The following is a 69,890-nucleotide window of genomic DNA, read 5'->3' as shown; positions in this document are numbered from 1 at the left end:
AGCGATGGATGATGTTGGTGAAAAACACCACCGCCTGCTCGGACCTGATGCTGTTCAGGGGTCGGACCTCGATCCACTTGGAGAATTTGTCGATGGCGACCAGCAGGTGCGTGTAGCCCCCGGGCGCCTTCTGCAAGGGACCGACGAGGTCCAGACCCCATACAGCAAAGGGCCAGGTGATGGGTATCGTCTGCAGAGCCTGAGCGGGCAGGTGGGTCTGCTTCGCATAGAATTGGCACCCTTCGCAGGTGCGGACAATTCTAGTGGCGTCAGCCACCGCCGTTGGCCAGTAGAAGCCTTGCCGGAAAGCATTCCCGACAAGAGCTCGGGGTGCTGCATGATGGCCGCAAGCCCCCGAGTGTATTTCTTGCAGGAGTTCCTGACCTTCGGCGATGGAGATGCATCGCTGGAGGACGCCTGAGGGGCTGCGGCGGTATAGCTCCTCCTCATCGCCCAGTAAGACGAACGACTTGGCGCGTCGCGCTATCCGCCGAGCCTCGGCTTGGTCGAGGGGTAGCTCTCCTCGGCGGAGATATTGCAGGTACGGGGCCTGCCAATCTTGATCAGGCGTGGCCCCGCTCTGCCCTTCCTCGACGTTCAGTGCCTCGCCCTCGAGGGCCGAGGGTGCCTCGGGCTCGGGAGCGTCGTCGATCTTGACAAAGGGTTGATGCAGATCCCGGGAGAAGACGTCTAGGGGACCGTCGTTCGCCCCGAGGCTATTTTAGCCAGCTCGTCTGCAGTCTCGTTGTAGCGACGAGCGATGTGGTTGAGCTCGAGCCCGAAGAACTTGTCTTCCAGGCGCCGAACCTCATCGCAGTAGGCCTCCATTTTCGGGTCGAGGCAGTGGGAGTTCTTCATGACTTGGTCGATGACGAGCTGCGAGTCACCGCGGGCGTCGAGGCGTCTGACCCCTAGCTCGATGGCGATCCGCAACCCGTTGACCAGAGCTTCGTACTCGGCCACATTGTTGGATGCCGGGAAATGGAGGTGTAGCACGTAGCGTAGGTGCTTTCCGAGGGGCGAGATGAAGAGCAGACCCGCGCCGGCTCCCGTCTTCATCAGCGACCCGTCGAAAAACATGGTCCAGAGCTCCGGTTGGATCGGAGCTGTTGGCAGCTGGGTGTCGACCCATTCGGCCACGAAGTCTGCCAACACCTGGGACTTGATGGCCTTCCGAGGGGCGAACGAGATCGTTTCGCCCATGATTTCCACCGCCCACTTTGCGATCCTGCCCGAGGCCTCTCGGCACTGGATGATCTCCCCCAGGGGGAAGGATGACACCACAGTTACCGGATGAGACTCGAAGTAGTGTCGTAACTTCCGTCTTGTTAGGATCACAGCATACAGCAGCTTCTGAACTTGTGGGTAGCGGATCTTGGTCTCGGACAGTACTTCGCTGACGAAGTAAACTGGCCTCTGAACGGGCAATGCATGCCCTTCCTCTTGCCTCTCGACCACAATCGCGGCGCTAACCACTTGAGTGGTTGCGGCGACGTAGACCAAGAGGGCTTCTCCATCAGCTGGGGGCACCAAGACAGGCGCCTTCGTAAGGAGCGCCTTCAGGTTCCCGAAGGCTTCCTCGGCCTCAGGGGTCCAAGCGAAACACTCGGCCTTCCTTAAGAGGCGGTACAGAGGCAGACCTCTTTCGCCGAGGCGTGAGATGAAGCGGCTCAGGGCCGCAAGACATCCCATGACTCTTTGTACGCCTTTTAAGTCCTTGATGGGTCCCATGCTGGTGATGGCTGCGATCTTCTCCGGGTTGGCTTCGATGCCACGCTCGGAGACGATGAACCCCAGGAGCATGCCTCGGGGCACCCTGAAGACACACTTCTCAGGATTAAGCTTGACTCCTTTCGCCATGAGACATCGGAATGTCACTTCAAGGTCGGAGAGGAGGTCGGAAGCCTTCCTTGTCTTGACTACGATGTCATCGACGTAGGCCTCGACTGTGCGACCGATGTGTTCGCCGAACACATGGTTCATGCACCGCTGGTACGTCGCGCCCGCATTCCTCAAACCGAACGGCATGGTGACATAGCAGTACATGTCGAACGGCGTGATGAAAGAAGTCGCGAGCTGGTCGGACTCTTTCATCCGGATTTGGTGATACCCTGAGTAGGCATCGAGGAAGGACAGGGTTTCGCACCCAGCAGTGGAATCCACGATTTGATCGATGCGAGGCAGAGGGTAGGGAACCTTCGGACATGCTTTGTTGAGACCAGTGTAGTCTACACACATCCGCCATTTCCCCCCTTTCTTCCTCACAAGCACAGGGTTGGCAAGCCATTCGGGATGGAATACCTCTTTGATGAACCCCGCTGCCATCAGCTTGTGGATCTCTTCGCCAATCACTCTGCGCTTCTCCTCGTCGAATCGGCGCAGAGGCTGCCTGACGGGTCGGGCTCCGGCCCGAATATCCAGCGAGTGCTCGACGACATCCCTCGGTATGCCGGGCATGTCCGAGGGACTCCACGCAAAGACGTCGGCGTTTGCGCGGAGAAAGTCGACGAGCACTGCTTCCTATTTGGGGTCGAGCCCGGAACCGATCCGGATCTGCTTGGAGGCGTCGCCACTGGGGTCGAGTGGGACAGCCTTAACCGTCTCCGCTGGCTCGAAGTTGCCGGCATGGCGCTTCACATCTGGCACCTCTTTGGAGAGGTTCTCCAGGTCGGCGATGAGGGCCTCGGACTCGGCGAGGGCCTCGGCGTACTCCACGCACTCCACGTCGCATTCGAATGCGTGTTTGTACGTGGGGCCGATGGTGATGACCCCGTTGGGGCCCGGCATCTTCAGCTTCAGGTAGGTGTAGTTGGGGACGGCCATGAACTTCGCGTAGCATGGCCTTCCCAGTACCGCGTGGTAGGTTCCTCGGAACCCGACCACCTCGAACGTCAAAGTCTCCCTTCGGAAGTTGGAGGGTGTTCCGAAGCAGACGGGGAGGTCGAGTTGTCCGAGGGGCTGGACGCGCTTCCCAGGGATGATCCCGTGGAAGGGCGCAGCGCCTGCTCGGACGGAGGACAGATCGATGCGCAGGAGCTTGAGGGTTTCGGCGTAGATGATGTTGAGGCAGCTGCCCCCATCCATCAGGACCTTGGTGAGCCTGACGTTGCCGATGACGGGGTCGACGACGAGCGGGTATTTCCCCGGGCTCGGCACGTGGTCGGGGTGGTCAGCCTGGTCGAAGGTGATGGGCTTGTCGGACCAGTCTAGGTAGACTGGCGCCGCCACCTTCACCGAGCAGACCTCCCGGCGCTCTTGCTTGCGATGCCGAGCCGAGGCATTCGCCGCATGCCCACCGTAGATCATGAAGCAGTCGCGGACCTCGGGGTATTCTCCTGCTTGGTGATCTTCCTTCTTGTCGTCTTCGTGGGCCCTACCACCCTCCGCGGGTGGCCCGGCCCTGTGGAAGTGGCGCCGAAGCGTGACGCACTCCTCGAGAGTGTGCTTGACGGGCCCCTGATGATAGGGGCACGGCTCCTTGAGCATCTTGTCGAAGAGGTTTGCACCTCCGGGGAGCTTCCGAGGGTTCTTGTACTCGGCGGCGGCGACAAGGTCCGCGTCGGCGGCGTCGCGTTTCGATTGCGACTTCTTCTTGCCCTTCTTCTTGGCGCCGCGCGGAGTAGACGCCTCGGGAGCCTCTTCCGATGGGCGGCCCTGGGGCTGCTTGTCCTTTCGGAAGATAGCCTCGACCGCCTCCTGGCCAGAGGCGAACTTGGTGGCGATGTCCATCAGCTCGCTCGCCCTGGTGGGGGTCTTGCGACCCAACTTACTCACCAGGTCGCGGCAGGTGGTGCCGGCGAGGAACGCGCCGATGACATCCGAGTCGGTGATGTTGGGCAGCTCGGTGCGCTGCTTCGAGAATCGCCGGATGTAGTCCCGGAGCGACTCTCCCGGCTGCTGCCGGCAGCTTCGAAGGTCCCAGGAATTCCCAGGGCGCACGTATGTGCCCTGGAAATTGTCGGCGAAGGCTTGGACCAAGTCGTCCCAGCTGGAGATCTGCCCCGGAGGCAGGTGCTCCAACCAGGCGCGAGCAGTGTCGGAGAGGAACAGGGGGAGGTTTCGGATGATGAGGTTGTCGTCGTCCGTTCCACCCAGTTGGCAGGCCAGGCGGTAGTCCGCAAGCCACAGTTCCGGTCTCGTTTCCCCCGAGTACTTCGTGATAGTAGTCGGGGGTCGGAACCGGGTCGGGAACGGCGCCCGCCGGATGGCCCGACTGAAGGCCTGCGGACCGGGTGGTTCGGGCGAGGGACTCCGATCCTCCCCGCTGTCGTAGCGCCCCCCACGTCTGGGGTGGTAGCCTCGGCGCACCCTTTCGTCGAGGTGGGACTGACGGTCGCGTCGATGGTGCTCGTTGCCGAGGTGGCCCGGGGCAGCAGGCGCGGTGTTACGCGTGCGCCCGGTGTAGACCGAGGCTTCCCGCATGAATCGGGAAGTCGCGGCATGAGGTTCCGAGGGGTATCCCTGCCTTCGGGAGGCAGTGCTCTCGGCCCGTCGGGCCGCAGCGCCTTCCAGGAGACTCTTGAGCTCTCCCTGGATTCGCCGACCCTCGGTAGTTGATGGCTCCGGCATCGCGCGGAGGAGCATTGCTGCGGCTGCCAGGTTCTGGCCGACCCCGCTGGATGCGGGTGGCGGCCTGACCCTGACATCGTTGGCGACGCGGTGCTGGAGACCTTGGGGCAGGTGACGTATTTCTCCGGCCGGGGGTTGGCCCGCCCATACCTGTCCGACGTCCCGACGGATCGGCTCAAGCACTCCTGTTCCCTCGTCGAGCCTGGCCTGCGCCCCGCGGACTTGCTCGAGTTGTGGGTCGTAACCCCCCGCCGGAACGGGGACCACAGCTAGCTCCCGCGGGATGTCGGCGCGAGGCGCCGGCCTAGGAAGATCACCGTCCTCCGGCATGCCGAGATGGTTGCCTTCGGAGGGATCCCCTAGCTCGATGTGGAAACATTCGCGGCTTGGGCCGCAGCCCTCGTTGTCAAGGCTGCGGCTTCCGTCGGAACAGTCGGAGAGGCAGTAGTCACATGCGGTCATGAAGTCCCGCATGGCACTGGGGTTGCCAAGTCCAGAGAAATCCCAACAGATGCTGGGATCGTCATCTTCCTCGGACCCAGAGGGCCCGTAGGTTGAGACGTCCGTTAACCGGTCCCAAGGCGACCGCATACGAAACCCCAGTGGGGTTGCACTCGCCTCAATGAGAGCGCCCGCCAAAGCAAGGTTGCTTGGCGGGTTGAGGCCGAGTCGAAATGACGTAAGATGGGGATTAGTCAGTACCTTTTGGTCGACGCGGAGCGACGTAGTCACATCGGTGACTGGTTGCGCCGTCATCTCAGGTACAAGGGCGACGTCCTGCAAGCTCTCCGCGAGCGCGCTAGCGTCGTCTTCTTGCTCGGGATCAGCGTGTCGCGGGGGGACGGCGCTTGCCTTCGTCTCGAACGCGAGGTCGACGCCCGGCGTGCCTTCCGTCGGGGCGTCGGGGGCGTCGATTCGCTCGACGACCGACGAAGCGCGGCCTCCCGCTTGGCCTTGGTTGCCCCGCCTCCTCCTCCGTTGGCGGGGGAGAGGACGGAGCGAGCTCGAATGTTGTTCTTCCACCACGCGGGGAAGATGTCGTCGATTCCGCCGCCAGTGGGCGGGTTGTCGGCCGCCATTGTCGTTGTCGCACGGCGGTGGAAGGAGTATCATGTCGTAGCTGCCGTCGAAGGACATGAACTCAAGACTCCCGAAACGGAGCACCGTCCCGGGCCGGAGAGGTTGCTGGAGGCTGCCCATCTGGAGCTTGACGGGAAGTTGTTCGTCAACACGCAGCAGGCCCCTACCTGGCGCGCCAACTGTCGGCGTTTCGAGACCGGGGGGTCCCTAAGCCGACGAGTGAGTGTGCTGCGTGCCCCAGCCCAGATGGGTCGAGCGCGTGGGCGAGCGCGAAGGGGGGAGAGGCGAGGTGGCCGGAGACGAGCGTGAGAGAGGTGGAAGTCCCGCGGCCTTCGTGTTCGTCCCGCGCCCAGGTCGGGTGCGCTTGCAGTAGGGGGGTTACAAGCGTCCACGCAGGTGAGGGAAGCGAGCGGCCCCAAGAGAGCGCCTGTCCCGTCCTCGGTCCCGCGCGGCCAACCTTCTCTGAGAAGGCCCTGGTCCTTCCTTTTATAGTCGTAAGGAGAGGATCCAGGTGTACAATGAGGGGTGTAGCAGAGTGCTACGTGTCTAGCGGAGGGAGAGCTAGCGCCCTAAGTACATGCCAATGTGGCAGCCGGAGAGATCTTGGCACCCTGCTGGCGTGATGTCGTGGCTGTCGGAGGAGCAACGGAGCTTGGCGGAAGGACAGCTGTCGGAGCGGTCGAGTCCTTGCTGACGTCCACCTGCTTCCGTAAGAGAGCTGAGGGCCGCCGCCGTCATGGAGCTTGGGAGGCGCCATCATTGCCTATCTGGCGGAGCTGGTCAGATGGGACACCGGTCTTGTTCTCTGTGGCCCGAGTCGGTTCGGGGTGGAGTGGTGATGGCGCTCCCTGTTGACGTGGCGGGCCCGCGCCCAAGGCCGGGCGACGTCGATCTTGACAAAGGGTTGATGCAGATCCCGGGAGAAGACGTCTGGGGGACCGTCGTTCGCCCCGAGGCTATTTTAGCCAGCTCGTCTGCAGTCTCGTTGTAGCGACGAGCGATGTGGTTGAGCTCGAGCCCGAAGAACTTGTCTTCCAGGCGCCGAACCTCATCGCAGTAGGCCTCCATTTTCGGGTCGAGGCAGTGGGAGTTCTTCATGACTTGGTCGATGACGAGCTGCGAGTCACCGCGGGCGTCGAGGCGTCTGACCCCTAGCTCGATGGCGATCCGCAACCCGTTGACCAGAGCTTCGTACTCGGCCACATTGTTGGATGCCGGGAAATGGAGGTGTAGCACGTAGCGTAGGTGCTTTCCGAGGGGCGAGATGAAGAGCAGACCCGCGCCGGCTCCCGTCTTCATCAGCGACCCGTCGAAAAACATGGTCCAGAGCTCCGGTTGGATCGGAGCTGTTGGCAGCTGGGTGTCGACCCATTCGGCCACGAAGTCTGCCAACACCTGGGACTTGATGGCCTTCCGAGGGGCGAACGAGATCGTTTCGCCCATGATTTCCACCGCCCACTTTGCGATCCTGCCCGAGGCCTCTCGGCACTGGATGATCTCCCCCAGGGGGAAGGATGACACCACAGTTACCGGATGAGACTCGAAGTAGTGTCGTAACTTCCGTCTTGTTAGGATCACAGCATACAGCAGCTTCTGAACTTGTGGGTAGCGGATCTTGGTCTCGGACAGTACTTCGCTGACGAAGTAAACTGGCCTCTGAACGGGCAATGCATGCCCTTCCTCTTGCCTCTCGACCACAATCGCGGCGCTAACCACTTGAGTGGTTGCGGCGACGTAGACCAAGAGGGCTTCTCCATCAGCTGGGGGCACCAAGACAGGCGCCTTCGTAAGGAGCGCCTTCAGGTTCCCGAAGGCTTCCTCGGCCTCAGGGGTCCAAGCGAAACACTCGGCCTTCCTTAAGAGGCGGTACAGAGGCAGACCTCTTTCGCCGAGGCGTGAGATGAAGCGGCTCAGGGCCGCAAGACATCCCATGACTCTCTGTACGCCTTTTAAGTCCTTGATGGGTCCCATGCTGGTGATGGCTGCGATCTTCTCCGGGTTGGCTTCGATGCCACGCTCGGAGACGATGAACCCCAGGAGCATGCCTCGGGGCACCCTGAAGACACACTTCTCAGGATTAAGCTTGACTCCTTTCGCCTTGAGACATCGGAATGTCACTTCAAGGTCGGAGAGGAGGTCGGAAGCCTTCCTTGTCTTGACTACGATGTCATCGACGTAGGCCTCGACTGTGCGACCGATGTGTTAGCCGAACACATGGTTCATGCACCGCTGGTACGTCGCGCCCGCATTCCTCAAACCGAACGGCATGGTGACATAGCAGTACATGTCGAACGGCGTGATGAAAGAAGTCGCGAGCTGGTCGGACTCTTTCATCCGGATTTGGTGATACCCTGAGTAGGCATCGAGGAAGGACAGGGTTTCGCACCCAGCAGTGGAATCCACGATTTGATCGATGCGAGGCAGAGGGTAGGGAACCTTCGGACATGCTTTGTTGAGACCAGTGTAGTCTACACACATCCGTCATTTCCCCCCTTTCTTCCTCACAAGCACAGGGTTAGCAAGCCATTCGGGATGGAATACCTCTTTGATGAACCCCGCTGCCATCAGCTTGTGGATCTCTTCGCCAATCACTCTGCGCTTCTCCTCGTCGAATCGGCGCAGAGGCTGCCTGACGGGTCGGGCTCCGGCCCGAATATCCAGCGAGTGCTCGGCGACATCCCTCGGTATGCCGGGCATGTCCGAGGGACTCCACGCAAAGACGTCGGCGTTTGCGCGGAGAAAGTCGACGAGCACTGCTTCCTATTTGGGGTCGAGCCCGGAACCGATCCGGATCTGCTTGGAGGCGTCGCCACTGGGGTCGAGTGGGACAGCCTTAACCGTCTCCGCTGGCTCGAAGTTGCCGGCATGGCGCTTCACATCTGGCACCTCTTTGGAGAGGTTCTCCAGGTCGGCGATGAGGGCCTCGGACTCGGCGAGGGCCTCGGCGTACTCCACGCACTCCACGTCGCATTCGAATGCGTGTTTGTACGTGGGGCCGATGGTGATGACCCCGTTGGGGCCCGGCATCTTCAGCTTCAGGTAGGTGTAGTTGGGGACGACCATGAACTTCGCGTAGCATGGCCTTCCCAGTACCGCGTGGTAGGTTCCTCGGAACCCGACCACCTCGAACGTCAAAGTCTCCCTTCGGAAGTTGGAGGGTGTTCCGAAGCAGACGGGGAGGTCGAGTTGTCCGAGGGGCTGGACGCGCTTCCCAGGGATGATCCCGTGGAAGGGCGCAGCGCCTGCTCGGACGGAGGACAGATCGATGCGCAGGAGCTTGAGGGTTTCGGCGTAGATGATGTTGAGGCAGCTGCCCCCATCCATCAGGACCTTGGTGAGCCTGACGTTGCCGATGACGGGGTCGACGACGAGCGGGTATTTCCCCGGGCTCGGCACGTGGTCGGGGTGGTCAGCCTGGTCGAAGGTGATGGGCTTGTCGGACCAGTCTAGGTAGACTGGCGCCGCCACCTTCACCGAGCAGACCTCCCGGCGCTCTTGCTTGCGATGCCGAGCCGAGGCATTCGCCGTATGCCCACCGTAGATCATGAAGCAGTCGCGGACCTCGGGGTATTCTCCTGCTTGGTGATCTTCCTTCTTGTCGTCTTCGTGGGCCCTACCACCCTCCGCGGGTGGCCCGGCCCTGTGGAAGTGGCGCCGAAGCGTGACGCACTCCTCGAGAGTGTGCTTGACGGGCCCCTGATGATAGGGGCACGGCTCCTTGAGCATCTTGTCGAAGAGGTTTGCACCTCCGGGGAGCTTCCGAGGGTTCTTGTACTCGGCGGCGGCGACAAGGTCCGCGTCGGCGGCGTCGCGTTTCGATTGCGACTTCTTCTTGCCCTTCTTCTTGGCGCCGCGCGGAGTAGACGCCTCGGGAGCCTCTTCCGATGGGCGGCCCTGGGGCTGCTTGTCCTTTCGGAAGATAGCCTCGACCGCCTCCTGGCCAGAGGCGAACTTGGTGGCGATGTCCATCAGCTCGCTCGCCCTGGTGGGGGTCTTGCGACCCAACTTACTCACCAGGTCGCGGCAGGTGGTGCCGGCGAGGAACGCGCCGATGACATCCGAGTCGGTGATGTTGGGCAGCTCGGTGCGCTGCTTCGAGAATCGCCGGATGTAGTCCCGGAGCGACTCTCCCGGCTGCTGCCGGCAGCTTCGAAGGTCCCAGGAATTCCCAGGGCGCACGTATGTGCCCTGGAAATTGTCGGCGAAGGCTTGGACCAAGTCGTCCCAGCTGGAGATCTGCCCCGGAGGCAGGTGCTCCAACCAGGCGCGAGCAGTGTCGGAGAGGAACAGGGGGAGGTTTCGGATGATGAGGTTGTCGTCGTCCGTTCCACCCAGTTGGCAGGCCAGGCGGTAGTCCGCAAGCCACAGTTCCGGTCTCGTTTCCCCCGAGTACTTCGTGATAGTAGTCGGGGGTCGGAACCGGGTCGGGAACGGCGCCCGCCGGATGGCCCGACTGAAGGCCTGCGGACCGGGTGGTTCGGGCGAGGGACTCCGATCCTCCCCGCTGTCGTAGCGCCCCCCACGTCTGGGGTGGTAGCCTCGGCGCACCCTTTCGTCGAGGTGGGACTGACGGTCGCGTCGATGGTGCTCGTTGCCGAGGTGGCCCGGGGCAGCAGGCGCGGTGTTACGCGTGCGCCCGGTGTAGACCGAGGCTTCCCGCATGAATCGGGAAGTCGCGGCATGAGGTTCCGAGGGGTATCCCTGCCTTCGGGAGGCAGTGCTCTCGGCCCGTCGGGCCGCAGCGCCTTCCAGGAGACTCTTGAGCTCTCCCTGGATTCGCCGACCCTCGGTAGTTGATGGCTCCGGCATCGCGCGGAGGAGCATTGCTGCGGCTGCCAGGTTCTGGCCGACCCCGCTGGATGCGGGTGGCGGCCTGACCCTGACATCGTTGGCGACGCGGTGCTGGAGACCTTGGGGCAGGTGACGTATTTCTCCGGCCGGGGGTTGGCCCGCCCATACCTGTCCGACGTCCCGACGGATCGGCTCAAGCACTCCTGTTCCCTCGTCGAGCCTGGCCTGCGCCCCGCGGACTTGCTCGAGTTGTGGGTCGTAACCCCCCGCCGGAACGGGGACCACAGCTAGCTCCCGCGGGATGTCGGCGCGAGGCGCCGGCCTAGGAAGATCACCGTCCTCCGGCATGCCGAGATGGTTGCCTTCGGAGGGATCCCCTAGCTCGATGTGGAAACATTCGCGGCTTGGGCCGCAGCCCTCGTTGTCAAGGCTGCGGCTTCCGTCGGAACAGTCGGAGAGGCAGTAGTCACATGCGGTCATGAAGTCCCGCATGGCACTGGGGTTGCCAAGTCCAGAGAAATCCCAACAGATGCTGGGATCGTCATCTTCCTCGGACCCAGAGGGCCCGTAGGTTGAGACGTCCGTTAACCGGTCCCAAGGCGACCGCATACGAAACCCCAGTGGGGTTGCACTCGCCTCAATGAGAGCGCCCGCCAAAGCAAGGTTGCTTGGCGGGTTGAGGCCGAGTCGAAATGACGTAAGATGGGGATTAGTCAGTACCTTTTGGTCGACGCGGAGCGACGTAGTCACATCGGTGACTGGTTGCGCCGTCATCTCAGGTACAAGGGCGACGTCCTGCAAGCTCTCCGTGAGCGCGCTAGCGTCGTCTTCTTGCTCGGGATCAGCGTGTCGCGGGGGGACGGCGCTTGCCTTCGTCTCGAACGCGAGGTCGACGCCCGGCGTGCCTTCCGTCGGGGCGTCGGGGGCGTCGATTCGCTCGACGACCGACGAAGCGCGGCCTCCCGCTTGGCCTTGGTTGCCCCACCTCCTCCTCCGTTGGCGGGGGAGAGGACGGAGCGAGCTCGAATGTTGTTCTTCCACCACGCGGGGAAGATGTCGTCGATTCCGCCGCCGGCGGGCGGGTTGTCGGCCGCCATTGTCGTTGTCGCACGGCGGTGGAAGGAGTATCATGTCGTAGCTGCCGTCGAAGGACATGAACTCAAGACTCCCGAAACGGAGCACCGTCCCGGGCCGGAGAGGTTGCTGGAGGCTGCCCATCTGGAGCTTGACGGGAAGCTGTTCGTCAACACGCAGCAGGCCCCTACCTGGCGCGCCAACTGTCGGCGTTTCGAGACCGGGGGGTCCCTAAGCCGACGAGTGAGTGTGCTGCGTGCCCCAGCCCAGATGGGTCGAGCGCGTGGGCGAGCGCGAAGGGGGGAGAGGCGAGGTGGCCGGAGACGAGCGTGAGAGAGGTGGAAGTCCCGCGGCCTTCGTGTTCGTCCCGCGCCCAGGTCGGGTGCGCTTGCAGTAGGGGGGTTACAAGCGTCCACGCAGGTGAGGGAAGCGAGCGGCCCCAAGAGAGCGCCTGTCCCGTCCTCGGTCCCGCGCGGCCAACCTTCTCTGAGAAGGCCCTGGTCCTTCCTTTTATAGTCGTAAGGAGAGGATCCAGGTGTACAATGAGGGGTGTAGCAGAGTGCTACGTGTCTAGCGGAGGGAGAGCTAGCGCCCTAAGTACATGCCAATGTGGCAGCCGGAGAGATCTTGGCACCCTGCTGGCGTGATGTCGTGGCTGTCGGAGGAGCAACGGAGCTTGGCGGAAGGACAGCTGTCGGAGCGGTCGAGTCCTTACTGACGTCCACCTGCTTCCGTAAGAGAGCTGAGGGCCGCCGCCGTCATGGAGCTTGGGAGGCGCCATCATTGCCTATCTGGCGGAGCTGGTCAGATGGGACACCGGTCTTGTTCTCTGTGGCCCGAGTCGGTTCGGGGTGGAGTGGTGATGGCGCTCCCTGTTGACGTGGCGGGCCCGCGCCCGAGGCCGGGCGACGTGGGGGCTCCTCCGAAGCTGGGGTCGTTTCTGTCTTCCGTTGCCGAGGCCGAGTCCGAGCCCCTGGGTCGGGCGAGGCGGAAGTCGTTCGGCAGAGGCCAGGGCGGAGTCCGAGCCCTGGGGTCGGGCGAGGCGGAGTTCGTCGTCTTCCGGGGCCGAGCCCGAGTCCGAGCCCTGGGGTCGGGCGGAGCGGAGTTCGCCGTCTTCCGGGTAGGCCCGAGTCCGAGCCCTGGGGTCGGGCGGAGCGGAGTTCACCGTCTTCCGGGTCTTAGCCCGAGTCCGAGCCCTGGGGTCGGGCGGAGCGGAGTTCGCCGTCTTCCGGGTCTTAGCCCGAGTCCGAGCCCTGGGGTCGGGCGGAGCGGAGTTCGCTGTCTTCCGGGTCTTAGCCCGAGTCCGAGCCCTGGGGTCGGGCGGAGCGGAGTTCGCCGTCTTCCGGGTCTTAGCCCGAGTCCGAGCCCTGGGGTCGGGCGGAGCAGAGTTCCCTATGGCGCCCCTGGCGAGGCCTGACTGCCTGTCGGACTCACTCTGTCGAGTGGCACCGCAGTCGGAGTGGCGCAGGCGGCGCTGTCCTTCTGTCAGACCGGTCAGTGGAGCAGCGGAGTGACGGCGGTCACTTCGGCTCTGCCGGGGGGCATGCGTCAGGATAGAGGTGTCAGGCCACCTTTGCGTTAAATGCCCCTGCAACTCGGTCGGTCGGTGCGGCGATTTAATCAGGGTTGCTTCTTAGCGAAGCCAAGGCCTCGGGCGAGCCGGAGATGCGTCCGCCGTTAAAAGGGGGGCCTCGGGCGAGACGGAAGTCCCTCGAGGTCGGCTGCCCGAGGCCGAGGCTAGGCTCGAGTGAAGCGTGATCGAGTCACTCGTATGGACTGATCCCTGACTTAATCGCACCCATCAGGCCTTTGCAGCTTCATGCTGATGGGGGTTACCAGCTGAGAATTAGGCGTCTTGAGGGTACCCCTAATTATGGTCCCCGACACCGGGGCCACGAACCACATGACGGGGTCTCGGGCGGCGTTCGCAGATCTGGACACGGCAGTGTCTGGGTCGGTGCGGTTCGGCGATGACTCCATGGCGGAGATTGAAGGGCGCGGGACCGTGCTGTTCAAGTGCAAGAATGGCGAGCATCGCTCCTTCACCGGCGTTTACTACATCCCGCGACTCACGGCGAATATCGTGAGCCTCGGCCAGTTGGAGGAGGCCGACTACGACGTCCACCTCTGGCACGGTGGCATGGAGATTCGGGAGCCTGAGGGGCGACTGCTGGCGAGGATCCCACGCGCAGGCAACCGGCTGTATGTGCTCAACGTCGACGTGGCACGGCCGGTGTGCCTGGCAGCACGCGGCGAAGAAAGTGCCTGGCGGTGGCATGCCAGGCTCGGCCAGATCAACATGCCGGCGCTGAGGAAGATGGCGCGGGAGGAGCTCGTTCGTGGACTGCCGTCCATCGAGCAGGTGGACCAACTCTGTGAGGCGTGTCTCGCCGGCAAGCAGCGACGGACGGCGTTCCCTGACCAGACACAGTGGCGGGCGGACCGCGCACTGGAGCTGGTACACGGGGACTTATGTGGACCCGTGACACCGGCGACACCAAGCGGGAACACCTACTTCCTGCTTCTCGTCGACGATCGGAGCCGCTACATGTGGCTGACGCTGCTGCGGTCCAAGGATCGAGCGGCGGCTGCCATCAAGGAGTTCCAGGCACGTGCAGAAGCTGAGTCCGGCTGCAAGCTGCTGGCGCTCCGGACGGATCGTGGTGGCGAGTTCACATCCAAAGAGTTCATGGAGTACTGCGCAGCGGACGGCGTGCACCGGCAGCTGACAGCGTCGTATTCCCCACAACAGAACGGCGTCGTCGAGCGCCGGAACGCCATGGTGGCAGGCACAGCACGCTGTCTGCTCAAGGCAAAGGGGCTGCCGGCTTGGTTCTGGGGAGAGGCGGTGAACACTGCCGTGTATCTCCTGAACCGGGTACCGACGAAGGCAGTAGAAGGCAAGACTCCTGTAACACCTCAAAATCATATTGTGGGATTTATAAAAGTTTCTTCGAAAGATTAAGAACCAAAATAACTCTTAATAAGGATTTCTCTCTTTTAAAAGTTATATCTCCTAAAATTAATAGTCGGTAATACTAAAAAGTTGTTTGTCAGATATAGAGACTAAAGCTTTTTTTAAAAAAAAACTTCATTTGAAACCTAGAAGAGAAAGCATAATAATAGAAAACCTTTCATAACTTGCTAAGAATATTCCTCTCATAAGCTATATAATTAAAAAAATATGTTTCAAATTATTCCACGTAAATCTTAATAAAGAATGTAAATTACTTTCTCCTAAAACAAGCAAGTAATAAATGTGAACTATATTTAAATACTTTTGAAATAAATTTTTTTGAATAGATAATTCTTTAAGAATTATATGTTTTGGAGCATAGAATAAATACATGAATTAATAAAAAAAACTATATGTATATTTGCATCCATGCTGGATTTTGATTGTGCATTAAATTTAAAAGGAAACCCCAAAACCCACATTTGGAATTTTGGAGCCAAATTGAGATTTGGAAAATAAAACACAGAAGAAAAAAATGAAAAAAAATAAAGAAGCGTACAACCACCCTTGTCTACCTTGCGCGGTCCATTCTTCCCCTCTCCCTTTTCTTTTATTTGCCATTCCCACGACCATGACTACCGGGCAATTTTTTTTGTGGGGCCCGCTGTCAGCTAGGATCATGAGAACCTGGCTCGTGGTCTCTCTTGCTACATGTGGTCCGTGGGAGCCAGCTGTTTTTCATCACTGTTTGACGGACCCGCGCGTGGGACGAGACCGAAGCCGCCATCAAAGTTTGTTGAGATTTTATCGATCACCCGTTATAATCGGAGATTCAACGTGCTCATCCTTTTGTGGCTATATAAATCAGTCATCGGCACCCCTTCGACCCATAGCTCGAGTCGGCGCTTGAATTCGAGAGTCTACCATACCATCGCCATCTACCAAGCAAGCTGCGCCATCGAAGATGGATAGCAGAGAGAGAAAGGAACTCGTCGTCGTCCTAAGCTCGACATGCCGTCCTGTAGGCCGGGCCTGGGATCCCACACCGGTGCGTGGGCGTCGTCGTCGGGCCGCCATGCATCAGGGCACCGCTGCGTCGCGTAGTCCGGATCCACGTCGCCCAGACCTGAGGTGAGAAATCCCCACGGGGTCCTCCCTGCCATTCCCTTGCGCGGCATTAGACAGTATGGAGTTTGGGCAGTCGGGTGCGTGGGTGGCGTGGTCCGATGTGCTGCGCCGCCATGGTACACGGGCGCCGCTGCCCAGCTTTCCCCGGCGTGAGATAGAAGAAGGTCTCCTGGTCGTGGATGGAAAAATCAACGACGTGGAATAGATCCTGGGCGTAGAGTCTCATCGCCCAATTCGATCCGTTGATCCAGCCGTGGACGGCTGTGATTGAAATGGCTGATACCCTTTCGGTTACGTGGTTTTTGGGCGCTCGGATTGTGATCGGACGGTCCGCGTGGCATACCCGTTCGGATTAATACAGATCTAATCGTAGCCCTCGATTTCTGATCTGACGGTTCAGTTCTGCCGATATCCCTTCGTCAGGGCTATTTTTCAAAAGAGACCCTATGGAAATTTGAAACCAACCCGCCGTCCTATGCGGCTGTTTTCTGAGTCTTGGGAAATTTTGCAAGTTAACCCTTGCATTCCTCTGTTTTTGACGACCAGTCCAAAGAACAATAAAAATAGAAACTTAATTATAGAAAATGATTTTTAATACAAAAATAATTCTAGAAACTTGTATAATTCATATTAAATTCATTTTAACTCCGAATTAATTCATTCCAGTGACATTAATTTTGTTTTAATATTGTTAATCATTTAGTAAATTTGTTTAGCCATGAAACTTGAATTATTCACATGAGTTATGTTATTCCAAGTACTTGATAACTTCTGAAATTCATAACTTAAAATCCATAACTCCAAAATTAATGGTTCCTGTTCCTATGATTTTATTTTAATAGGTAGATTATTAATATGTATTTTGTTCTTATGTTTGGTGTGATGTTAATTTTGCGTATACCATGTTTGTCTGTATTGCTACGACTAGCGTGAGGTCACGAGTCAGCTGAAGACCAAGTTGGTACCTGGAATCTCAAGTCCCAGGCAAGTTGTGCCCTTGATCACTTCTTTTTACCCACTCATGTTCTAATTAATCATAATGATCTGCATAGGTTAATTTTGATGGGACCCAATAGGTTACCCTAGTTTGACTATCTTTATACCTTGTTCACCAATGAATTTTTGGGTAGTACCTGCTATTGCTTTATGTGGTTTTGGGTATAGAGATACACATTATTATTCATGATTATACTTCTATTATCAGTTGTTATTTACTGTTCATGATAAGATCATTATGTTAATTGGAACATGGAGAACCACCCGGGAAAACAGTGCTACCACAAGGGTTTAATGGGACGCCCTTGGCCAACTAACTAGGAAAGCTAGTGGAAGACTACCTTACCCGAAAGGGACAAGGGCAGTAGAGGAGTGGTCAGTGTAGGGAGGTCCTCGGGTTGATTTTGCTGCGATGGCGGTCAGGCGAGGGATTCCTGCATTGGAGCTTCCTATAAACTGTAGCGGGTTTTCTGAAGCTAGTGGAACTTTGTAAAGGCCTCGTAGTGTTACCCTGTCTCGCCTCCTCGGAAGAGGTGTATGGGATTGGCCGTCTCTTGGCAGATGGGTAACATGACTTGTGGGTAAAGATGTGCAACCCTTTGCAGAGTGTAAAACTGGTATACTAGCCGTGTTCACGGTCATGAGCAGCTCGGACCCTCACATGATTAATTTATGGAACTAAATTCAATTTGTCATATGCATTGCATCGCAGGTGATGTTGTTACTTTTGTTCTACTACTTAATTGGGTTGGTATTTACTTATACTTAGTAATTGCTAATAAAATTTTGACCAACTTTAAAAGCAATGATCAGCTTCAACCATCCTCTTTGGTAAGCCTTACACTTCACGTGAGCTCCCACCTTTGGCGAGTTCATGCACATTATTCCCACAACTTGTTGAGCTATGAACGTATGTGAGCTCACTCTTGCTGTCTCACCCCCCCCCCCACACAGGTCAAGAACATGTACCGCAGGATGATGCGCATGGAGGATGCTGCGATGTGTTCGTGAGAGATCTAGGTCGTCGTCCCCCAGTCAACTTTGGGTTGCTGGACCGTTGTCTCCTTATAATGTAATTATTTATTTATTTTGTACAGAACTCCTGTTATGTAGTAAAGATGTGACATTCGATCATGTGTCATGATTCATCATATGTGTGAGACTTGGTCCCAGCACACCTGGTGATTATGTTCGCGCCCGGGTCTTGGTGCCCCGAAACCCGGGTGTGACAACTCCATTCGAGGCATGGTACGGGAAGAAGCCGGCAGTACACCACCTGAAGACCTTCGGGTGCATTGTCTATGTTAAGAATACGACACCGCACCTGAAGAAGATGGAGGATCGTGGCCGCAAGATGATTTTCGTCGGGTACGAACGCGGGTCTAAGGCATATCGAGCCTACGATCCGGCCACTAAGCGCGCGCACGTGACGCGCGACGTGGTCTTTGATGAGTCCGCCCAGTGGGACTGGTCGGAGGGAGCTAAGACCGGCACTGGCGCGGATCATGGCGGCGACGACACGTTCACCATCCAATTTCAGGTGGTGGCGGGGCAAGGAGGTGTCCAGGCGGGGGCACCGGTGGCTGCTTTGCAGCATATGACGCCACCAGGAACGCCAGGGGAGGCCGGAGTAGCTTCTCCGGGCGTGCAGTTCGCCACACCACCTGCTGCATTAGACGAAGACCTGGACGCCGACCACAACGACAACGCACCACTGCGGTTCCGAATAGTGGAGGACGTCACCGGAGCTGCGTCGCCACCTGGGTACGCTGTGCGCGTACTGTACAGCGAGCAACTCTTTGCAGTGAGTGCGGAGGAGCCTGGGTCGCTTGCACATGCTGGGCAAGACCCGTGCTGGCGACGAGCGATGGAGGAGGAACTGCGCGCCATAGAGGACAACCACACCTGGACACTCACTGAGTTGCCATCTGGGCAGCGAGCCATTGGGCTCAAGTGGGTATTCAAGGTCAAGAAAGATGAACACAGTGCCGTGGTACGGCACAAGGCACGACTCGTCGCAAAAGGCTACGCTCAGCGCCAAGGAATCGACTACGACGAGGTGTTTGCACCGGTCGCTCGCTTGGAAGCGGTGCGGCTGCTGCTGGCGTTGGCAGCGCAGGAGGGATGGCAAGTCCATCACATGGACGTCAAGACGGCGTTCTTGAACGATGACCTCCAGGAGGAGGTGTATGTGCAGCAAGCGCCTGGATTTGCTCAACCTGGCAGGAACACAAGGTATACCGACTACACAAAGCTCTTTATGGTTTGCATCAAGCTCCCCGTGCCTGGAATCAAAAACTGGATGAAAAAATGGGTGTTCTGGGGTTCACTAAATGTCCATCTGAGCATGCTATTTACTGTCGAGGAGAAGGTGCAGAGAGACTAGTTGTAGGTGTCTATGTAGATGATCTGGTGATCACAGGCACTAGCAGCAGCAGCATCCAGACTTTCAAGGCAGAAATGACCAAGGTATTTAAGATGAGTGATCTTGGTTTACTATCATATTACTTGGGCATTGAAGTGAAGCAGGATGAGTTGGGAATTACCCTTTCTCAAGAGAGGTATGCAAATAAGATACTAGATCTAAGTGGTTTTGCAGACTGCAACTCGTGTGATGTACCAATGCAGGCAAAGCTGAAGCTGAGCAGGAAGGATGACAGCCCCTGCGTAGATGCAACAGAATACAGGAGCTTGGTGGGAAAATTGAGGTATCTGGTCAATACCCGACCGAATTAGGCTTTTTCAGTTGGGTATGTGAGTAGATTTATGGAGGAGCCCCACATGGAGCATTTTGCAGCTGTGAAGCAGATTCTCAGATACATAGCTGGAACAAGGAGTTGGGGCCTTTTCTACCCCAGGAAGAATGAAAAGAAAACTGAATTGTTGGGCTTCAGTGACAGTGACCTTGCCGGTGATTTGGATGAGAGGAAGAGCACAACTGGAGTCCTTTTCTTCCTAGGCAACAGTCCAATTAGCTGGCAATCAACAAAGCAAAAGGTAGTGGCATTATCAAGCTATGAGGCTGAATATATATCAGCTGCTACTGCTGCTTGTCAGGCTGTTTGGCTAGCTCGGCTGCTAGCTGAAATTACAGATTCAGTTGTGAGCAAGCCGGTGTTAAGGGTAGACAACAAGTCTGCCATTTCTTTGATAAAAAATCCAGTGCATCATGACCGGTCAAAACATATTGATACAAGATTCCATTTGATCCGGGAGTATGCAAATTCAGGCCAAATTGAAGTGAGGTTCATCAGGACAGAGGATCAGATTGGAGACATCCTAACAAAGCCTCTCGGCAAACTGAAGTTCAGAGAACTGTGCTCCAAAATTGGCATTCAGTCTCTGTAGGTAAATCAGTGCACAAGTCTTAGGAGGAGATTTGTCAAATAATCCTTGTGCCTGTAGTTTGTTTGTCAGTTAGCGTCGCATTGTTATAGGAGCTTTCTGTTAGCCATGCACAAAGGGAGAGCCTGGTCGTGCGATCGTGTGCGCAGTCCGCACGACCGGCGCGTCGCACGCTGTGACTGAGGTGAGTGGGATGGCACTCAACGATGAGGGGCATGGCCTGCAAATCAGGGTGATCGTGCCCCACATTTCTTTTTCCTTTCTTTAAGCGGTAAACTGTCAGGTTGTAAGCTCATGGTCTGTACACGTCTCTTTATATACAGAGAAATAGAGTCAGAAAAGCTGTTGGTTGTTCACAGCACCAAATCAGAGTGTGCCCACTTGTGTTCGTGTGTGTGCGTGAGTCTTTTCTGTGACCAGCAGGGTGAGCTCGCCGGCAACAGGAGGTTGCTTCTCCGGCGAGGTCTGACAATGCAATGGGTCATTGTTCTGCACATTGGGAAGTAATTAAGTAAACTATGCTAAATTCAAACCTCAAAAGGCATGTAACTTCAGAAAATAAGATAGTTTCACGCAATCAGCTTCCTGGGCCTTTTGATTGCAACTTTGATCGACCAATGCTGATGTTCAGAACATTATTTGATCTATTAAGAGATAACTGATTGTGCACAGTGAACAGCTTGTGACAAGATAGCTATTCTCCCATGAGATTGTGAACTTACAAAGTCATCAAGTACTTGAGAAAGAGACGGATCTCCATAGGTTGAGATGATGTACTGAGACAGTGCTGTATTGTGCCAATCATGCTCCTCCGACTCCCTGATTACATGTACATACAAATGGAAATCATAAGATATAACATATACTCATATAGATAACATAACCGTCAATCAACTGATGTAAATGCTACTTTGGTCCATACCCAAGCTTCTGTTACAGTCATGCAGTTTCAACTCACTTTGGGCACGATAAACATTTAATCTTAAATAATATCAAACTGATGATTACATGTACATACAAATGGAAATCATAAGATATAACATATACTCATATAGATAACATAACCGTCAATCAACTGATGTAAATGCTACTTTGGTCCATACCCAAGCTTCTGTTACAGTCATGCAGTTTCAACTCACTTTGGGCACGATAAACATTTAATCTAAATAATATCAAACTGATGGATTGCTCAAGTAAGCATTTTTTTACCTTGATTCATCGCTGGGAAAGCTTATCTGTACTGGCACAGATCCATACTTTATTGCCTTCATCTGCACACAAAGAGAAATAAGAGACACAGCAGTGGGCTAGAAAATAACCACAACAGACTTTTATATTTCCCTTTATGTTTTGTGTCCTGAAATATATATTTGGAAGGTCAACGGGGGAGACAATAGTCCCCAAATCTAATACTCCTACATATCGCTCAAAGTCGTCAGGGTAGCCATGTAACATATAACAACATATAACGACTGAAATAGGAGAGCTGAGATGGTTCTAATAGTAAAGACCACCACCAGTTGATGTACTGCATAAAAGAGGCAAAATTAGGAGTAAAATGCCTGTAGAACTACACAAATACAGAAGCATCAGCTAAAATAAGAGAATAGCGAGATAAGATAATAGGACCTGTTACGTCTTTTTGCACACTAGGAGTGTATCTTTACCCAGTCCATATTTTGTTATTATGGCAAAGACCAGCAAAATATAAGATTCATACTCTGCCTCAGCTCTCCTTACATCATGAATTACATCCACGTTTATGCTGATGTACCTATTTTGTGCCGTACCAATGCGGTGAGCATGATAGCTTTGCGTGCAATAAGCAAGATGTAAATGTGGCACAAGCCAAAAACAGTCCATATTAATAAGGTTTATAACGAATTTCAAATGTAACACATGTGAGCAAGAACGAGAAGAGAAGAAAATTGTAGACTATATACCAATATGACAATACTGCAAAACATAAGTTATCTCGAACTGTTTGCTAGTTAACACAAAATCATTTGGGACGTGCTGTCCTGATGGAATAAAAAACACAGTTAAGAACTATGTCATCAAAACTAAAAGTTGACAATCAAATTCAAACCTTCAGAAGAATGTCCAGTTTAGAGCATCCATCTAGAATGAGCAAAAAAATGTCTCGCCTGGATATTAATATTCAAATTTCAGGAGTTTACTCGTACATAGTAATAACTAAAAGGAAGCTTAGAAGCATGTTATAAATTTATATTGCTCATCATTTTTTACATTAAATCAACTCAAAAGAAACTTCCCCATTCATATGACTAATGGTACCGCTACAACATAAAAGCTTAAGGTGTCCAAACAGTCTATCAAGTATTATATACGAAAGGTTTAGTTAGTGAAGAGAAGTTGCATACTTGGGTAGTATCACCTCCACCAAATTACCCATTTTTGAATCTCACAAGATAAAAACTGACAACATAGGTTGATAATGATCCACATGATGTTATTGAGTAAATTTTACTGTAGATATACACAATATGAAGATGTTTCCTGCATTGAACATAGTCTCAAATATAGCATCAACAAATATGACATCAAAAGACTCAAATCAAATATGCCACTTGACTATTATAAAGTAATTGCAGTTATACTGGGTGAAACATCAGTGGGAAGCATATACAAGTTGCCATGTTTGTGAGTATCTTCAAGCTCACTCACGTGGATATAGCCATATAGGAGTCCAACATAGGCAGGAATAGTGTTACCAGGACACAGGTGTGGGAACCAGAATCTAACACAGTCGCAGGTGATTGGCTCAGCAGGCTCAGAAAATTAGGATTCAGGAATTCTTCTAGTGTTTTGAAAAATACAATAGCATTTTAGTTCTTCAAATATTGAGTACAATCTGAGATTAATCCCTCTTCTTAATGAAATGACATGAAGCTCTCCTGCGTTGTCCGAAAAAAAAATCCAAGATTAATCCCATTGCCTATAAAACAAACTAAAAGGACGCTAAAGATTTACTTGTGTGTTTTACCAAAAGGAAAGGTCCTAGGATTACAGTAAAAGTTCTAGATTAGCTACTGTTTGTGCATAGAACAACCGTCAAAACCAGCATTTAAAGTGATTCTCTCTCTATGGTCACGTGCCTATCCTTGTCGTCTGCCATTTTTCCCCTCTCATGGATAGACTGATCGTTGGATACATGGTCAGTCTGTTGTTATATTGCACCAGCTCTCCTGAGCCGCATTCCTAGGAGACTTTAGAAAATCAGAACAGTTCAGGAAGCACTGCAGAATAATAGGTGGGTGACTGATCTATCTGACAGTCTGCCTGCGGAATTCCTCCTGATTTTTTTTCCTGGTCTGTGATTTATTAACTCGAGAAGTTCAGCTTAAGATGGGGGGACTTGGATGTGCATTGGCTGCCATCAATCGCAGGGGAATATTCAGCAAAGTCGGCTTATGATCGCTTCCTTGCTGGATCAATAAATTTTGAGCCAGCTGAAAAGATTTGGAAGATTTGGGCACCTCTGAGATGCAAACTTCTCGTCTGGTTAGCTTCCCTTAATAAGTGATGGATTCAGTATTTGGTTTATGATGAAAATCAGAAAAGGCACTTTGTATTATGCTTCTATTAGTGACAACTTTCTCTATAAAATCAGATGCTTCTGATATGCTGATCATTCCAGAAACGACTATTGTATCTATCTGCAGGGGTAACTCACTGAATTGTGTTGATTCTAGGGGAATACCTGAAAAAATGCCATGAGAAGATGGAATGTGTAAAAGCATACTGAAAGGTATTTGATGCATGCAGCTTACCACTATAGTTAAGAACAAGAAATGGAAAGTAAAACAATCATATCAACAAGCAGCATAGGATTGCTGAAGTTTAAGAAATTTCACATTATCATCCACATAACCTAATCCTGAAAATGTTGGTAACCGAGACTGCACCTTTTATTTCTGTTTGTAGTACTCGTATTTCCTCGAGAAGCAAATTATTTTCATCCTGCAGTTTCTTCGGCTCCCCCATGGCCATAAGCCGCTGCTTGTTAATGCACAGGATATCTGTAACAGACAATTGTTATCAGCAAGGAACCGAGCAATGTGAAAGAGTGCTTCCAAGGGGAAAATGTGCTACGTTAGATGAAAACTAATAGTTGCAGTATTAAGTTGTGGTCTGATACGGAACACTAACATTAGGTAAAGCAAGGGAAGAGTGAATTACTCCATTGAGCCAGGCTAAAGAGCTCCCCAACATCACCCTCACGTTGCTCATCAAGCAAACCTGGTACCTGGAAACAACAATTAACATGAACCCATGAGCTTCTCAAACCAGCAAATCTTAAAACACGAATTATCTGTGGCGATCTCATCCGTGCCTGATCACTATGTGCTTCGACGCCGTCCAACCTACAAAATCCCCAGCACCTCGACACAGATAAACATCAATAGCTGGTTTGATCCAACTGGAGTGCTACGAAGATCGTAACAGTATAGATATAGCGGGACCCACCTGACGTTACTGGAGCTTCGAGAATCGCCGTGTTCCCCACCCTGAAACACGAATGGGAGGACCGGAACAGCTGAGGAACAGCCACGCATACACGCACGCGCGTGCGCAGCAATTGTGAGAGCGTGGCCGCACGGAGTGGTGCTGGGTGTGGGATTCGAACGCAACTGGAAGAGGGGAAGTAGAAGCACCGGGTTATAAGCACGGGTGGTCGAGCGCGGGCGAAGGGGAAGCAATGTGCCCCGCCGCGCGGATGCGGCAGGCGCCGCCGCCGGAACCGAGGAGTGGCCCCGCGACGCCGCCCGACTACAAGGCGCGGCGTCTCCATTGTTGCCTGATACGCGCGCGGCGCGCCGCACGGTCAAAACTCGACTCGTGCCGCGCCGCCCGTTCGCCTAATCGCCTCTGGGTCCTGGCTATGTGCGCCGCACCTCGCGCGGATTGCCCGGGTGAGCGAGACAAGACCGTGTGCTTCAAATATCCACTGACATTGAGTTTCTACATCTGTAGTCGTCTTTGTATGCTGCTGGATTTTGCACGGACTAAAAGGATCTAAAGGCTTGTTTTGAAGTACCTAATTTTTAGAAAACTGATTTATAAAAACAGAATACTTCTAAACATGTTAGTTTATGTTTCAATGTATAGAAACTAGATTTTTAGTTTTTAAGAAAACAAAAGGCTACCCTACTCAAGCTACAATCTTTTCTTGTTCAGCAAATTACACAGTGATCTTCGTTCGTTTGGTGGAAATTACGATCATTGTAATTTGTAATCGCTCCTGGACCTATGCATGTGATCCATTCGATGTATGTTATGTCCAATTTAAATCTTTAATTATTATTTAAAATTTTGAATTAAAAAATATGAGTTCAATCTATATTTAAAATTGGTAGTAAAGAACAATAAAGCGAATAATTGAATTAATTATTTGTAAAATAGGGTAAGGAAGACTTATCTTTATATACTAAAGTTAGAAACTGGTTTTATTAAAATACAATCAAATACAGAGGATCTCCATCCGTTCGCAGTTGGCACGCACATGGAAGCCCCCGCCCGTCGTCGTTCTGCTCAAGTACCGCCTCCGCTCGCACCATACATTCAACTGTTGCTCAAGTTCGCACACACACGTAAATTTGCTAAAATTATTAATAAAGGTAACATAGAAATTGTTTCTCCCAACCTAAGTTAGACCCGACACCATTCATCGAAGAAAATAAGTTCTAAATGTTTAGTTGAAACGCTTGAGGACTTAGGATATGAAAGTTGGTGGCTTTTTCTTTATTGACAAACATAAAATAGATTGTTTTTTCAAGAACAAAAGGAGGTTTATTTTTTTGCTAAGGATCTATTAAAACTGATAAAGATGGATGGCCAAAGCGATTGCGCCACTATCACATAAAAGGTGTGGTGGCGCTAAGGAATCTTTTACTTAGGGTAGACTTCACAGGATAGAGGCGCCTTCACATTGACTTTATAGATTCTTCTCGTTGCTCGATTTCTGATTCAAAAAACATTATGGTCTAAAAGCAAGTTATGAATGGAGGCTAATTTTTTGTTGGCTTGAGGGACATAGATAATATTATTTGGGACAAGATCTCGATTCAAGATACAAACAATGTTATGACATTCGTCACTGTGATACATGACATTCACGGTGAGTCTTTATATAACTCACTGGTGATGTGATTTGATGGCTCCAATGTTGGAGTATCAATTGGTTTTGATGTTGTAGGAGATTGTTGCAACTGGTACATACTTGTTCTCGAAAATGCCAGTGAGCATGGCGTCAAAACATCAAGAGCAGCTAACAACGGTATGGCCTCCTTTGCCACATACCTGTCAGGTAGGAAAATCTTCATTTGGGCCAGATGAAGGTCAATTGTCAGATCCCTAGTGTCCTGTCCTCCTTATCGTCTACCAGGACCATGGCCCAAACAACGACAAACACGACCATAATGAGCATCACATCCATCATGCACCATGAGAACCGTTGGCGAGCAGTTGCCCTACCGCAGATCGAGGCGTTACTCAAAATTAATACGTTGCACTAAAAGCTCATTTAGTGATACAGGCTCTACTCGTGCATCCATAGCAGAAACCACGGTGTTGAACTTAGTATCAAGACTGGCGAGGATGTACGAAGCAAGTTCTTGGTAGTCAAGCTTCTTCTGTCAAAGGCCATGTCATCCGCCAGAGCCTTCATGCTTCCAAAGAATTCAAACACGGCCGACGCGCACGCGCGTATCTTTCTATGCGCTCGATACAATCGACTACGATAATACGTACGTGAGGATCTCACACGATAGTGACGCTAGTAGGATGTTAAGAACCTACTAGTACTTGATTATCCAACATTCATACTCCGGGTTCAGAGGCTGCTTGGTCGTTTTGTCGTCCACCTTCTCCGCCAAGGTCTCAGCTGGCACTGGTGTCAACGGATCGAGAAGGTGCACACTGCAGAGTATAGATGTGATATCCTGGTTCCAATTGTTGGTGATATCCTGATCTAAGGCTTAATATAATTAATAGAGGTGTATCTTCTTTATCAGAAGCCTGTCTCGAAAGAATGCTCAGGTTAAGCGTGATTGGCCTAAAGATATTTTGGAATGGGTGATCGACCGGAAGGTTTTTTCGGGTGCGCACGAGTGAGGATAAAATGCACACAAAAGACTCATGTTGTTTTGTGTAGATGATCTATGATCTTAGAGAGCTGCCAGGAGTAAGTACTGCTGGCCCGGTGTGGACGGGGTGTTACAAATAGTATCATAGCCGACCCTCGCGGTTTCATGGGCATGTGTGGGCTAGGGGTTCGGGTATATGGCGTATGTGGGCCCTGGAGTTGTCACATGGCATAGCATATGACAACACTGGACATACAGACGTGGCCAAGAGGGGGTTCCTGGCTTGGAGTTGACCGACGAGGACATCAGTCTTCTAAGGGGGGTGGGTTGTGATTTCTTGACCCCAGTGGATGGTGATATTTTGATCCAAGCCTCAATAGAATTAATAGGATACTCATACCAACAAGATGTATCTTCTTTTTCGGAAGTCTGTCTCGAAAGAACGTTCAAGTTAAGCGTGCCTGGTCTAGAGAAATTTTGGGATGGGTTACCGATCGGAAGTTTTATCGGATGCGCACGAGTGAAGACAAAATGCACACAGAAGACTCATGTTAGTTTGTAGGGATGGTCTACAATCCTAAAGGGCTGGCAGAGTAATTACTGTCGGTTTGGGAGTGGACGAGGTGTTACAATAGAGAGGAGCGTGGTTGTTCTTTGCTAGTTTCTCGATGACTAGATATGCAATCAAGGAGGCAACTAGTGACGTGGAGGAACTTGAAGCAGACATTGAACAAATTTCTAGTGAATGAATAAAACATGATATCTTTTAAGGATCACGATTCCATATCAATATAACTGAGAATAACCCTCAGTGTGGCTTATACATGAAGATAACCATCTAGAACACATGGTAAAAATAAGGAATAAGAAAAGGAAAATAAAGCAATAAAAAAACTAATCTAGGTTCTTAGCCTTTCTAGACAAATACGGGAAACCAAATCATACACAATTAGCCTTCCTACAAATATAGGAAACCAACCATACAAAAATCATACACATTTCTTAATACTCGTATGTTGGTTTTTGATAAAATAATTTATGTCTTATTTCCAACCCGTAAGAATGGGAGTGATGGAGAGAAATTAAGAGAGATTTTAACTTGCTAGAAATTTAAATTCATTCAATCTCTTCCCATCCATATTGATTAAGATTAAAACGAATAGGGCCTTTGGTGGAGCGGGTGGATGTAGTTGTACGTGTGTTCTGGAACATGATAATTGTTTGGTTAGTCTTACCATCCATTGATTAGAATGTGGCTGAGGCCAGTTTGCTGGGGCCCTTCAGTGTTTCTTCCTTCCTGATCCCTATTTCTTAAATGTGGCCAATAGTGTATTGTCGTTAGCATAATATAAGATAGGATAAGACGTATGTGTTTCTAACATCGTATGGCTAGCTATAGGTGTACATTTGTGTTGTGCCTAATAGGCCGGCCCAAAGCACATAATTTTTGGCACGGCCCAGATTTGGCACAACCCAACCTAATTGTGTGCCTGGGCCGGCACGGCCCAATATGTGGGCCGTGCTTGGGCCTCAAGTCAAGCCCATGGGCCGGCTTGGCATGGCCCATTTAACTAAGGCACATCGAGGCCCACTAAATATAGACTCGGTATTTAACTAAGGTTCGTCAAAGCTCACATGACCAGCACAACTTAGAGAATCTAGAGCTTTAATAGGCCTTCGAGAACCAATACCTAGATGGGGATAGTGAATAGTGATGATGATTATTGTATATGAATTTTGTATGACTGTATAGTACTCAATTAAACACTGAACAGAGAACTGAATATTATTTCTGAGCTAGTTGTAATATTTTTTCTTTATGACCAAAGGTTTTTAATGTGCATTCACAAAACATCTTAGTTTTATTTTGATCATATATATATTATATACTTTTTGTTTATGTATTGTTGTTGTATATATATAGGCCGATCTGGCACATTAAGGCATTTTGGGTTATTTGGCCGGCCTGGCACACATAACTAATTGTGGGCCGATGACTGGGCACACATGCTGGCACGGCACGACCCATAATTAGATATGTGCTTTTATTGGCCGTGCCTTTGTGGGCCGTGCTTTTGTGGGCCTGTGCCGTGCCGGGCCAGGCCGGCCCACATGTACAGGTATATGGCTAGCTAGGCCTGCAGTGGTGGCTGCCATGTGGTGTGGATCAACAGATGCGATTTTTTCAGCTAACGATCATGTTGATTCACGGTTCAAATTTTCCTTTTCTTTTTTGTCCTGTCTTGCTGATTCACCGTTTATTCCAACGTTTAGGACTAGTCTGGAAACTCCATTTTTCTAAAATATCTATTTTTTAAGAAAAAATAAAATAATTTTCCTTAGAAAAAATCTTTTAGTAAAATGAGGTTCTCAAACAAGTCCTTCCTGCAGAGGTGGTCCGCCAACTGCTGCCATCCGGAGTCGAGATGGGGTTCGTTGGTTCAGCCCCTACCGGAATCCGGGCCTTTGACGAGTGCCAGCCTCTTTGCCGAATGCTTTTTCTCGGACACTCGGCAAAGAAGTCATTGCCGAGAGCCGCATTCGGCAAAGTCCTGCTCTCGGTAACGAGCTCGTTTACCGAGTGCAGGACACTCGGCACAGAAACACAATCGGCAAAGGTGGCGCTCGGCAAAGGGCCGTCGCCCGTCAGCCTTTGTCGAGGGCCGAAGGTCGGCACTCGGCAAAGAGGACTCTTTGCCGAGTGCCAAATATCTGCCACTCGGCAAAGAAGGTCTTTACCGAGTGTTTTTTTAGACACTCGGTAAAACATATTTTTATATTTTTTATTTTGGCAACTAAACTTTTTGTGGTATGTTTCTACACTATGTAGACCTACATGTACCATTTTGGGACAAGTATAACAGTGCTTTCAATAGCTAGTAGATTTAGTTCGTTTATTTGACATGGGGACCCCGCTGACGAATTCTTTGCCGAGTGCTGGCCGGCAGACACTCGGCAAAGGTAACTCCTTTGCCGAGTGTCACCTAGGACACTCGGCAAAGAACCTGATATGGGGACTCCGCTGACGGATTCTTTGCTGAGTGTTGGCTGGCAGACACTCGGCAAAGGTAACTCCTTTGCCGAGTGTCACCTAGGACACTCGGCAAAGACACCGTCTCCGTCACCCGGCGCCGTGACGACTGTTTTTCTTTGCTGAGTATTTCCTGGCACTCGGCGAGAAAAAGTACTCGGCAAAGAAGGCTTTGCCAATGCACTGTGTGCCGAACCCTTTTTGCCGAGTGTTTTTAAGGTTTTGCCGAGTGCTTTCAAGCACCCGGCAAAGCCGTCGATTCCGGTAGTGAGCCCAATATTAGGTTGTCCGCAGTGTTTGCTACCGAGCGCCCCTTTCCCTCCAACTGGGGAAAAATTATGTGTCCCGTATGCAAACATCTTGTTTTACAGTCCCTCACATCCACCACTTGGAGACCCAAAAAAACAGATCAAGATTTGCAATTTAACCCTTTAATAATTTGTTTTTCTTCTATTTATATGGACTACCAGGTGGTGGATGTGAGGGGTTATAAAAGATATACTTTGCATCACGGATGTAAAGAATTTTTTCCCCAACTGGCGGCTACAAGGGCCCTCGTGCCCGCAGCGGCTCCCCCTACGAGGCTCCCTAGCTGGCGGACTTCCTCTCTCTCTCTCCCTCCATTCGTGGCGTGAACCTCTTACACTATTCATTTTTGTAGCCGTGGGCCCACGAATAATTGTTAGTATAAAAAATTGATAGTGGATGAAAAGTAGGTATAGGAAATGATGTTTTATGGTTATAGGGGGAATTTAGAGGGAATCGCTGCGGGAGATGAAAAGTAGGGGGTGAAATGTTGACGATGTGTCACAAAAAATGATATGGGAGAAGAAATTTAGAGATAACCGCTGCGAATAGCCTTATTGCAAGAGCAAAGAAACTATATGTGTATTGTATCTAAGAATAATACGTATTATAGTAATATAAGCAAGAAACTGATCACCATATGCATCCAATGATCCTAGACGTTGATGATCCGCCTGATAATCTAGAAAAAGCATGGATGCGGTTACGCGTCATCCATGACACATATTTATACGCACACATAAACGACGACGGGTCCCTATCTAGCGGCCGTGCTCTCACAGATCAGCACTGTCTCGTTCGGAGCAAGCGTAAAAAGATGAATTTAGAGTCACCAGCTACTTATTACGTAATCACCGCCCAAAGTATATAGACGACGTCGTTGTATTGTTACAGAGAGACAGAAGCGTCGTCGCTGGGCGTTCCCGCGCAGGCTTGTGCAACTGACGATGCGTCTTCGACTAGTGTGCATGAGTTCTAGGAAAGTAGGCCAACGAAACGAAAGTCATCCAAGTGTTTACATGCTCGGTGAGGAATGACAATCATGTTTTAGAAGGGTATCGGTAAAAAATGATGGGTTGTAGCTTATAAGCTTACATTTAGTCTATGAACAAACTTCAATAAATTTTACGATAGAAGAAATTAAAATGATTCATAATCGCTAAATATTATGTAGATGCATTGAGACACGATCGGTAAAGATTCTAATAGTCACGCTCTAGTATCGGAGGAGAAAGGGATATTCTCCATGTTAACATCCAACTAGTAATAAAAATCTGCACGTCAAGTTGTCAGCGCTGCGCCCGCCAGCAAAGCCAAGCAGATGGACAGTGCTAGTATATAGTAGGAACAATTGGATCTATATAGTAATATGATATATACTCTGGGCGGCTGCTAAACTCTCCCAACTTGTCATTTGCATCTGCGACTATTATTTATCACCAAGAATACTAAAGGTGGTTGTTTTGTAGGGACAAATTTTGTCTATCCATTTCATTCCATTTTAGTCCCTAAATTGCTAAATATAAAACTAAAATAGAGTTTTCAAACACCCCTGGTATGACAAGCATGCATATGGTGATAATGAGTTCTAGATTTTACACTAGAAACTTTAAAGATCAAATCAGATTAGAATCGGACCTTATTCCTATTCATTTTAACTAACATTATTTAAAGACTCGACTTTTTGTAAAAGGGACATTTGAATCATGATCTGTTACCACCCCTAACCATACATAATCATCGCGGCTATTCCTTTCCTTATACAGCAAACAAAGTATACCATATTGCTCCTTCGTTCTGAGTGGCATCACCAATATTATGCTTGAATATTGTATAAGTCCAATCATCTTTTTTTATTGTAACCTAACTTAACTTGTTTCTGTAAAATACACGTTAATTATAAAAATATTATATTTTCATTAATCACCAAAATCAAACTAGGATCTAATAAATGTCTTTGTACTATATTTAGGGCAAGTTTAGAAACCTCATTTTTGCTAAGGGAAATTAATTCATTTTTCATTGGAAAAACATAAATCTCTTAATAAAATAGAGTTCCCGAGCTAGTCATTATAAAAAAAAATGTGCTCAGACGAGAAATCAACTAGCTAGAGATCGATTGCTGGCGGCGTGGTCGTGTACCAAATTCATACACGTACGTTGGGTTCTCAAGATATATCACTTGTGAGCCACTCTTTCGAGTGTCTTTGTCCAAAGTAAAAAACAAAGTAATTGCGCGGACGAGGAATCTACGAGAAGTCAATCGCTGGTGTATATACGCCAAGTCCTTGAGACGTGCCAGTTGTGAGGTACTCTTTGTAGAAGAAAAAAACGAAATACGTGCGCGGACGAGAGGTCGATCGCTGGCGGTATGGTAGTGTACCGAATTCGCACACGTACATTGTATTCTTTGGAAGTGTCTCCCGTCCCGAGTGTGGAGCTTGGAAGCGACAAGAGGGTGATTGTTGGAGGTGTGGTAGTGTGCCAAATGCGTGCACGTTCTCCCCGGAGATTGGAGCTGGGAACCGACAACAGAGGTCGATCGTTGGCGCCTAGCTAGCGCCGTGGGTAGTGTAACACATTCGTGCACCTTGCGTGACCAGCCAGGAGGCGCGTCTGTGGTCGTCGTGGACGGGTTTGGATTTTGTTTTTTCCATTCAATTCCGTGGCCGTGGGTTGCCGCGCGGGGTCCCCGAAGCGCAACCTTTTTGGCGTTGCGGTTGCGCCCGGCTGGTCGACTTGATGGGGGCTGTGGGCTGCGGCTCGTCCCACCCACACAGGGCACAGCTAACTCGCCGTAAGCCCCCCACCCCACCCACATGTAGGGGTGGAAACGAGTCGGCTCGCTCATCTAACGAGTCGAGCTCGGCTTGGCTCGTCCATCCGGCGAGCTCGAAAACAAGGCTCGGCTCGGCTCGCTCCTAACTCGCGAGCCGGCTCGCCGAGACAACGAGCCTAAACATAAACGTAAATCTGCTCTCTAAATTATAATATAAAATCCTAAAAATATTTTACATAACGTATTTTAAATTTCTAAAATAGATATATCACTAATATAATATAGAAAATATATTATTTTTGTATAGCAATCTCAAATAACATAAATTAATTGTCCACTTGGTACTAATATTATATGCTAATTATGATTTTATGTAACAAATTATTGTTGGGTCGAGCCACGAGCCAGCTCGCGAGCTGCACCGAGCCGAGCTGGCTCGCTCTTTTCACGAGCCACGAAAACAGGCTCAGCTCGGGCTCGTTCTGAGCGTCGAGCCGGTCGGAGCCGAGCCAAGCTGCTGCGAGCCCGAGGCAGCTCGTCGAGCTCGAGCTTTTTTTCCGGTCCTACACACACACACACCATGACGCCGTCGAACATGCGTCAGTATGACAGAATTAGAGGGGTATACAATAGAGATTTTTTGTACTATTTAATTTTGAATAGCAAAGAAATTCATTTTTATAGATGTGTTCCAATTTCCTAGTTACCAAACTAGTAGGCTGACTCCGTCGGCTTGAATAAAAACTGACTGAGATTTTTCGGTATTCTTGTTGTGACTAGGTTTTATTTGTTTCCTTCTAGAATTATATAATTCAGCTTATGGATTATATAAGCACGATCTGTTTATAAATTATCATAATCTAGGTATACAAATTATATAATGGACCCAATAATTTGTGTTGTTTGTTTATTTCTTAACTTTCTTTAAACTGGATTATAAAATCTAGAGGGTGATTGAATAAACTAATATACCCTTAGACAACAACATATTCTTAAAACTATAAAAAATCGCTTATGAATAGAAGGTTGTGCGCTGCGCACATATGTGCTGTTCTGGTGTGGGGGAGTCGAGGCACAAAGGAGGAGAGGAGAGAAGAAATAAAAGGCTATTAGTTATTTTTGCGTTCTAACCACCAAGAAGAGCTATTCTACCATTTTTTTTTCTCTAAAGAATGACTTTATCAACTGTTTTTCAAGGAAACAAAGATAAAATCAGAAGAAGAAAAAACTGCTTTATCGAAGAATCCATTGTTGAAGCTATTTTAGCTAGAGTTACTCTACCAAACGAGCTCTGTCTCTATATATAATATACTCCGCCTACTAACTGTAGCCATACTCAACTCGTCATTTGCATCTGCTACATTATTCATGCATCACCGAGAATATTAAACTGGCAATCATGGTTCATGCTTACTCATCAGCACGCTTCCTTTCCTTCCTTATACAGCAGACAAAGTTTGCCATATGCTCCGTCGTCCAGTGACGTCACCACCTCTTGATGAATGGATTCAGTATTGTCCGGTCGCCGTTGAGATGGTGAAAATCTATCCCAGAGATCTTATTGAATACGTGCGCGGACGAGGAATCGACAAGAGATGTGGATCGCTGCCTCTGCCTCGCTGCCGCGGCGTGGTGTCTAGTGTACCAAATCCGGACACGTACACGGGGCCTCCGGACTCCGGAGCGTGTCCGGCCGAACGATCACCAGCTCGGCACCCGCGCGCCCGGCCAAATCGCGGCGTACGTGCCGCCTGCTGTCTCCGGCCGAACGATCGCCAGCTCGCGCGCCCGGCCAAAATCGCGGGCGTGCGGCTGGCCTGGCTTGGCCTGGCGCGTGTGGTGTGCGTCCGCCGCCCGGTCTAGTTCTCTGCCTAGTATATATGATCAGCAGCCCGCCACCCGCGCGCGCGCCGGGCCAAATGGCGGCGGCGTCGACGGGCTTGGAACCAGGCCAGAATCCAGCGCGGCCTGGAGCCGGGGGCGCTGCCGCGCGTCCTGGGGCGCTCCGACCCGGTTTTGGATTCAGTGACTAGGTAGGCGGGTGGGAGAGGGGCGCTGCCGCGCCGGAGGCGTTATGGCGTTGCGCGCGCGCGCGCGGCTGTTGGACTGGCTGGCGGCTCGTCGTCCCGTCCAGAACGAACTCGCCGTACGTGCGCGCGCCTGCCCATGGCGGCGTCGGTCGAGCCTGTGCACGTTCCCGTGAGATCCTTCAACGACGACGGCGGCGGTTCGGCCGCGGTCCGGCCTTGGGGCGGCGGAAGCGGCGCCGAACGCTGGTCGGGTGCCTCCGTACTCTGTAGCAAGTCTAGGCTGTCTAGCCAGCTTCAATGCGGAGGTCCGGCTGCTGGACTGTATTGATCTCTAGAGACACGACGAAGAATCACCGTACGTTGCTGGCCATTGCCAAGAACCGCGATATTCATATTGTAATAATAGTAGAACGAGCAGCATACGTCCGTGTCCGTCCGTACCAAGGTTGGCCGGTTGGGTTAAGGCGTCCTCGGGTAATCAAGTCGGGCATGCATCATGCATCCCGAGCCTAACTTTTTTTTGTCTCTTCCCGATCCAGTTTGCAGGCTGCCAATGCCCCACTCATCTGCCCGGCCGCACGTATGTCGCTGCACACGGAGTAGGCTGTTTGTAGACACGAAAGCAGCTAGCAGCAGGTTACCGCCACATTTGGCAGCGCATGCACGCTCACGAGGCAGGTATTCCAACGGCCCTAGTCATGCATGCGTTACGCGAAATTGAAGCCATGTCGTGTGCATGGAATGGACGCACGGATGGATGGACTTTAGCGTGTTTGTGTTCGCGCCAGCAACTTTTCAAAGAACACCATGACACGCAGAATCAGTAGTCATTTTATTTTTTTTCTTAACAGAGACCAAAACAGAAGAAGATGCTGATACGGTTGGAGTCAGTCGAATCATGCATGGTTCATATGATTCATGAACATCATGCAATGCATGCATGTCCCACCCCCTGCAGAGACGCCACGTTGCAATGCATGCAAACCTGACCTGACGTGGTGACGCCCCCCTAATAATTCACTGCCTCATGTGGGCTGTGGGCCATCGGCCATGCTGTCACTTGTCCAGATACGTGTCATCAGTCATTAATCTGCCTGCCCTAAACCCGCGCCCGGTCGCCGGAAACCACGTCTCGCCCAATCTAAAACCCTTTCCCGGGCGGCAATGATACGCATTATATTATCCTAAACGCAAGAATCTTGTAAATTATCTTTTTGATTGAGGGGAATTTTATACATTATGTTAGTTATTTCGACAGGGGGATATCGAATCATTGGGCAAGTACGTAGTGTGTGATTCATCGGAGTCGGGGCATCTTGAATCCTGGATTGTCAGTCAAAATCAACCTCCCTGCCTGTGCCTGCCTCCATCTCCATGCCAAAACAGCAGCAGAGACAGCGTGGAATATTCGGATCCCTTGGGGAGGCTGGGACCCAGTCCCACCACCTGAACAACACGAAGCTGCATTAAAAGGCGTCCGGCGGGTGGAGACCAGAGCAGCGCACAAGCAGCAACGCCAACGCCAACCCAACCCAACCCTAACCCGATCTCACCGAGGACACACAGACACCAGACCACCGGAGCGGACCAAGTACGAGCATGGGCGGCGCCGCGGAGGAGGCGTTGCGGCGGGAGTACGTGGTCGGCGAGGAGATCGGGCGCGGCCGGTTCGGGACGGTCCGCCGCTGCTACGCCGCCGCCACGGGGGAGCCGTTCGCGCTCAAGACGACGCCCAAGGCGGCGCTGCGGGCGGACCCGCTGGACCTGGCGCTGGCGGAGCAGGAGCCCAAGGTGCACCACCTGGCGTCTGCCGCCAGCCGCCACGTGGTCGCGCTGCACGCCGCCTTCGTGGACGCCGACGCCGTGCACCTGGTGCTGGACCTGTGCGCGGGCGGGGACCTGTTCGCGCTCGTCTCCGCGCGGGGCGCGCTCCCGGAGCCCGAGGCGGCGGAGCTGATGGCGCAGCTCGCCGACGCGCTCGCCGGCTGCCACCGCCGCGGGGTCGCGCACCGCGACGTCAAGCCCGACAACCTCCTCTTCGACGCCGCCGCCGGCGGCGCGCTCAGGCTCGGGGACTTCGGCTCCGCCGCCTGGTTCGGGGACGGCAGGCCCATGACGGGGCTGGTCGGGACGCCCTACTACGTCGCGCCCGAGGTGGTGGCCGGCAGGGAGTACACCGAGAAGGTGGACGTCTGGAGCGCCGGGGTCGTGCTCTACATGATGCTCTCCGGGACCGTGCCCTTCTCCGGCGCCACCGCGGGGGAGATCTTCCAGGCCGTGCTCCGCGGGAACCTGCGCTTCCCTCCGCGCGCCTTCGCCGCCGTCTCGCCCGAGGCCAAGGACCTCCTGCGCCGCATGCTCTGCAGGGACGTCTGGCGCAGGCTCTCCGCCGAGCAAGTCCTGAGTAAGCACCAACATCTCGTCTGTCTGTCGCCTGAATTGTCTGCTCATCTTCTTACCCTCCTGTTTCCATCTACCTGCAGGTCACCCATGGATTGTGACTCGCGGCGGAAGTGTGCCTGGCGGTAGACTGGTTTAGATGCTCCGCGCCGCATCCGATGAATCTCCATCCGAAGTGTACATAGTGGCGTCCTCCATCCAATCCAAGAGGAGTAGAGAAGGACCTTTTGCTGTTGATCTCTTCGCTATGGTTCTGGCAAATGATCGTGAATTTGGACACTAGTGCTGTAGTTGGTTACCAGTAGCACGCAGAAAGAAGTAATCGTTAGGCTAAGCAGGGATTTAGGAGGGCTGCCTCTTCCTGGGTTTGCTCTGTTCTGCAGTAATCCTGTGCTCGTCTTAGCTTGTTTGCATTGCAACCCAAACCCATGTATGTGTATAGCACAGCCTTCTTATGGCTGAGGAAGAGACGACTAGCTCTGTTCAGGAGAAAATGCTTCCGGGTTCACTGTGACTGTGAGTTTCTACTGTGTTGGAACCTTGAATGAAATATACATCCTGAATGTGTTAGGCTTCAAACGATTACTCCCTCCGTTTCTTTTTACTTGTTACTGGATAGATGAATTTAATACTAACAAACGACAGGTAAAAAAGATCAGAGGTACTATATGCTTTCGGGTTTGCAGTTTGGCAACGACTTCAAACAGTTTTCATTTTTTTTTTTTGCTGGTTGCTTTTTTAATTGTGAACGGGGAAAGGGTACTACCCACCAATTCATTGATTATTAGGACTGCGATATCAATTGCAAGTTTGCAGTTCGGAAATCAAGTCGCAGTCACATCACTGTTCTGGCTGTCTGGATGCTCGTCGTGTGACAGAATAGCTCGCGCAATTGTACCTGTACATGGAGTGCATTGCTGTGGTTGATGGTTGTTCTAATGGCGAGAAGAAATCACCTGTTTCGCTGCTTAAGTGACTAAATTATATGTCAAATTAATTCTACAGCAACGAGTAAATAAATCAGTATACACAATACACAACATGCGAAAGACGATCTAGCCAAGTTGGTTAGGTGATCCGAGTAGAACTTCTCGTGTCCTGTGTTTACGTGGGAGCGAATTTCAGACTATGTTTAAAAAAATCTTTTCGTCTGTTCCATACCAAAGCACAAGTCTAAGGCTCGGTATGTTTGTGAGAAGGTCTTCTAAATTTAATACTCGTGTACCATATATGTTGGATAGCCTCCATGAACTCTCTTTATGCTCATGTACAATAATATTGCTTGTCAAACAACACACTTCAGATACAAGTCAGGTGGATATTCAAGGAAAAAATACGGAAAATACACATGGCTTCCTCTCTCATGACTCTATTTCAAGAGTGATAAAAAAACAAGCTATTTATGGTGTCTGTCTTGGTCATCTACTATGAAGATTGAAGAGTGAGCCTTTGAGATTTACTTTAAAGTTAGTACAAGACAAATGGGCCTGGTATCGTAAACTCCAACATCGAGTTCACAAGTATATTGCTCTGTTGACAGTGTGACCATGCCGAGATATTAAAACAGCTCGACGATGACGTTGACGACCTGAACTGAACTGAAGGCGTTATTCCGTTGGACGATGCGCCTGTTGCTTCTGAATGTCAAGTTGCTGCGGCTTTCGTTTCAGTGAGCTCCTGTGTTGTGTACTTCCCCGGCTGGTCGTCCCGTCCATTGTTTTCCCGATCCTTTCTGGCTGCTGGTTGGTGCAGGTGCAGCGCAGTGTGTGCAGATGCCGCAGCAGCATGCATATGCCCGGCCCCTCAGTGGCTGCTCACGGTCCGCACCCTGCTCCGCGAAACAACCACCACCCTCCGTCCGCCGTCTACCATAGAAACAGTCGTGTGTCCCGTGACGTGAGCGCCTTTCCCTCTGGCCTCGCGCGTGCAGTGCCTCGCCTCTCGTTTCCATGGCCGCGAAAGCCCCGGACAGCTCCCGATCCATCCATGCATATGCATGTGATCGGCGGACTCAGGGCAAGTTGCTCTCCTGTACGTCTTAGCTTCCGTTTTCTGTTGAACAAAAAGAGTCTGTGGGTGGTGGAGACCCGGGCTGCTGCCAGTGGCCACACCACATCTACCGTCACGTTCATGCCGCCCGCCTTGCGGGCAAAGCAACGCAACACGATTTGACGCCGCCGCTCCTAGCTACTACTCCCTCCGTTTCTTTTTATTTATCGCTGGATAGTGTAAAATTGCACTGTCCAGCGACAAATAAAAAGAAACGGAGGGAGTATTACACATGCATCTGAGAGGGCTAGCTAGCTTTCGGTTCCCATATATATTGTTCGGCACGTGGAACTGCACGCGCAGCGTTAGCTTCTGAATTCTCGAATCTTTCCGTCGTGTCCTGGGCTAATGATTTTCATTTAGCAAAAAGATTAACCAAACGTATAAAATATCATATGTGTTCTGTTAAATCTCATGTGAAACAAAACTGGAGTGGACTATAGTTTTTTTTTGGTTGGGGGGTTCTTTTTATTATTATTATTATGCCTGGAAGACAAATGAGGTTTCTTCGTAATAAGAGTAGGGCGAAAAATAACGTTCAATTATATACAGAATTATAAAGACAAAGGCCCAAGCCAAGTCTATTGGGCCCTCTGGCATCGGGCTCGTCAAAAGGCTCTACCCATAGGTTGGGACAACATAGCCCATGGGTTTTGGCGTGAGTTTTGGCGGGTAACTGCAAATTAATTGGGCTTTTGCGTTCCTGTGGTGTCTCTCTTCCTCTCCAACTCCAATAGGGCACCGCACATGCCGCTGGATTACGACACCGGACAATAATGATCATAAAAATGAAAGAATACAATGGCCCAGCGTTCTGGCTCCCACAGACCCACCCAATATAAAAATACATTTATATTTATAATTATATTTATTTGTGTAAAAGGTCTTTCAGTTTTGATTGCTTTGAGTGATCTCCGCTTCGGAGTCCAGACTGCCCGTCCGTCCTATGTTGGTAGTGGGATCGGATCTGAAAAAAGAAGCGTTTTTTTTTTCTTTTTTCTTCTTTATGCTGCTGCTGTACGACAAACCACATTGTCATCCACATCAAGTCCAAACCCTTAAATTATTCATTGTTCCGTAAGCAGACCGATACTGTGGCCACCGCAGTTGAGTTGAGCAAAGGCGAACGCTCCTTGTTGGCTAATTTTCAGCGACCAGCGCTCGTAGAAAGAATAGCAGACACTGAAGGCAGGCTTTACTAACGTGAAGAAACACCTGCATTTGGCAAAGGGGCCAGGCACCATCGGATTCTCTGCTGACATGGCGGGTGGCGCTGGCACCGGCACCGGCACCGGAAGGGCGCATGCATCCGTTCACCGGAAAGGGCGGCGCGGACTACTCTTTTGTTTGCTTCAGCTTCCTAGCACAGATGGGCTCCGGCTCACAGACCCCCACCCCCACAAACATGGCGGCCTGTTTTTGAATGATGAGCAGCGAAGTTGAACGCGTCTGCCACTGCGTCTGGATCTGGATGCCCAAAAAAGCTTTGACCCGTCTCCAGGTCTCCTGCTTTGGAAGACCACCGCATCGGCGAGGCTGGCGAGTGAGCATCTCTCTTTCCCTCGGTCCCATGCCCATCTGGCGCGCGCGTCGGAAGGGATGCGCTGAGCTGTTTCGCACACCGACGACCGGGCAGGCAGTGCTTCATTTGTCCAGAAATCATCAGGTTTCCCGGGGTCAAAGAATGCGGTGGACGCGCGACCATTCATTGCGATGCAGCGGCGTCGATCACTCTTCATGCCGCACGTGAGTAGACGTCCACCACCCACATACAATACAATACAATACAAGGGAGAAGAGTCTAAAATGCAAATTCAGTGTCGACCATGCCATCCGAACAAGACAGAGACTCAGAGAGTACGTATGTACGTATATTGGGCCCTAGCTTCATCCACATCTCGACGACAGCAAACAAGTTGTTGCTTCTGATTTCGCTCATGAGTGTTTGTTTGTTCGACCAGTACGTGTTAAAACAGTAATCACGACCACTGGGCTCGGTGGCGTCCGCCATCGGCTTGCATGACAAATGGCTGGTACTGTGGTATGCGCATTCGAAAACGAACTAAAATTTGATAATGTCCGGATCTGATTACGTAGGAACCCGATGATCTGTTTCCCTATTCTAGGCTCGTCCACTTCTCAACAGGCAAGGCAGCTCTACTGCCGTGCGCTGTGTCCCGTGGTGTGCCCCGTCCCGTGATTAGACAAAATAGTATCAACATATACTAAGACATATTTTATAATTACTTTAATAGTTAATTAAATAAAAAATAACTACTTATAATAAACAATATGTGTAATTATCTTTAGTTATTTGCGACATATAAAGCATATCTATATTATTATTTACAAAAAAAAACAAAACTAGTGGCGCACGGACGCACCAGCGGCAGCAACTTGGTAAATGGCTGTGCCCATCAACGGCGACGCTTGGCAAATTCGTGACTGGGAGGCGGTGGCGCCGCGCCGGGAAAGGGAATCGCGCGGACAGGAGAGAGCAGGAGACGAATTTGACCCGGCCTTGTTTCTAGTCTTGTTTTCTCTGTCTTTCCTTTTTTTTTTCTTTTCATTGTTTCTCTTTCACGCATGACCCATCGTTGGGTTGGGTGAATAAAAAGAGGGCAACAAAGCACGGCCAGAAAATTACCAGTCCTCTTCTGGTAAACTGCGGTGCAATGCGGGGGCAGGGACAGCGCCACAGAGGGCTGCCGCCGGAGCCAACGAGACGTCCAGCTCGGCGTGGCGCACGAAGCAGAGAGCAGGCGCCATGGAAATACGGGGCAAGTACTCCTGTTCTGAGCCGAGCTGGACAGTTCACTGCTCAACCTCAGCGGCCGCCACTGCCTTGTCAATACTATATACGTAGTACATACGCACAGGGAGACCCACCCAGTGGTCTGTGAGCTGCCTGAGACAGAGAGAGAGAGAGAGAGTCTCTGTTCACTCCTCGCTGGCTCGCTCGCCATCATTCAGCTCTTCCCCAACCTTTTCCTTCTCCCCGCCATAGATAGGAGCTCGCTTTGGTGCTGTTGCTGCTTTTCCTCTTTGTTAAAAAAGGCTGCTCACTCCGTCGTCTCCTGTCATCCCCCTTTCTCTCCTCTCGTTGCACTGGCTTGGTTTGGTTTGGTTTGGTTTGGCTGCGCTGCGAAGGTCAAATAGCCGTCCATCCATACCATACGGCATACGCCTCTCTCCCTTTCTCTTCCCTCTTTTCTTTAACCTCCCTTTCTTGATTTTCCAAGCTGCTCGCATGGCCATGGCCTCCGCGGCGGCGCCTCCTCCTCCTCCTCCTGCCAGCCACCAGACCGGGCAAAAGCGCCGCCAAATCTGCCTCTGACCTCTCCACCAAATACCCAACCAGCACCCGACAACCCGCCACCTTCTCTCTCTCTCTCTCTCTCTCTCTCTCTCTCTCTCTCTCTCTCTCTCTCTCTCTCTCTCTCTCTCTCTCTCTCTCTCTCTCTCTCTCTCTCTCTCTCTCTCTCTTCTCACAAACACAAGAAGCTTGCTCAGCTTAGTCAGCTCAGCGCCTCAGCCTCGTCTTAAAGCTAGCACCAGTAGGCGACGCTGGGTGGGAGCCGAGCTGCGAGCCTGCGACTGCGAGGGCATAATGGAGAGCAGATGGCGGAGGGCCAAGATGTCGCTGGGGCTCAACCTCTGCGTCTACGTGCCCCGGACGCTGGAAGGCGACGACGCCGCCTCGCCCAGCACCGCCTCCTCCACGGCGGCGCTCGTGTCGCCGGTGGCCTCCTCCTCGTCCGCCGCGACGAGCACCGACACCACCCCCACGGCTGCCGCGAGCAACGGCAAGGCCAACGGCGCCGCCGCCGCCGCCGCCGCGCTCATGCCCACCACCCCGACGCCGACGTCCGCCGGGCTCCGCCTCTCCAAATCCGGCAGCAAATCCTTCAAGGTACCGCCCGTCCTTCCGTTCTATCTCGCCTCCATCCGTCGATCCGCTGAAGGTTGCAGCTTGCCAAGATCCATTCCACCCGTGTAATAGAATAGGACTCCAAAACATCACTCTGCTTGCTCTGCTAATTTCTCTTGGTCCTTCAAATCTTCAACAGCTGCTGCTGCAACAGCAAGTTTTTGTACACCTGTGCTGTGCTGTTCTTTTGCTCCAAATGATGCATGCAACAGTGCTACCAGTAGCTTTCATCACACATCCGCACACGCAAAAGGGGGCAACACTAGTAGAGAAAAGGAGATGCAGGAGGAGGTGGCAATGGTGGAGGAATATCATCATCATGAAGTGGGTGGGGGGGGTGGGGGGGGGGGGGGGGAGTTTGTCGTTCATTAACCATGGGGTCCTCCTCCCTGCTCTCCTCTCTCTATCACAGGACATAGCCCTAGTCCACCGCCACCGCCACCGCCATACTCTTCTCTGGCCCTCACCCATTCATCATTCACTTTTTTCTCCCTTTTCTCCTCCATAGCCTGCCCTCTCAGCCTCACTTCACTTCTTTTTGTGGAGGCACAACATCCTTTTCAGAACAGCCACGGTACTGTTCTCAGATCCCTCATGCGTTCTTGCTCCAAACTTGCATGTTGCAGCACAGGGACTCTGCGGATTCCTGAGAGCCCACCACCGCCCCGCTTTGGGGGCGCCGGCGCCCTGATGACAGAATTGCAAAAAGCAAAGTGTTCTGATCATGGGCCCGTCGCGGACCTGCAATCCTGATCAAATTGCAACGTCAGGCTGCAGCTACTTGTTGTTGTTAGTATTTGGTTTCCCTGAGGTCATCGCTCCTTTATTCTTCTTTTTTCTTCTGGATGGTCTGAGGGTAGTCAGCAATGACTAGTTCAGATTAATGCATCTAATTCGGTGGATAATACAAGATCAGTCTGACCATGGGCTGGCTGCTTATGGCAACACGACTGATTGTTGTAGTGGTAGTTTCTCTTCACAAACCATGTTGCTTAGTTATGAATTTCAGAACGGCTGATTTCTGGCTTCCAAGTCCGAAACTGCGGCGTATGATCACGGTTTGTGACCAGCCATGACAGCACTTCAAATATAGAGTATTTCTGTATGACCAAAGTATAAAACAACTTACCAACTTCTCTCGTCAGTCATCACTGTAATTAAATTTATCTATGAAAGATGTGCTGTGGGTTTGATGCCTACTTCTTCTTTACATGTTTTTACCGTTCATCATATTAGATGACTATTTCTTATTCTTATACTTTTCGCCCCCCTTATTTTTTTTCCCAGAAAACATGTGCTATATGCTTGACCACAATGAAGCCTGGTCAGGGCCACGCTCTCTTCACAGCAGAGTGCTCGCACACCTTCCACTTCCACTGTATTTCAGCAAACGTTAAGCACGGGAGCAGCAGCTGCCCGGTATGCCGTATCAAATGGAAGGAGCTCCCGTTCCGAGGTCCCTTGCCTGCTGAATTGCCCCAAGGAAATGCGAGGATCAATCCAGTTCATGGGTACCAGAATGGGGGCCATATGACCATACCGCGGCCACTTCCACTTCCTCGCGCACGCTCTTTTGGCCGGCTTCATCATCTGGCCACGCTGCTGCCTGACGCTGACCCTGGCACTTTCAACGACGACGAACCCTTGGATTTGTCGTGCGAAGAGGCTAACGGCACTCAGCAGGGCTGTTTGAGAACGGTAGAGATAAAAGCATATCCAGAGTTCACCCAAGTGCCTGAAAATACATCAGAAAGAAACTTCACTGTTCTAGTTCACCTCAAGGCACCGCCTGCTCAGCACCTTCTGCAGTCATCCAGCGATCTCGGCGACGGCAACGGAGTAAGCACGACTCGTGCCCCTGTTGATCTCATCACGGTTCTTGATGTCAGTGGAAGTATGGCTGGTACCAAGCTCGCGTTGTTGAAGAGGGCTATGGGGTTTGTCATCCAGAACCTTGGGTCCTCTGACCGGCTCTCCGTCATCGCCTTCTCGTCGTCCGCACGCAGGCTCTTCCCGCTCCGTAGGATGACCGAGTCTGGCCGGCAGCAGAGCTTGCTGGCTGTTAACTCACTGACGGCAAACGGAGGGACCAATATCGCAGAGGGCCTCAGGAAGGGCTCCAAGGTGATCGAAGAGCGTCAGTCGAAGAATCCAGTGTGCAGCATCATCCTTCTATCAGATGGCCAGGACACTTACACGGTCTCGCCGACCGCTGGTGTACACAAAGGAGCGACAGAGTATTGCGCGCTCTTGCCATCCACGACCACGAATGGCAGCCAGCAGGTGCCCGTTCACGTCTTCGGATTCGGCGCCGACCATGACTCGGTCTCGCTGCACTCCATCTCGCAGACTTCTGGCGGGACCTTCTCGTTCATCGAGACAGAGGCCACCATCCAAGACGCGTTCGCGCAGTGCATTGGCGGGCTTCTGAGCGTGGTCGCGCAGGGTCTGCATGTGAAGGTCGAGAGCCTCCACCCTGACGTGCACTTCGGCTCCATCAGGTCAGGCAGCTACTCTAGCAGAGTCTCGGATGACAGCAGGAATGGCTCCGTGGACGTTGGGGACCTGTACGCTGAGGAGGAGCGGGATTTTCTCGTGTCTGTGAACGTTCCGCCAGGCTGTGGCGAGACGGCGCTCCTCAAGGTTGGCTGCGTCTACAAGGACCCGCTGATGAAGGAGACGGTGAACATGTCCGGCGTGCAGGTGAAGATCTCCAGGCCAGCGTTCGTCTCGGCGCAGAGCGTGTCGGTCGAGGTGGACCGCCAGAAGAACCGTCTCCACGCCGCCGAGGTGATGGCCGAGGCGAGGTTGTCCGCGGAGCGCGGTGACCTGGCCAACGCGGTCTCGCTGCTCGAGGACTGCCGGAGGATGATCACGGGGTCGGCGTCGGGACAGTCCGGTGACCGTCTGTGCCAGGCGCTGGACGCGGAGCTGAAGGAGATGCAGGACCGGATGGCCAGCCGGCAGAGGTACGAGGCGTCCGGCCGGGCGTATGTGCTCTCGGGCCTGAGCTCCCACTCGTGGCAGCGGGCGACCGCGCGCGGAGACTCGACGGACAGCGCGAGCCTGGTCCAGGCCTACCAGACCTCGTCCATGGTGGACATGCTGCTGCGCTCGCAGACGATGAGCCGCCCGTCGACCCCTCGACCAGCTCCGCAGATCAGGCACGCGAAGTCGTTCCCCGCACGCCCGCAGCCAAGGTAAACTGCATGCAGCTGGGTGTTGCCGCCGAGAAGGATTTTTGTGGCGGGAGGACGGCACCAGGGTATAGTTTGTGTGGGTATAAGAGGGGATGTAGGTGTAAATTTGGTGTGGGGTGGTGGAGGTAAATGGTGAGAGGTATGATATTTTATAATTGGGGGTAGGGGGGCTGGTATACGTCCTGGGGGAACTGGGCAGGATGGTGGCCTATTTATTTTTGTTTTGTTTTTTAATATTTGGTGGTGACTTGGTATACTCTAGTATTGTACTAGCTCCTTTGTGTGGTGATGTACATAAGGGAAGGGTATACACTTGGACTCTTTGAGGAGGGATGGATACCTGATCCTGGTCCTTGTCCTTGCAAGGTTTGTTTCCTCAACCTAGAAATGGAAGAAATGGAAAAAGGTTTGCTGCCTTTTACTGCAAATGGAATTAATGATGATCTTGGGTGCGTTTTCTTGTGGATATATCACGTGGCATCTCCTCTTGGTTCATATGGTTTGCATCACTATACTTCGGACCCGTTTGGTTCCTTTAGTCCCAGGACTAAAGTTTAATTAAAAGACTAATGTTTAGTTCCAACAATATTTGGTTATAGGGACTAAAAGTATTTAACTACATTAAATAAATCATAATATGACTAAAATAATCCTTAGCATTCTTACACCATTAGCGTAACTGATATAAAGGAAGGATAAAAGTAAAATTTATATGGTTTAGTCCCTTTTAGTTACCTGTTGAGGGACTAGAGATTAAAACAATTTAGTCACTATTTTAGTCCCGTTGTTTAGTAATTTAGGGACTAAATAGGACTAAAATAGATGGACTACCAAACGGGGCCTTGGTCTTGCAATTTAGTTTATTTTTTGTTGTATGATTAGCCTCTTAGTAATTGCATTTGATTGATAGGTTTTGGTAGTTGTATTTTACTTAGCTAGTTAGCAGCTTGTTTTTATTAACATAAACTGAAAACCACAAAGACTACGTTATCCAAATTGCTGAGAGCCATGCATAGGATAAGGAAGGGGCAGCCGACTGGGCCTGGGCGTCTTGGCCCGGACAGAACTGAGGGGGCGGGGAGTAAGCCAAGCGGGATGAAAACGGTTACAATTAGTATTTATTCGGTATAGTATTTAGTTTTTTATCGTTTTTCTTTGATTGTGAATAAATAGGGTTACAAAAAAGCTTGAAGCTCGTGAGCCACCTCTAGCTTGAAGCGGCTCGGCTTGCGAGGCTCGAGCGAGCCGAGCCGGCTTATTCCGACTCACGAGCCGAGCTGCACCAAATTAATAAATTTATAGAATAACAATATATATTAGACAATTTTAAAGATATCCAATATGTTCCTTAGCTTTTAATAATAGACATATGACAATTTATAATTTATGTTACTTATAACGTTAAATGAAAATTGTATATTTTAGATTTATATATTATTAACTCACTATATAATATAATATTATAAATTAAGGTATAGCTCGTGAGTCGATTTCGAGCTGAGTCGAGCCTACTTCTTCAGCTCGTTGAGTGAGCGAGCCAATCGAGCCAAGCTTGGCTCGACTCATTTCTAGCCCTAAATAGGATATATAATATAATGTACATATTTGTAATTTTGTTTTTAACACTAAGCTTGTAAAGATTTATAAAAGGTAAACCTCAAATTCATCATATATTTTCTTTTATGACATATATAAATTTCGGTATGGATTTAGAAACAAAATCGATAATTTTTTTCATTTTTTGTAGGGAACAAATAATACATATAACAATTTACGTGATGTTTTATCTTATTTATAATAATGTGTTTAATAACATAAGAAAAGATCAACATTAAATTTTATACGTATCTATTTTAAAATATTAAATTTGTCCTAATAGTTCGGATTATCACTTTCGTCTCTACCCACATGCCTATGGCCTTCTATGGCGTAGGGTAAAGGGTTCCATATCACCAGACCGTAAACATAAACGAGCCAGCAAGTCTTGAGCTTTGATATTGTCCTCATACACTTGAACTATTTCTTGGAGCCAGTCAGGAATGCATTGAGATACTGCAAAACAGGTAGATGTAGGCTGTCGAGATAACGCATCAGCAGCCCCATTCTCAATACCCTTCTTATATACGATCTTGTACTGTAAACCAACTAGCTTTGTGTAGACTTTTTGTTGCCACAGAGTATGCAAACGTTGTTCATTAAATTGTGCTAGACTGTGGTGATCTGTGTATATGACAAACTCCACTAATTGCAAATAGGATCTCCACTGAGCGATTGCAAGGATAATCGGCATATATTCCTTTTCGTAAGTAGATAATCCTTGGTTCTTAAGACCCAACGCCCCGCTGAGAAAGGCCAAAGGATGCCCCTGCTGCATGAGAACTGCTCCTACCCCATATTGGTAAGGACCCAAAGCCTATATGTGTTTGAAAAGCTGTTTTATACTCTTCACCAGGCTTCAACAAAATCTGATGATAACCCGCTTTAAGGTCTAGTTTGCTAAACCATTTAGCATGAGCCAACTCATCCATCAATTGGTCAAACATAGGTACTGGATATTTGCCCTTAACTGTCAAGGCATTTAGATATCTGTAATCCACACAAAATCTTCATGTATTATCTTTCTTTTTCACCAATAACATAGGAGAAGTGAATGGAATTGAGCTCTTCTGAATCACTCCCTGTTGTAGCATCTCAGCCACTTGTGTCTCAATTTCATCCTTCAGCATTGGAGGATATATGTAGGGTCTAACAGAAACTGGTTGAGCCTCACTCTACTTGGTTTCGCTCCCCCGTGGTGTCCCTGTCCGGTGGACCATCCTGTTTCAGTTGCTTCGAGGAGTTCGCCCGGGAGGTATTAAAAAATCCCGAATCGTCGCCTCTCCAGTACTCGACGCTTTCTTTGGGCGTCACTTCACCAAAACCCCAAATTGCTCCCTCTCCGGCCGCTGGTTGGCGATCTTCGCTTCCCGTCTCGATGGCGTATAGGCGTGTTGATCCCGAGCCCTTCCTTCCGCCGGGCTTCAGCGCTTTGGTGGTCCTGCACCGGGAGGTTATGGCCAGGTCAGTGACTCGGCGCCTTCCGCCATTACATGAAGATTGGGCCATCATCAATATTCAACCTTCGCCTGATCATGAGGTCACTTTCCCGGCGGTGCGGGACGTGGTCAGAGAATATTTGGTGGAGCACCGTCGGCTTGAGGTGCAGGATATTCAGCGGTCGCACCTGGGGCAGGTCCTGGTTCAGTTTAGTAGTGTGATTGAGAGAGACAATCTTGTCCTGCTTGGCCCGCAGAACTACCTTGATGCCACCTTCACTGCTCTGCGGCACAATGATGCCTGGAACCACAGAGCCCTTTTCTTTAATTGTGAATGCTGGCTCATGTTGTTGGGATTCCCGCTAGATTATCGTTCTTCAGAATATCTGCAGGCTGCCATTGGTTCCTTTGGTAGATTACTTTTATGGGAAGAAGACAGACATAATGTTTACAGGAGCATGCTTAGGGTTCGGGTCACGTCTCGCGAGGAGGTCCCACAGTTTATTGTTTTTTCGGAAGCTGATGGCTTTATTGGAGACTCGTGGACAGTTCAGTGCGAAATCATCCAGCAAACCTTGCTGGGGGGTCAGGCCCAGGATGAGGACCCGGTTTCGGTGGCCCCGGAGGATGGTCAGCAGCTTCCCCTTGAGTTCTTTGGTCTGGGTCAACCTGTGCCTGCTGTGGGGTGGGACCTCAATTTGCCACCTGTTGACAATGCCCAGGCCGAGCCTGCTGATAATATTCAGGGGGACTGGGACCAATGGATTGTGAATGCACCGCCTGTGCTACAGCCCCATCAAGACCTGCCACCTGACGAGCAACAAGTCAGCAACCCTCATTCTGACTTGTCCTCGGCTAGTTCTTCTGGTCCCGCTCTGGGTGTTCCGGTGCAGAATGGACAGATTCAGAATGGGCAGATTCCTGCTGACCTAGATGTTGTTGGGCTAGCGCTCCCCTTTAATGCCCCTGCCATTCCTGTTGTGGATGGTATTCCCTTGAATGACCTTCAGGAGATTGACGGGTCCCCTATCCAGGGAGGTCCTCATGTGCCAGGGGATATTGTTTTACCTGATGCCCAGCCAGGGGGGCCTAACATCAATGACCCCAATATTGTGGAGATGAATTATATGTTTGCCCAGGATTGGCGGCCTGACCCTGTTCTTCTGAGTCACCTGGAAAGGCAAAGGAATGCCCAATTCTATAGAATCTGGGCCAACTACTTTGCTCCTGCTGGTAATCCTGAGCTCTCTGTGCAGATCCCCAAGAAATGGGCTCCTTTTTTCATGTCTAACCTGCTGCATAAGGACTACTTCAATTGGTCGAAATCTTTCTTGTCTTCAGATATTCCCTCTGCTTTGCTGGAGTCTGAGGATGCGACCCTACCTTTGGCCATCCCCGAGAAATGTCCTGATGACAAGTTTCTTGAGGCTGTTCTCCAGGAAGATTCTACTGGCAACGTCTATGACACCTCGGACTTGGCCCCTCGCTCATCCAAGCCTGCGGTGGTGGAGTCTGACCTTCGGAGAAGCAAGAGACTTCGTGATGCTCGGGCTGGGTTCAGGCAAGGCTCCTGCCAGAAAAAGAACTGTTTGATGTGTCAGCACAAGTTTGAGGGCCCCCCTCCCTTTCTGCTAAGAACATCAGACGCCTTGGGGAAAGATTTTGTAACCTGTCAGAAGTGGACCTATCCGATATTGTTCTAAAGAAGAAGAAGAATCCCTCTGGCTGTGTGGGCTCCGACAAGCCCGGGAAAGGCGACAACGGGGATCAAAATCAAGATTCCACAGATGAAGACAACTAACTTGATGGTGCTACTCCGGTTATGGGGATTTTGCAGGACTTCCCTTCGCCAGGCTTTTTGGCTGTTTCGGCCCTGGCACTTTTGGCTGGTTGTTGTGGCGACAAACTTTGTGATTTCTGGCTGCGCTATGTTTGGTTCTAACAAACACTATTTCACCCACCCTGCTGATGGGTTTGGGTTTCTTTCCGTTGACAAACCTGATCATTCCCACGATGAATAGTTACAACTCTGCTACTTTTTCTGATTGGTCTGTTTTAAGTTTTAATGTTCGAGGGATCAATTCGGTCGTTAAAGGGAATGGTACTCATTGCGTGATTAGGGATTCTAGATGTGATATTGTTTGCTTGCAGGAGACCAAGAAGGAATTTTTTGACAGGGCTGACCTTAGAAAATTTTGTCCCAATTCATTGGATGCGTTCGCTTTTGTTCCCTCGGTGGGAAATTCGGGGGGCTTCATTACTGTTTGGAATAGCTCTAAGTTGGTGGGCATTGTGATTTTTTAGAATGATTATGCTCTCTCGGTTGAATTCTTTGCTAATTCGTCCAATGAATCATGGATTGTCACTAATATTTACGCGCCCTGTACTCCGCATGGGAAAGTCGAATTTCTTAACTGGTTCTCTGATATCAATATGCCCTCGGAAAAGCTCTGGCTGATTGTTGGTGACTTCAACCTCATTCGTAGGCCTGAAAACAGAAATGTTGCAGGGGGATATTAATCTGATGTTGAAATTTAATGAGGCCATTAGTGTGCTTGACCTGCTGGAAATCCCCCTCCATGGTCTTTCCTTTACCTGGTCGAACAGGCAAAGGGAGCCTCTCCTGCAGCGACTTGACTGGTTTTTCATCTCGCAAGAATGGTCGGTTTTTTACCCCGACACCCACGCAAGGACGCTGTCCAGAGATTTCTCGGATCATGTTCCTTGTCTGATTTCTTTCAGGTCTAAGGTCCTCAGGCCTAAGATTTTTAGGTTTGGGAACTTCTGGCTTCATTTTGAGGAATTTATGACTGTTTTTCAACATTCTTGGACTGCTCAGCCAACTCTTGCAGACAAAGCGAAAAACTTAACAACAAAATTCAAGTACACCAGAAAGATCCTCAAGGATTGGCAGCGGTCTCTGCCAAACATTGATAAAACAGTGAGACAAATTAAGCTGCTTATAGAGTTCATTGACTTTATTGAGGAACATCGTGATCTTTCGATTGAAGAATGGAATTTCCGGGAGCTTCTACAATTCAAAAATGCTGAACTGCTCCAAATTCACAAAAATCTATTGGAAACAACGGGCTTCCATCAATTGGGTCACCAAGGGGATATTTGCTCTAGATTTTTTCATGCTCACGCAACGGTAAAGCATCGGCGTAATTCAATTGCGCTGCTCTCCGATGATAATGGGTCATTCTTTTCAGATCATGACGGGAAAGCTGGCCTTCTGTTGAATGTATTCAAATGTCGCTTGGGTTCTTCTGACTTTTCGGACAATGTTTTCGACCTCTCTAGCCTGATTTCGTTGCATGAAGATTTACATTGGTTAGAGGAGCCTTTCACAAAGCAAGAAATCGACAGCATTGTTGCTACCCTCCCCACCGACAAATCGCTGGGGCCCGACGGATTCAACACCAATTTTCTCAAAAAATGTTGGCCGGTCATTTCTCAAGATTTCTACGACTTATGTGAGCAATTTTATCAGGGGGATGTCTGTCTCCGAAGTATTAATGGTTCTTTTATTGTTCTAGTTTCGAAGAAGGAAAATGCTCAATTGGTGGGAGATTTTAGGCCAATCTCGCTTCTAAATAATAGTATGAAAATCATCACTAAGTTGCTGGCCAACCGTCTTCAGACAGTGATGACATCCCTTGTTCACAAAAATCAATATGGCTTCATCAAAGGTAGATCCATCCAGGATTGCCTAGCTTGGGCTTATGAATACATCCATTTATGCCATGTTTCCAAAAAAGAAATCATCGTACTCAAGCTGAACTTTGAGAAGGCCTTTGACACAGTTGAGCACGATCTGATCCTTCAGGTGCTGTCCTTCAGAGGATTTGGGCCCAAATGGCTGCGCTGGATTAGGGATATCCTCCACTCTGGCACGTCCTCGGTTCTCCTTAATGGTGTGCCAGGCAAATCTTTTCATTGCAAGCGTGGGGTAAGACAAGGAGACCCTCTTTCGCCTCTTTTATTCGTTCTAGCGACAGATCTGCTTCAAAGTATAATCAATAAGGCGAGACAGCAGGGTCTTCTCCAACTGCCACTCACTGAGAACTGTGGTCAAGATTTCCCGATTGTTCAATATGCCGACGACACTCTCTTGATTTTGGAAGCTTGCCCCAGACAATTATTTTTTCTCAGAGCAGTTCTAAACTCCTTTGCTACCTCGATGGGTCTTAAAGTCAATTACCTTAAATCAAGTATGTACCCAATCAATGTCTGCCCAGCAAGGTCGGAGATTCTAACCAGAACTTTAAACTGCCAGACAGGTTCTATGCCTTTCACTTACCTTGGTGTACCTCTAGGCCTGTCAAAACCCAGAATCTGCCATTTTTTACCACTTATTCAAAGGATTGAAGGGAGACTATCCTATACTTCTGCTCTACTCTCCCAGGCCGGAAGACTGGAGGTAGTTAACTCTGTTTTCTCTGCTCTCCCGACTTTCTTGATAAGCACGCTGAAAATTCATGCCTCCACTGTCAAAAGGATTGATGCCTCCTGGAGGCATTGTCTCTGGAGAGGAAATGATGTGAACTCAAACAGATCAACTCTTGCTGCTTGGAGCATAATTACTCAGCCGAAGCGAAATGGGAGCCTTGGGGTGGTCAGGTTGGAGACGCAAAACAAGGCCTTGCTTTTGAAATTTGTGCACAAGTTCTTCAACAATCATGACCTACCCTGGGTTAACCTGGTCTGGAACAACTACTACAGGACAAACAGACTCCCTAATTGCTCAAATATTGGTTCCTTTTCGTGGAAAAGCCTGCTTAGTTTACTCCAAGACTTCAAGGGCTTGGCAGCCCCGAACATTGGCAATGGGAGAACTATTCTTTTCTGGGAAGATCTGTGGAACAAGGGCATCCCGGCTCAGCAATACCCGAAATTATTTTCTTTTGCCTGCAACACCAAACTCTCTATCAAAGAAGCTAAGCAAAAAGAGCACCTTCTTGAGCTTTTTCAGCTCCCTCTGTCTATGCAAGCCTACGAGCAATATCTTGAGCTTAATGAGGCCTGGGGACAAATCACGGTGACCAACGCTAATGACACTTGGAAGCTCATTTGGGGATCTGAAATCTTCTCCACGAAGCAGACTTACAAGCATTTGATGGGTCAGTCTCACGTGCATCAGATTTACAGATCGCTCTGGAAGAACAAATGTCAACCTAAGCATAAGGTCTTTTTTGGCTATGGCTAAAAAATAGGCTAAACACTAGGAATATGCTTAGGAGGAAGAACATGTCTCTTGAGTCTTATACCTGCGAGAACTGCATCTGGCAGAGGGAGGAAACTCTTTACCATCTATTCCTCAGGTGCAACTTCGCGAAGGCCTGCTGGCACTCAATCGGTCTGATTCCTCCTAGAATTGCTAATCCAGAGGAGGCTGCGGCAAACCTTAAACAACAACTCAATGTTCCATTCCCTATGGAGGTTATTATTCTCATGACTTGGTGAAAGTCGCCTAGAGCGGGGGTGAATAGGGCGAAACTGAAATTCTCAAAAAATAATCACAACTACAAGCCGGGTTAGCGTTAGAAATATAAACGAGTCCGCAAGAGAGGGAGCAAAACAAATTGCAAGCAAATGAAGAGTGTGACACGCGGATTTGTTTTACCGAGGTTCGGTTCTTGCAAACCTACTCCCCGTTGAGGAGGCCACAAAGGCCGGGTCTCTTTCAACCCTTCCCTCTCTCAATCGGTCCCTCGGACCGAGTGAGCTTCTCTTCTCAAATCACTTGGGAATCAAACTTCCCGCAAGGGCCACCACACAATTGATGCCTCTTGCCTCAATTACAAGTGAGTGTTTGATCACAAGAAAGAATCAAGAAAGAAGAAAGCAATCCAAGCGCAAGAGCTCAAAAGAACACGGCAAATCTCTCTCGCTAGTCACTAGGGCGTTGAGTGGAATATGGAGAGGATTTGATCTCTTTGGTGTGTCTAGAATTGAATGCTAGAGCTCTTGTAAGTGGTTGAGAAGTGGAAAACTTGGATACAATGAATGGTGGGGTGGTTGGGGTATTTATAGCCCCAACCACCAAACTTGACCGTTGGCTGGGCTGTCTGTTCGATGGCGCACCGGACAGTCCGGTGCACACCGGACAGTCCGGTGCCCCCGCCACGTCACCAGTGCCGTTGGAAATCGACCGTTGGAGTTCTGACTTTTGGGCCCGCCTTGATGTCCGGTGGCGCACCGGACATGTACTGTAGAGTGTCCGGTGCGCCAGCATGGGCGTGCCTGACCTCTGCGCGCGCTGGCGCGCAATAAATGCGCTGCAGGTAGCCGTTGGCGCCTGAAGTAGCCGTTGCTCCGCAGATGCACCGGACAGTCCGGTGCACACCGGACAGTCCGGTGAATTATAGCGGAGCGGCTGGAATGAAAACCCGAGGCTGGCGAGTTCCTGGGGCCGCCCTTCCTTGGAGCACCGGACATGTCCGGTGCACACCGTACAGTCCGGTGAATTATAGCGGAGTGACCTCTGGAAATTCCCGAAGGTGACGAGTTTGAAACCTGAGTCCTCTGGTGCACCGGACATGTCCGGTGGCGCACCGGACAGTCCGGTGCGCCAGACCAGAGGAGCCTTCGGTTGCTTCTTTGCATTTTTGTTGAACCCAACACTTGGTCTTTTTATTGGCTAAGTGTGAACCTTTGACACCTGTATAACTTATACACTAGAGCAAACTAGTTAGTCCAAAGATTTGTGTTGGGCAATTCAACCACCAAAATTATTTAGGAACTAGGTGTAAGCCTAATTCCCTTTCAATCTCCCCCTTTTTGGTGATTGATGCCAACACAAACCAAAGCAAATATAGAAGTGCATAATTGAACTAGTTTGCATAATGTAAGTGTAAAGGTTGCTTGGAATTGAGCCAATATAACTACTTACAAGATATGCATGGATTGTTTCTTTCTTATTTATCATTTTGGACCACGCTTGCACCACATGTTATGTTTTTGCATTTTTTTTTTGTAAATCCTTTTCAAAGTTCTTTTGCAAATGGTCAAAGGTAAATGAATAGGATTTTGCAAAGCATTTTCAAGATTTGAAATTTTCTCCCCCTGTTTCAAATGCTTTTCCTTTGACTAAACATAACTCCCCCTAAAGGAGATCCTCCTCTTAATGTTCAAGAGGGTTTTGATATATCATTTTTGAAATACTACTTTCTCCCTCTTTTGAACACAATAGGATACCAATTGATAAATACTCTTGGAAAACACTAAGTTTTTGAAATTGGTGGTGGTGCGGTCCTTTTGCTTTGGGCTCATACTCTCTCCCCCTTTGGCATGAATCGCCAAAAACGGAATTATTAGAACCCTTGAAGTAATGTCTTCCTCTTTGGTCATAAACAAATGAGTTAAGATTATACCAAAGATGAAGTCCTTTTGTTCTCTCCCCCAAAGATGGAGAGTGGCTTGGAGCGACGGCGAAGGATGGGTTGCGGAGTGGAAGCCTTTGTCTTCGCCTAAAACTCCAATTTCCTTTCAATATACCTATGACTTGATTTGAAATAGACTTGGAAACACATTAGTCATAGCATATAAAAGAGATATGATCAAAAGTATATAAATGAGCTATGTGTGCAATCTAACAAAAGAAGTTGCGGGAATCAAGAATATTGAGCTCATGCCTAAGTTTGGTAAAAGTTTGTTCATCAAGTGGCTTGGTAAAGATATCGGCTAATTGATCTTTAGTATTAATGTAAGCAATCTCGATATCTCCCTTTTGTTGGTGATCCCTAAGAAAATGATACCGAATGGCTATGTGCTTAGTGCGGCTATGCTCGACGGGATTGTCGGCCATTTTGATTGCACTCTCATTATCACATAGCAAAGGAACTTTGGTTAATTTGTAACCGTAGTCCCGCAGGGTTTGCCTCATCCAAAGTAATTGCGCGCAACAATGGCCTGCGGCAATGTACTCGGCTTCGGCGGTAGAAAGAGCGACCGAATTTTGCTTCTTTGAAGCCCATGACACCAAGGATCTCCCCAAGAACTGGCAAGTCCCTGATGTGCTCTTCCTGTTAATCTTACACCCCGCCCAGTCGGCATCCGAATAACCAATCAAATCAAATGTGGATCCCCGAGGGTACCAAAGCCCAAACTTAGGAGTATAAGCCAAATATCTCAAGATTCGTTTTACGGCCGTAAGGTGAGCTTTCTTAGGGTCGGCTTGGAATCTTGCACACATGCATACGGAAAGCATAATGTCCGGTCGAGATGCACATAAATAAAGCAATGAACCAATCATCGACCGGTATACCTTTTGATCCACGGACTTACCTCCCGTGTCGAGGTCGAGATGCCCATTTGTTTCCATGGGAGTCTTGATGGGCTTGGCATCCTTCATTCCAAACTTGGTTAGAATGTCTTGAGTGTATTTTGTTTGACAAATGAAGGTGCCCTCTTGGAGTTGCTTGACTTGAAATCCTAGAAAATACTTCAACTCCCCCATCATAGACATCTCGAATTTTTGTGTCATGATCCTACTAAATTCCTCACATGTAGATTCGTTAGTAGACCCAAATATAATATCATCAACATAAATTTAGCATACAAACAAATCATTGTCAAGAGTTTTAGTGAATAGAGTAGGATCGGCCTTGCCGACTTTGAAGCCATTTGCAATAAGGAAATCTCTAAGGCATTCATACCATGCTCTTAGGGCTTGCTTTAGCCCGTAAAGCGCCTTAGAGAGCTTATAGACATGGTTAGGATACTCACTGTCTTCAAAGCCGGGAGGTTGCTCAACATAGACCTCTTCCTTGATTGGTCCGTTGAGGAAGGCACTTTTCACGTCCATTTGATAAAGCTTGAAGCCATGGTAAGTAGCATAGGCCAATAATATACGAATTGACTCAAGCCTAGCTACGGGTGCATAGGTTTCACCGAAATCCAAACCTTCGACTCGGGAGTATCCCTTAGCCACAAGTCGAGCTTTGTTCCTTGTCACCACACCATGCTCGTCTTGCTTGTTGCGGAAGACCCACTTGGTTCCTACAACATTTTGGTTAGGACGTGGAACTAAATGCCATACCTCATTCCTAGTGAAGTTGTTGAGCTCCTCTTGCATCGTCACCACCCAATCCGAATCTTGGAGTGCTTCCTCTACCCTGTGTGGCTCAATAGAGGAAACAAAAGAGTAATGCTCACAAAAATGTGCAACACGAGATCGAGTGGTTACCCCCTTATGAATGTCGCCGAGAATGGTGTCGACGGGGTGATCTCGTTGGATTGCTTGGTGGACTCTTGGGTGTGGCGGCCTTGGTTGTTCGTCCTCCTTGTCTTCATCATTTGCATCTCCCCCTTGATCGTTGCCGTCATCTTGAGGTGGCTCATCCTTTTGATCCTCTCCTTCATCAACTTGAGCCTCGTCCTTATCATGGGTTGGTGGAGATGCTTGCGTGGAGGAGGATGGTTGATCTTGTGTATTTGGAGGCTCTTCGAATTCCTTAGGGCACACATCCCCAATGGACATGTTCCTTAGCGCGATGCACGGAGCCTGTTCTTCACCTATCTCATCAAGATCAACTTGCTCTACTTGAGAGCCGTTAGTTTCATCAAACACAACGTCACAAGAAACTTCAACAAGTCCTAAAGACTTGTTAAAGACTCTATATGCCCTTGTGTTTGAGTCATATCCTAGTAAAAAGCCTTCTACAGTTTTAGGAGCAAATTTAGATTTTCTACCTCTTTTAACAAGAATAAAGCATTTGCTACCAAAAACTCTAAAATAGGAAATGTTGGGCTTTTTACCGGTTAGGAGTTCATAGGATGTCTTCTTGAGGATTCGGTGTAGATATAACCGGTTGATGGCGTAGCAAGCGGTGTTGACCGCCTCGGCCCAAAACCGATCCGGTGTCTTGTACTCATCAAGCATGGTTCTAGCCATGTCCAAAAGAGTTCGATTCTTCCTCTCCACTACACCATTTTGTTGTGGCGTGTAGGGAGAAGAGAACTCATGCTTGATGCCCTCCTCCTCAAGGAAACCTTCTATTTGTGAGTTCTTGAACTCCGTCCCATTGTCGCTTCTAATTTTCTTGATCCTTAAGCCGAACTCATTTTGAGCCCGTCTCAAGAATCCCTTTAAGGTCTCTTGGGTATGAGATTTGTCCTGCAAAAAGAATACCCAAGTGAAGCGAGAATAATCATCCACAATAACTAGACAATACTTACTCCCGCCGATGCTTATGTAAGCAATCGGGCCGAATAGGTCCATGTGTAGGAGCTCCAGTGGCCTGTCGGTCGTCATGATGTTTTTGTGTGGATGATGGGTACCAACTTGCTTTCCGGCTTGGCATGCGCTACAAATCCTGTTTCTCAAAATGAACATTGGTTAATCCTAAAATGTGTTCCCCCTTTAGAAGCTTATGAAGATTCTTCATCCCAACATGGGCTAGTCGGCGGTGCCAGAGCCAACCCATGTTAGTCTTAGCAATTAAGCATGTGTCGAGTTCAGCTCTATCAAAATCTACCAAGTATAGCTGACCCTCCAACACACCCTTAAATGCTATTGAATCATCACTTCTTCTAAAGACAGTGACACCTACATCAGTAAATAGACAGTTGTAGCCCATTTGACATAATTGTGAAACGGAAAGCAAATTGTAATCTAAAGAATCTACAAGAAAAACATTGGAAATAGTATGGTCAGGTGATATAGCAATTTTACCCAATCCTTTGACCAAACCTTGATTTCCATCCCCGAATGTGATAGCTCGTTGGGGATCTTGGTTTTTCTCATATGAGGAGAACATCTTCTTCTCCCCAGTCATGTGGTTTGTGCACCCGCTATCGAGTATCCAACTTGAGCCCCCGGATGCATAAACCTACAAAACAATTTTAGTTCTTGACTTTAGGTACCCAAATGGTTTTGGGTCCTTTGGCATTAGACACAAGAACTTTGGGTACCCAAACACAAGTCTTAGAGCCCTTGTGCTTGCCCCCAACATATTTGGCAACTATCTTGCCGGATTTGTTAGTCAAAACATAAGATGCATCAAAAGTTTTAAATGAAATGTTATGATCATTTGATGCACTAGGAGTTTTCTTTCTAGGCAACTTAGCATGGGTTGGTTGCCTAGAGCTAGATGTCTCACCCTTATACATAAAAGCATGATTAGGGCCAGAGTGAGACTTCCTAGAATGAATTCTCCTAATTTTGCTCTCGGGATAACCGGCAGGGTATAAAATGTAACCCTCGTTATCCTGAGGCATGGGAGCCTTGCCCTTAACAAAATTAGACAATCTTTTAGGAGGGGCACTAATTTTGATATTGTCTCCCCTTTGGAAGCCAATGTCATCCTTGATGCCCGGGCGTCTCCCATTATAAAGCATGCTACGAGCAAATTTAAATTTCTCATTTTCTAAGTTGTGCTCGGCAATTTTAGCATCTAGTTTTGCTATATGATTATTTTGTTGTTTAATTAAAGCCATATGATCATGAATAGCATTAACATCAACATCTCTACATCTAGTACAAATAGATATATGCTCAACAATAGATGTAGAGGGTTTGCAAGAGTTAAGTTCAACAATCTTAGCATGAAGAATATCATTTTTATCTCTAAGATCGGAAACTGTAACTTTGCAAACATCATAATCTTTAGCCTTAGCAATTAAATTTTTATTTTCTACTCTAAGGCTAGCAAGAGAAATATTCAATTCTTCAATCCTAGCAAGCAAATCATCATTATTATCTTTAGGATTGGAAGTTGAAACAATGCAAACATGAGAATCAACCTTAGCATTTAAACTAGCATTTTCATTCCTAAGGTTGTCAATCATCTCACGGCAAGTGCTTAGCTCACTAGATAATTTTTCACATTTTTCTACTTCTAGAGCATAAGCCTTTTTAACCTTAACATGTTTCTTGTTTTCTTTAATTAGACAATCCTCTTGGGAGTCCAAAAGGTCATCCTTTTCATGAATAGCACTAATCAATTCATTTAATTTTTCTTTTTGCTCCATGTTAAGATTGGCAAAGAGAACACGCAAATTATCCTCCTCGTCACTATTATTATCATCACTAGAAGACTCATATTTAGTGGAGGAGTTAGATTTAACCTTCTTCCGTTTGCCGTCCTTTGCCATGAGGCACTTGTGGCCGACGTTGGGGAAGAGAAGTCCCTTGGTGACGGCGATGTTGGCGGCGTCCTCGTCGCCGGAGGAGTCGCTTGAGCTTTCGTCGGAATCCCACTCCCGACAAACATGGGCATCGCCGCCCTTCTTCTTGTAGTACTTCTTTTTCTCCTTTCTTCTCCCCTTCTTGTCGTCGCCTCGGTCACTGTCACTTGATATAGGACATTTAGCAATAAAATGACCGGGCTTACCACATTTGTAGCAAACCTTCTTGGAGCGGGACTTGTAGTCTTTCCCTCTCCTTTGCTTGAGGATTTGGCGGAAGCTCTTGATGACGAGCGCCATTTCCTCATTGTCGAGCTTGGAGGCGTCTATAGGTTGTCGACTTGGTGTAGCCTCCTCCTTCTTTTCCTCCGTCGCCTTGAATGCGACGGGTTGAGCTTCGGATGTGGATGGATCATCAAGCTCGTTGATCTTCCTCGAGCCTTCGATCATGCACTCAAAACTTACAAAATTCCCGATAACTTCCTCGGGGGTCATTTTAGTATATCTAGGATTACCACGAATTAATTGAACTTGAGTGGGGTTAAGGAAAATGAGAGATCTTAGAATAACCTTAACCATTTCGTGGTCGTCCCACTTCGTGCTCCCGAGGTTGCGCACTTGGTTCACCAAAGTCTTGAGCCGGTTGTACATGTGTTGTGGCTCCTCCCCTTTGCGAAGCCGGAACCGACCGAGCTCCCCCTCGATCGTTTCCCGCTTGGTGATCTTTGTGAGCTCATCTCCCTCGTGCACGGTTTTGAGCACATCCCAAACCTCCTTTGCGCTCTTCAACCCTTGAACTTTGTTATACTCCTCTCTACTTAAAGATGCGAGGAGTATTGTTGTCGCTTGAGAGTTGAAGTGCTCGATTTGGGCCACCTCATCCTCATCATAGTCTTTATCCCCTACGGATGGTACCTGTGCACCAAACTCAACAACATCCCATATACTTTTGTGGAGTGAGGTTAGATGAAATCGCATTAAATCACTCCACCTAGCATAATCTTCACCATCAAAAGTTGGTGGTTTGCCTAATGGGACGGAAAGTAAAGGTGCATTTTTAGAAATGCGAGGGTAATGTAGGGGGATCTTACTAAACTTCTTACGCTCTTGGCGTTTAGAAGTTATGGAGGGCGCATCGGAGCCGGAGGTCGATGTTGATGAAGTGTCGGTCTCGTAGTAGACCACTTTCCTCATCCTTTTGTGCTTGTCCCCTCTCCGATGTGGCTTGTGGGAGGAAGATCTCTCCTTCTTCTCCTTGTGGTGCGAAGAAGATTTCTTCTCCTTCCCTTTGTTGGAGGAGCTCTTTTTCTTCTCCTTCCTCTTGGTGCGGGACTCTTCCGATGAAGTGCTCCCGTGGCTTGTAGTGGGCTTTTCGCCGGTCTCCATCTCCTTCTTGGCGTGATCTCCCGACATCACTTCGAGCGGTTAGGCTCTAATGAAGCACCGGGCTTTGATACCAATTGAAAGTCGCCTAGAGGGGGGGGGTGAATAGGGCGAAACTGAAATTCTCAAAAAATAATCACAACTACAAGCCGGGTTAGCGTTAGAAATATAAACGAGTCCGCGAGAGAGGGAGCAAAACAAATCGCAAGCAAATGAAGAGTGTGACACGCGGATTTGTTTTACCGAGGTTCGGTTCTTGCAAACCTACTCCCCGTTGAGGAGGCCACAAAGGCCGGGTCTCTTTCAACCCTTCCCTCTCTCAATCGGTCCCTCGGACCGAGTGAGCTTCTCTTCTCAAATCACTTGGGAATCAAACTTCCCGCAAGGGCCACCACATAATTGATGCCTCTTGCCTCAATTACAAGTGAGTGTTTGATCACAAGAAAGAATCAAGAAAGAAGAAAGCAATCCAAGCGCAAGAGCTCAAAAGAACACGGCAAATCTCTCTCGCTAGTCACTAGGGCGTTGAGTGGAATATGGAGAGGATTTGATCTCTTTGGTGTGTCTAGAATTGAATGCTAGAGCTCTTGTAAGTGGTTGAGAAGTGGAAAACTTGGATACAATGAATGGTGGGGTGGTTGGGGTATTTATAGCCCCAACCACCAAACTTGACCGTTGGCTGGGCTGTCTGTTCGATGGCGCACCGGACAGTCCGGTGCACACCGGACAGTCCGGTGCCCCCGCCACGTCACCAGTGCCGTTGGAAATCGACCGTTGGAGTTCTGACTTTTGGGCCCGCCTTGATGTCCGGTGGCGCACCGGACATGTACTGTAGAGTGTCTGGTGCGCCAGCATGGGCGTGCCTGACCTCTGCGCGCGCTGGCGCGCAATAAATGCGCTGCAGGTAGCCGTTGGCGCCTGAAGTAGCCGTTGCTCCACAGATGCACCGGACAGTCCGGTGCACACCGGACAGTCCGGTGAATTATAGCGGAGCGGCTGGAATGAAAACCCGAGGCTGGCGAGTTCCTGGGGCCGCCCTTCCTTGGAGCACCGGACATGTCCGGTGCACACCGGACAGTCCGGTGAATTATAGCGGAGTGACCTCTGGAAATTCCCGAAGGTGACGAGTTTGAAACATGAGTCCTCTGGTGCACCGGACATGTCCGGTGGCGCACCGGACAGTCCGGTGCGCCAGACCAGAGGAGCCTTCGGTTGCTTCTTTGCATTTTTGTTGAACCCAACACTTGGTCTTTTTATTGGCTAAGTGTGAACCTTTGACACCTGTATAACTTATACACTAGAGCAAACTAGTTAGTCCAAAGATTTGTGTTGGGCAATTCAACCACCAAAATTATTTAGGAACTAGGTGTAAGCCTAATTCCCTTTCACTTGGAGCATTTGGAAGTGCCGCAACGCGTGGCTTTTTCAGAACAAAGATCCAACGGTGTAACATTGCAAGCAGGAGTTTGCAAAGGAATTGCTCCTTGTCATTCCCAGAGCTTTGGGTAAATTTGACTCTGCCATCCCGGCATGGCTTCAACAATGGCAGTAGAAAGCATTGACAATACAAACTCTCCCTAATCCCCTGTAATTCGTCTCCTTGTCTGTTCTAAACCTTGTTTTCTTTTCAAATTTTAAATAAAATTTTCAGTAGCCCCCCTCCTGTTCTTTTAAAAAAAGGAATAGCACGATCACATTCCCTACTTGAGGGTAAACCTCTAGGGTTTTCAAAAACTACAGCAAACTGCTGCAATATGTTTTGAATCTAAGGATGTAGTTGTTGCTGTGAAGTTAGTTGAACTGTAGATTCCAATAAACACACTTCCACTACTGTACCAGAAGGCACAGTTTGAGAACGACCCTGCAGGACCACAGTAGCTAGCTCCCTTATATGGAATGGCCAACCACTTGTGAACCCAGTCTACCTTCATGGACTACAAGCTTGCAACCAATCAATCCCTACAATCATATCATAACATGGCAATGGTAAAAATGGTAAGTGAGAGCACCTAGAGGGGGGTGAATAGGTGATCCTGTAACACTTCAAAAACTTAAGCCACAAAACTTGGTTAATTGTTAGCACAATAATTGCCAAGTGGCTAAAGAGGAATCCTCAACAAAACACAATAACCAACAAAGATCAATCACAGAGATGGCACGGTGGTTATCCCGTGGTTCGGCCAAGACCAACGCTTGCCTACTCCACGTTGTGGCGTCCCAACGGACGAGGGTTGCAATCAACCCCTCTCAAGCGGTCCAAAGACCCACTTGAATACCATGGTGTTTTGTTTGCTTTACTCAATCCCGTTTGCGAGGAATCTCCACAGATTGGAGCCTCTCGCCCTTACACTTAAAGTTCACAAAGAAGCACGGAGCAAGGGAGGGATTAGCAACGCACTCAAGACAAGAAATCATAGCAACACCACGCACACAAGTCGCAACGAGAGCTCACAACACAACTCAATGAGTTCACCACTCAACTAGAGCTCTAATCGCTATTGCAAAGAATCAAAGGCGCGAAATCGATGTCTTGGTGCTTAGGAATGCTTAGGAGATGCTTGGTGTGCTCCTCCATGCGCCTAGGGGTCCCTTTTATAGCCCCAAGGCAACTAGGAGCCGTTGAGAGCAATCTAGGAAGGCTGATCTTGCCTTCTGTCGACTGGCGCACCGGACAGTCCGGTGCCCGATTTCTTTCCAAAAATGGCGCAGTCGACCGTTGGCAGCCTGAGAGCCGTTGGCGCACCGGACATGTCCGGTGCACACCGGACAGTCCGGTGCCCCCTTCTAGCCGTTGGCTTGGCCACGTGTCCCGCGCAGATCGCGCGGCCGACCGTTGGCCCGGCCGACCGTTGGCTCACCGGACAGTCCGGTGCACACCGGACAGTCCGGTGAATTATAGCCGTACGTCGCCGGTGAATTCCCGAGAGCGGCACCTTCGCTCGAGCCAGCCTGGCGCACCGGACACTGTCCGGTGCACCACCGGACAGTCCGGTGCTCCCAGACTCAGCAGAGTCTTGGCTGCTCGAGCCAAGACATTTCCAATTGGATTTTTCCTGTTTCCAGCACTTAGACACAATACATTAGTCCATAAAACAATGTACTAAGTCTGAGAAACATACCTTTATCCTTGATTTGTACTTTGTCCACCTTTTTACACTTAGGCACTTGTGTTGGATACTAAATCACCAAAATACTTAGAAATGGCCCAAGGGCACATTTCCCTTTCAATCTCCCCCTTTTTGGTGATTTATGCCAACACAACATAAAGCAAGTAGAACAAGTACAAAATCAATTCAAATAAGAACTCAAATTGTTTTGATTCAAATTTGACATATATGGATCACTTTTTGCCACCACTTGGTTTGTTTTTACAAATCAAACTCAAATTTCTATCTCTAAGTCAAACACACGTGTTAAGACATAAAGAGAGTCATTCCAAGAGAAATTGATTCAAGATTTCAAAAACTCCCCTTTTCAAAAACTCCCCTTTTCCCCATAATCAATACTTCTCCCCACAAGAAGCCAACTTTTGACAAGAGAGACACTAAAAGAGTTTTGATAGACCAAAAGCTTTATTCTACTATTTTCAAAATCTCTCAAGTGGTAGCTGATCCATTTATCGCTTTGGCCTTTATTTTCTCCCCCTTTGGCATTAAGCACCAAAACGGGATCAATCTTGGCCCTTTAACCCTATTGCCTCACCAAAATCTTCAAATAAGAGTACAAAGGCAATAAGAGGACATGAGATGAACTTGGAATAAGTTACCCTCTCATCGGAGTGCAGTGGAAGTCGTTCATGGTCCAAGTCCACCTTTTCCCTTTCAAACCTCCTTTGAGACTAAAACAAGCAAACTCAAGCATAAGGTTAGTCTCAAAGGGTCAAGTTGTAGCACAGCTCCCCCTAAATATGTGCATCACTTGCAAAAAGGACTTGTGAGGTCCAGGGAGTGTTTGTACAACTTGAGCACCACAATAAGCAACAAAATGCAGATTGAACATGATCAAAGGCATAAACACATGTATGCTACAATTCAATCCAAGTTTCGTGAATCTAAGACATTTAGCTCACTACGCAGCCTGCAAAAGGTCTTCTCATCTAGAGGCTTGGTAAAGATATCGGCTAGCTGGTTCTCGGTGCTAACATGAAACACTTCGATATCTCCCTTTTGCTGGTGGTCTCTCAAAAAGTGATGTCGGATGTCAATGTGCTTTGTGCGGCTGTGCTCAATAGGATTTTCCGCTATTCGGATAGCACTCTCATTATCACATAGGAGTGGGACTTTTCTCAGATTGTAGCCAAAGCCCCTGAGGGTTTGCCTCATCCAAAGTAGTTGCGCGCAACACTGTCCTGCGGCAACATACTCGGCCTCAGCGGTGGATAGGGCAACAGAAGTTTGTTTCTTAGAATTCCATGATACCAGGGACCTTCCTAAGAATTGGCACGTCCCCGATGTACTCTTCCTATCGACCTTACATCTAGCATAGTCGGAGTCTGAATATCCAATCAAGTCAAAGTTAGACCCCTTTGGATACCAGACCCCGAAGCAAGGCGTAGCGACTAAATATCTCAAAATTCGCTTCACAGCCACTAAGTGACACTCCTTTGGATCGGATTGAAATCTAGCACACATGCATACGCTAAGCATAATATCCGGTCTACTAGCACACAAATAAAGTAAGGACCCTATCATAGACCGGTATGCTTTTTGATCAACGGACTTATCTCCTTTGTTGAGGTCAGTGTGTCCGTCAGTTCCCATTGGCGTCTTCGCGGGCTTGGCGTCCTTCATCCCAAACCTCTTTAGCAAATCTTGTGTGTACTTCGTTTGGGAGATGAAAGTGCCGTCCTTGAGTTGCTTCACTTGGAACCCAAGGAAGTAGTTCAACTCGCCCATCATCGACATCTCGAATTTCTGCGTCATAACCCTACTAAACTCTTCACAAGACTTTTGATTAGTAGAACCAAATATTATGTCATCGACATAAATTTGGCACACAAAAAGATCACCATCGCAAGTCTTAGTAAAAAGAGTTGGATCAGCTTTCCCAACCTTGAAAGCATTAGCAATTAAAAAGTTTCTAAGGCATTCATACCATGCTCTTGGGGCTTGCTTAAGTCCATAGAGCGCCTTAGAGGGCTTACACATGTGGTCGGGGTACCGTTCATCCTCGAAGCCAGGGGGTTGCTCCACGTACACCTCCTCCTTGATCGGCCCGTTGAGGAAAGCGCTCTTCACATCCATTTGGTACAACCTGAAAGAATGGTGAGCGGCATATGCTAGCAAGATACGAATTGATTCTAGCCTAGCCACAGGAGCGAACGTCTCCTCAAAGTCCAAACCTGCGACTTGGGCATAGCCTTTTGCCACAAGTCGAGCCTTGTTCCTCGTCACCACCCCGTGCTCGTCCTGTTTGTTGCGGAACACCCACTTGGTTCCCACAACATTTTGCTTGGGACGAGGCACCAGTGTCCAAACTTCATTGCGCTTGAAATTGTTGAGTTCCTCCTGCATGGCCAACACCCAGTCCGGATCTAGCAAGGCCTCTTCTACCCTGAAAGGCTCAATAGAAGAGACAAAAGAGTAATGCTTACAAAAATTAACTAATCTCGAGCGAGTAGTTACTCCCTTGCTAATATCACCCAATATCTGGTCGACAGGATGATCCCTTTGAATCGTCGCTCGAACTTGGGTTGGAGGTGCCTGAGATGCTTATTCCTCTTCAACTTGAACATCCTGTGCTCCCCCTTGATCATGCGCCTCCACTTGAGGTACTTGTTCGTCATCTTGGGATGGGGGATGCACCATAGTTGAGGAAGACGGTTGATCTTGCCCCAAATGTTCCTGAGGCCGTACATCTCCAATCGTCATGGTGCGTATCGCGGCCGTTGGAACGTCTTCTTCATCTATATCATCAAGATCAACAGCTTGCTCTCTTGGAGAGCCATTAGTCTCATCAAATACAACGTCGCTAGAGACTTCAACCATACCCGATGATTTGTTGAAGACCCTATACGCCTTTGTATTTGAATCATAACCTAATAAAAACCCTTCTACAGCTTTGGGAGCAAATTTAGAGGTTCTACCTTTCTTAACAAGAATATAACACTTGCTACCAAAAACACGAAAATAAGATACATTGGGTTTGTTACCAGTTAGCAGCTCGTATGAAGTCTTCTTGAGGAGGCGGTGAAGGTAGACCCTGTTGATGGCGTGGCAAGCCGTGTTCACGGCTTCCGACCAAAAACGCTCGGGGGTCTTGAACTCTCCAAGCATAGTCCTCGCCATATCAATGAGCGTCCTGTTCTTCCTCTCTACCACACCATTTTGCTGAGGTGTGTAGGGAGCGGAGAACTCGTGCTTGATCCCTTCCTCCTCAAGGAACTCCTCCACTTGAAGATTCTTGAATTCGGACCCGTTGTCGCTCCTTATCTTCTTCACCTTGAGCTCAAACTCATTTTGAGCTCTCTAGAGGAAGCGCTTGAGGGTCCCTTAGGTTTCAGACTTATCCTGCAAAAAGAACACCCAAGTGAAGCGGGAAAAGTCATCAACAATAACTAGACCATA

At 49.7% G+C, this 69,890-nt stretch overlaps 3 protein-coding genes and 1 non-coding gene across 36 annotated transcripts; 2 read left to right on the top strand and 2 right to left on the bottom strand.

The window, feature by feature from the left end:
* Window positions 1-20,339: 20,339 nt before the first annotated feature.
* Window positions 20,340-24,946, bottom strand: LOC103628906 (uncharacterized). 29 transcript variants are annotated; one of them, XR_004849767.1, is made up of 7 exons: window positions 24,431-24,937; window positions 24,297-24,345; window positions 24,143-24,209; window positions 23,869-23,982; window positions 21,149-21,210; window positions 20,662-20,758; window positions 20,340-20,428 (listed from the first exon to the last, which is right to left on the bottom strand). XR_004849767.1 is itself a non-coding variant. In XM_020538734.3 (6 exons), the coding sequence occupies exons 1-5, from the start codon at window positions 24,517-24,519 to the stop codon at window positions 21,155-21,157; spliced, it is 375 nt and encodes a 124-aa protein (XP_020394323.1). In that variant the 5' UTR covers window positions 24,520-24,937; the 3' UTR covers window positions 20,564-20,758; window positions 21,149-21,154. The 29 variants fall into 29 exon arrangements, 2 of the variants coding, with proteins under 2 accessions (XP_020394323.1, XP_035815229.1); XR_004849779.1 differs by lacking the exons at window positions 20,340-20,428; window positions 24,297-24,345 and adding exons at window positions 21,569-21,713; window positions 22,029-22,086 and having other exon boundaries at window positions 20,564-20,758; window positions 22,324-23,982; window positions 24,113-24,209; window positions 24,431-24,935; XR_004849774.1 differs by lacking the exon at window positions 24,297-24,345 and having other exon boundaries at window positions 21,569-23,982; window positions 24,113-24,209; window positions 24,431-24,929.
* Window positions 24,947-26,453: 1,507 nt separating this feature from the next.
* On the bottom strand, window positions 26,454-26,592 carry LOC111589425 (small nucleolar RNA Z247). Its single transcript, XR_004849849.1, has one exon. It is a non-coding gene; the product is annotated as a small nucleolar RNA Z247 (small nucleolar RNA).
* Window positions 26,593-36,645: 10,053 nt separating this feature from the next.
* Window positions 36,646-38,100, top strand: LOC606483 (phosphoenolpyruvate carboxylase kinase 1). The gene is made up of 2 exons (NM_001158445.2): window positions 36,646-37,598; window positions 37,678-38,100. The coding sequence occupies exons 1-2, from the start codon at window positions 36,794-36,796 to the stop codon at window positions 37,731-37,733; spliced, it is 861 nt and encodes a 286-aa protein (NP_001151917.2). The 5' UTR covers window positions 36,646-36,793; the 3' UTR covers window positions 37,734-38,100.
* A 4,088-nt stretch (window positions 38,101-42,188) lies between these two features.
* Window positions 42,189-47,214, top strand: LOC100382510 (putative RING zinc finger and VWF domain family protein). Of its 5 annotated transcripts, XM_008645792.3 has the most exons (3): window positions 42,189-43,556; window positions 44,201-44,363; window positions 44,862-47,214. In XM_008645792.3, exon 3 carries the CDS (start codon window positions 44,889-44,891, stop codon window positions 46,776-46,778), a length of 1,890 nt encoding a protein of 629 aa, XP_008644014.1. In that variant the 5' UTR covers window positions 42,189-43,556; window positions 44,201-44,363; window positions 44,862-44,888; the 3' UTR covers window positions 46,779-47,214. The 5 variants fall into 5 exon arrangements, with proteins under 5 accessions (XP_008644014.1, XP_008644011.1, XP_008644015.1 ...); XM_008645789.4 differs by lacking the exon at window positions 44,201-44,363; XM_008645793.3 differs by lacking the exons at window positions 42,189-43,556; window positions 44,201-44,363 and adding an exon at window positions 43,936-44,148.
* Window positions 47,215-69,890: the final 22,676 nt, after the last annotated feature.

This window comes from Zea mays, chromosome 5 (assembly GCF_902167145.1).
Source record: "Zea mays cultivar B73 chromosome 5, Zm-B73-REFERENCE-NAM-5.0, whole genome shotgun sequence".
Taxonomy (NCBI): Eukaryota; Viridiplantae; Streptophyta; class Magnoliopsida; order Poales; family Poaceae; genus Zea; species Zea mays.
The sequence above is the reverse complement of the archived record's forward strand: the minus strand, read 5'-3'. Positions and strand labels throughout refer to the sequence as shown.

What these genes read in the sequence shown, in the direction of transcription:
- LOC103628906 (XM_020538734.3), bottom strand. Translation starts at nt 24,519, where the DNA reads ATGCGTGGCTGTTCCTCAGCTGTTCCGGTCCTCCCATTCGTGTTTCAG. An exon ending in CGAAGCTCCAGTAACGTCAG is followed by an intron (nt 24,346 to 24,430) that starts GTGGGTCCCGCT and finishes ATCTGTGTCGAG; the next exon opens with GTGCTGGGGATTTTGTAGGT. An exon ending in TCGAAGCACATAGTGATCAG is followed by an intron (nt 24,210 to 24,296) that starts GCACGGATGAGA and finishes TGTTGTTTCCAG; the next exon opens with GTACCAGGTTTGCTTGATGA.
- LOC606483 (NM_001158445.2), top strand. Translation starts at nt 36,794, where the DNA reads ATGGGCGGCGCCGCGGAGGAGGCGTTGCGGCGGGAGTACGTGGTCGGC. An exon ending in CTCCGCCGAGCAAGTCCTGA is followed by an intron (nt 37,599 to 37,677) that starts GTAAGCACCAAC and finishes ATCTACCTGCAG; the next exon opens with GTCACCCATGGATTGTGACT.
- LOC100382510 (XM_008645789.4), top strand. Translation starts at nt 43,254, where the DNA reads ATGGAGAGCAGATGGCGGAGGGCCAAGATGTCGCTGGGGCTCAACCTC. An exon ending in CCGGCAGCAAATCCTTCAAG is followed by an intron (nt 43,557 to 44,861) that starts GTACCGCCCGTC and finishes TTTTTTTCCCAG; the next exon opens with AAAACATGTGCTATATGCTT.